At 48.6% G+C, this 72,089-nt stretch overlaps 1 protein-coding gene across 1 annotated transcript; it reads left to right on the top strand.

The window, feature by feature from the left end:
- Positions 1–41,333: 41,333 nt before the first annotated feature.
- On the top strand, positions 41,334–48,170 carry LOC125538950 (probable leucine-rich repeat receptor-like protein kinase At5g63930). The gene is given in 6 exon segments (XM_048702272.1): positions 41,334–41,705; positions 42,433–45,465; positions 45,618–46,001; positions 46,152–46,168; positions 46,432–46,518; positions 46,520–48,170. Coding segments are annotated over 5 exon segments (4,845 nt in total). The 5' UTR covers positions 41,334–41,705; positions 42,433–42,527; the 3' UTR covers positions 47,939–48,170.
- Positions 48,171–72,089: the final 23,919 nt, after the last annotated feature.

Below are 72,089 nucleotides of genomic sequence, written 5' to 3'. Positions count from 1 at the left end.
CAGTGCTCGTCACCCCGTTGAACTCTGTGCCGCCGCCTCCAGAGTTCACGGGGTAGACTAGGGAAGCCGGCGGGGAGAACCCCATCATGGAGGGGGAGGGCGGTGACCCCTGTACGCCGGATGAGAACGTTCCGCGGCCGCCTCCGCCGCCATCTGAAGGTGCGTAGGGCGAGCAGCCGGCGGGCCCTCCGGTGCCGCCGACCGAGGACGAGGTCGTGGCGAGGCTACTCCTCCAAGTCGGCTCGCCAACGCGCCGCCGTCTGGAGAAGGCGACTTCAGCGCCCCGTCCCCTGGAAACCGGCGCTGCCATCTCGGCGATCCCAGATGCCGAGGCGACGAGCGCTACGCCCATTGGGTGGGTGCGAGGAGGCGGCACAGGGCCGCTGAACCAGGCGCTTCTGGACGTCCAGGCGAAGTTTCGTGCCGAGGGTGACGCTCTCCAGAATTGCACCAAGGCGTACCTGGCATCGCGGGCAGCCGTCCGGGTATGTTTTTCCTTTTGGCCTTTGTTTTTCTTGTTCTTCTCTGTGGGGGCGCGCCAGCGCACCCACTGGGTGTAGTCCCTGAGTTTCGGGCTGGCTGCTGAGCAGGCAGCCCGGAACTTCAATTCATGAACTTTGGGTATTAACTTTTTGTCTGAAACGTTCGTCGTAGGATTACCACAACCTCCGCATCACTTCCTTCAACCGTAACGTTGAAGAGATGGGCAAGCAGACCGCCGATCTGTCGAAGAGCCGGAGTAAGTCCTTTTCCTTCTTCGCGGGGGCATGCTAGCGCACCCGCACGCTGTAGTCCCCGAGATTCGGTCCGACTGCTAAGCAGTCGGGTCGGATCTCCCTGGCGACCTTCTTTACTGGTGGCTTGACGCCTTCTTTCTTTCTTCTTCTCAGGGGCCAACGCTGCTCTTCAACAGCAGCTGAGCGACGCCAACTCCGCTTTGCGCGCCAAAGAGGAGGAGTGCAGCAAGCTCGCCACGGAGCGCGATCTGCTAGCCACTCAATTGGCAGAGCAGAAGGAGCTGCTTGTGAAGTCGCAGAGGGAGGCGGAGGAGACGGAAACCGCCCTCTTGGCCGAGTTCGCGAGCGAGTGCTCCTCCTGGTCTGACAAGGAGGCGCTGCTGTCCTCCGGCTTCCACGAGATTGAAGACATCGTTGATGGTGAGTCTCTTCATTTTCTTTCTTCGAGCTGCCGATTTAAGTCGTGCCGACTCCTGGTTTTTGACTAGTTTCTTCGTTTCTTCGCGTCTTTGCAGACTTCTTCCCTGGGCAGTCGCAGGCTGCCATCCAAGCCATCGAGGCTGACCGTGAAGGTCGGAGGGCGGAGGGCGCAGAGATTGCCGCCGATGCCCCCCGAACTCTTGACGAGCACATCCTGAGCATCGAGGCTCGCCTCCGGCCGGCTCACCGGATGCTACGCCGGCTTCAGGGTGTCGGTGCCCAGGCGATTGCCGCCCTGTGGCCGGATATGCAGGCTCCGCACATCCCCAGCCTGACGGCCGACTGGCTGGAGGTCGCGGCTGGTCGTCTTGAGGCCTGGAAGGGCTCTTCGGCCCGAGATGGATTGTGTCGGGCCTTGGAGTTCGTCAAGGCATGGTATCCGGGGCTGGACCTTGACCGGCTGGCCACGCTTCGGTCGGAGGCCCAGCCGGAGCTGGCGGCCACGGAAGACGCCCTCGTCAAGCATGCTACGGCGATCGCCGAGTACACCGACACCAGCATCTTCGTCCCCGAGCGGTCTGAAGACGGCGAGGAGGTACCGCCGGAGTGGTTTGGGATGAATCCAGACTACGGCGAGGACTCAGTGGAGGTGATTGGCTCCAGCGTCGAGGAAGAGGGCGAGGCGGAGGATGGAGGCGAGGCGGAGGCACCAGAAGACGGAGCAGACGGCCAGCCTCAGCTCGACCGTGCCTCCAGCAACGAGCCGCGTGCAACCGACCAGACTGCTGCCGGAGGCGATCAAGCCGAGACTAGCCAGCCGGCCGCCCCGACGCCTGGCGCTGGTGCCTCCTCCGACCCTCCGAGTCCGTCTGCTGCTTCCTAAGCTGCCGCTGTATCTTTGTTTTGTCTGCTTCAGTAGTCTTTGAAGAACTTTGTTAATTCGCACAATTCCACCCGCGGGGTGTATTTTGAACCTCTACTCGACAATTCGGCCAAGGGCCTATGTTATGTAAATATATATATATATATATATCTTTTCTTGCTCATTGCTCTTTTGGCTTTTTTCCTTTGCCGCTTTCTCTTAGTTGCCTGCCTTGCCAATCGGACAGCCGCTCTGCGGACTGTCGCTAGATCAAGTGCTAGGCTACTTTGAGAAAGCAAGTACTTAGCCGTTTTCAAGATTTTTTGAGCAAGTTAGATAGAAGACGGCAATCCGACTATCCGAGAGTCGGTTTGCGAGAAAGGCTGGAAGCTGTCTTGAGCTATGTTTTATGCTTTGAGTCCTTAGCCATTTTCATGCTAATGCCCATTCTACCTTACTGCTGCCCACCGTACAGTCGCTCTGCGAGCTGCGGCGTCTGACAGGAGACGGTTTAGGCGTTTACACACTACTTGTCCGACTGCAGGAAGCATTCCATAGTGCAAGGCGGCAAGTCCCCGGGCCGACTTGTCGAGCCCAGTGCCAAACGGCATAAAAAGGAGTAACATACTCGCAGTCATAATTTTTATCATACAGACAAAAGAGGGCAGTCCCCGAGCTCGCCTCGGGGGGCCCGAAGTCTTGGTACTTTAATACAAAAGGTAGCGTGGTACATACTGCATCAACTGTAAAATCTTCGGAGGAGATTTGCATTCCATGGCCGCTCTGTCTCCTTGCCGGAGTCGTCCCTCTTGCGTGCTCGGGGCTTCTGAGTGTCGATCAGGTAGTAGGAATCGTTGCCCAGTACTTTGCTGATGATGAAAGGGCCTTCCCAAGGCGCCGACAGCTTGTGCTGGCCGGCTGTTCACTAGATCAGCCGGAGCACAAGGTCACCTTCTTGGAAAGATCTTGGCCTGACCTTCCTGTTGTGGTATCGGCGCAGGCTCTGCTGGTAGATGCTGGACCGGCTGAGTGCCAACAGCCGGCCCTCTTCCAGCAGATCGACGCCGTCTTGTCGTGCTTCTTCTGCTTCCTCCTCGGTGTACATGGTGACTTGTGGGGAGTCGAACTCTATGTCCGTTGGGATGACGGCTTCGGCACCGTAGACAAGGAAGAAGGGCGTGAAGCCGGTTGACTTGTTTGGAGTCGTGCGCAGACTCCAGAGGACGGCTGGCAGCTCGTCGAGCCAACAGCCAGCCGAGCGCTCTAGAGGCTCGATCAAGCGAGGCTTGATGCCGGACAGGATGAGGCCGTTTGCTCGCTCCACTTGGCCGTTTGACTGCGGATGGGAGACGGACGCTAGGTCCAGTCGGATGCCCTGTGTTGCGCAGAAACGGGCCAAGGCGCCTTTGGCGAAATTTGTGCCGTTGTCGGTGATGATGCTATGTGGTATGCCGTACCGAATTGTGATATCAGAGATGAAAGTTACGGCAGTCGGACCGTTCAGCTTCTTGATTGGCTTTGCTTCTATCCACTTGGTGAACTTGTCCACTGTGACAAGTAAGTGAGTTAAACCACCTCGTGCTATTTTGAATGGTCCCACCATGTCTAGACCCCAAACTGCGAAAGGCCAGGCAATGGGGATGATCTTGAGTGCAGAAGCTGGCTGGTGCGGCTTGGAGCTGAACTTCTAACACCCTTTGCATTTTTGGACCAGCTCCTTGGCCTCTTCCAAGGCAGTTGGCCAGAAGAAACCGTGTCGAAAGGCTTTGGCGACGAGTGCTCTTGAAGCCGCATGGTGGCCGCACTCGCCTTGATGGATGTCTTTGAGAATCGCTTGGCCTTGCTCTGGCTCTACGTAGCGCTGGTAGACACCAGTGATGCTGCGCCTGACCAGCTCTTTGTTGACTATGGTGTAGGCTGCTGCTCGGCGTTGTATTTGCCAAGCTGAAGTTTCATCCATCGGCAGCTCTTTGTTCACCAGGAATTTGAGGATGGACTGGGCCCATGAGGGTGCTGCTACTTCTTCGACTGCCAGAACTGCGACTTGGACGAGGGCGGTTGGGCTGGGAGGCGGCGGGGTGGAGTCAACAGCTGCTTGCTGGGTTGTTGAAGTCCCCAGGCCGACTGGCGCGGTCCTTGGGCCGAGATCTGGAGTCTTTGAGTCCTCCATCGCAGTCCCCGGGCCGGATTTGGTTGTGGCAGCTTTGGGATCTTCCGCCAAAATCCTCGTTCCGGCTGCCGGAGCTCTGCAGTCGGATCCGTCGTCTTCGGGAGGAGCTGGCACAAAAATGGAGTCTGATTCTGGTGAAGGCTTGACAGACGGCTTGAGGAGGCGTTGAAGGGCGACACCAGATGGTATTGCTTGGCGGGTAGAGCCGATTCGTGCTAATGCATCTGCTTGGTCGTTGTCATTCCTTGGCACATGAACTCGCACCCTTCGAAATACCCGCTGAGTTGCTGCACGAGGAAACGGTAGCTCGCCATGTTTGCATCTTTCGCGTCCCAGTCACCAGATGATTGCTGGACCACTAAGTCCGAGTCGCCATAACACAAGATCCGGCGGATGCCAAGCTCTTTGGCAAGCCGGAGCCCGTGAATGAGCGCCTCATACTCGGCGACGTTATTGGAGGCGGCAAAGTGGATTTGCAGCGCATACTTGAGCTTGTCGCCTTTGGGAGAGGTTAGGACGACGTCGGCTCCCAAGCCAGTGCGCATCTTGGAGCCGTCGAAATGCATCCGCCAATGGGTGGAATCAGGTGCTGGAGGTAGGTACTGGGTCTCGGCCCAGTCGACAAGGAAGTCGGCCAGTGCTTGTGACTTGATGGCGGTGCGGGGCTGGTAGTGGATGGTGTAAGGAGCCAGCTCTATGGCCCACTTGGCCACTCGGCCAGAAGCATCTCGGCTACCAATGATCTCGGCAAGTGGGGCCGTGCAGACCACCGTGATTGGATGCTCTTGAAAGTAAGGCTTCAATTTCTTGGCAGCAAAGTGTACGCCATAGCACATCTTCTGGTAGTGGGGGTAGTTCTGCTTGGAGGTCGACAGTACCTCGCTCAGGTAATATACCGGTCTCTGGACAGGCAGCGCCTTGCCTTCCTCCTTGCGCTCCACTACAATGACTGTGCTGACTACTCGGCTGGTGGCGGCGATGTACAGGAGCATAGGTTCCTTGGGAGTCGGAGCCACCAGGACGGGTGGAGTAGTCAGAATCTTCTTCAACTGGTGAAAAGCTTCGTCCGCCTTATGGTTCCACTCGAAAAAAGTGGTCTTCTTCATGAGTTGGTACAAGGGGAGAGCTTTCTCGCCCAGCCGACTGATGAATCGGCTGATGGACGCTAAGCAGCCGGTGAACTTCTGCACATCCAGCAGTCGGCTGGGTACCTCCATTCTCTCAATGGCCTTGATTTTTACTGGGTTGCATTCTATGCCGCGTTCAGAGACTAGGAAGCCAAGGAGCTGGCCGGCTGGTACTCCGAAGACACACTTCTCAGGGTTGAGCTTGATCTGGAACCGGCGCAGGTTCTCAAAGGTCTCCTTGAGGTCTTCCAGCAGTGTCCCATGCTTTTCCGTCTTCACCACCACGTCGTCCACGTAAACGTGGGCGTTCCTGCCGAGCTGCTTGAGGAGGCACTTCTTCATGCAACGCTGAAAGGTGGCGCCGGCGTTCCTTAAGCCGAACGTCATGGTAAGGTAGAAGAAGGCTCCAAACGGCGTGATGAAGGCGGTTTTCAGTCTGTCAGCCGGGTTTAGCTTGATCTGGTGATATCCTGAATATGCATCCAAAAAACTCAACAGCTCGCATCCGGCTGTGGAGTCTATCACCTGATCGATTCTTGGTAAAGCAAATGGGTCCTTGGGGCAGGCCTTGTTGAGGCTCGTGTAGTCAATACACATTCGCCACTGCTTGTTCTTCTTTAGTACCAGGACCGGATTTGCTAGCCATTCTGGAAAGAATACTTCCATAATGAAGCCGGCTGCTAGGAGTCGGGCTATTTCTTCTCCGACAACTCTTCTCTTCTCTTCTGATAAGCGGCGCAGGGGCTGTCTGACCGGCTTTGCATCAGATCGGACATGTAACTTGTGCTCGGCGAATTCCGTCGGTACACCTGGCATGTCCTTGGGGGACCATGCAAAGATGTCTCGATTCTCACGGAGGAAATCAACGAGCTCGTCTTCCTATTTGCTATCGAGATTTGCACCTACGACGGCGTACCTCTCTGGGTGCTCCGGGTCCAATGGTATCTTCTTTGTCTCTTTCGCTGGCTTGAACGAACCCTCAGTCTCCGACTCTTTTGGGTTGGGCGACACCTCAGGCTGCTTGCCGGCCATCGCCACAACTCGCTCAAGGAGCCGCTTCTCAGCCGCGATTACCAAGGACTTGGCCAGCCGACTGCTCTCTGCTGCGCAAGCAGATGACTTCCGGTAGTCGCCAGCCATAGTCAGAATTCCCTTAGAACTGGGCATCTTCATCTTGAGGTAGGCGTAGTGGGGGACCGCCATGAACTTGGCCAAGGCAGGTCGGCCAAGCAGCGCATGGTATGGGCTCTCAAGATCCACCACCTCAAACCAAACGGGCTCTCTACGGAAGTGATCTTTGTCCCCAAAGAGGACGTCCATCAGGATCTTGCCGATTGGCGAGCAGGAAAGCCCAGGAACAATGTCGTGGAACACAGTTCGGCTGCTCTGAAGCTATCTTTGCTTGATTCCTAACTTCTCCATGGTGTCCTTATTTAGGATATTGATGCTGCTGCCCCCGTCTATCAGAACTCGCGAGAAACGCGCGGCTCGTTTGTCCGTAGCAAAGGTGGCGTCCAGGACCAAGGCGTAGGAGCCCGGACTCGGCATCACCTCTGGGTGGTCAGCCCTGCTCCAGCTGATGGGCTTCTCAGACCAGTGCATGAACTCTGGCGTCTCTGACGCTACCGTGTTCACCTCTTGTCGCTGCAGCCTCCTGCTGCGTCGATCATCAGCCACAATGGTGAACACCACATAGGCTCCATGCTCTTCAGGGTATTCGTCTTGTACTGCGCCGACTGGCCTGACAGCCGGCTGCTGGGGCGGAGGCGGAGGCGGCTGCCCAGTAGGCGGGGGAGGCAGGAGGCCATCTCCCTTGGCGATCCTGGTGAGCCAGTGGCACTTCTGGGTGGTGCGATTCGACGGCTTTGCGCCGCTATGGAACTTGCAAGGTCCATCCAAGGTCTGCTCATAGGAGAAGGCCGGCAACCAGTTTGGCTTGCCGCCTTTCTGTCGCTTGGGCGGGGGCTGCTCTTCTGGCTGCTGGGCTTCAACGGTCGCGACCTGCCAGCTGCTGGAAGCCGGCTGCAGGGCCTTGCGCTTGTTGTCGCCCTGCTGTTGTCGTCGGCCGGCGTCTGCTGCTGGAGTTCTTGGAGCTTGAGGAGTCACTTTGCCAGTTGTGCTGATTTGAATTACCGCCTTCATGGAGGAGTCGGCCGTGGCGTACTTGTCCGCTATGATCAGTAGCTCGTCGAGGGTTTCTGGCTCGTCGCAGAGGAGCTTGTGCTTGAGGAGGGTGCCTTCCTTGCACCCGGCTGTAAAGTACTCAATGGCCTGCACCTCGTGCACGCCCTCGCAGGAGTTCCGGAGCTCGGCCCAACGCGTGAGGTAATCACGAGTAGACTCGTCGGGGCCTTGCACGCACAAGGAGAGCTGACGAGGCTTGGGAGGACGCTTGTACGTGCTGGTGAAGTTGCGGACGAACGCTTCGGTGAAGTCGACCCAGCTGTTGATGCTGCGGGGCTTTAGGCTGTTCAGCCATGTCCGGGCCGTGCCCTGGAGCATGAGCAGAACGTACTTTACGGCGACACGCTTGTTGCCGTTTGCTATGCTGACAGCCGTGGAGTAGTCGACTAGCCAGTCTTCCGGCTTCACGGAGCCGGTATACTGGGGCGTCTCTCTTGGGAGCGTGAACCCTCTGGGAAAGGGCTCGTCCCGAATGCGGGGCCGAAACAAGGCGGACCTAGCTCGTCTTCTTCTTCCAGTGCTAAGGATCGGTGGAGTTGGTCGATCCGATGGCGGGCGTCGTTCTCTCCAACTCCCTCTCGGCGGCCAAGGCGGTCACTGAGAGTCGGATGGTCAACATGCGGTGGGTAGACCCGCCTCTCCTTGCGGGGAGGGGGAGGCGGACAGTCGTCCCGTCGTTCCACTGCCCTTGGGCAGCCGTCTCGGTCACGCTCTATGGTAATGCGAGTCCGACTGTGGCTGACAGTCGGCTCCTTGTCTCTTCTTCCTCGGCCGCCGCCAGTCGGCGTCCGAGATGTCGCGCCTTGGTCTTGGTGAAGGTCGTCGTTGGGCCGTTGAGGCGCCTCCGCGCGGCAGCCGGCCTCGTTCTGCGCGGCGGCCGCGTCGAGAAGCCGTTGGACTCGCTCCATCATGAGGCGGCGTTCTTCGCCCTCGAAATTGTCCAGCTCGTCCACCGCTGCCTGGGCGGCTTGGATGTTCTTTGCTGGTGTAGCATACACAGGGCGGCTTGCCCCAAACAGGTTGGCGATGGCTACGCTGCGCTGCCGGACCGCGCCAAGGCGGCTGGGCTCCGCCGGGGCCGGCGAGCCGCCGACGGCGCGATCCATCTCCCGCTGGTAGGCTTCTGATAAGCGCCTCATGCTGGCCAGCTTCTTTGCGCCTTCAACGAGCTGAAGGCGGCGCGCCTCCAACGTCTCTATGTTAGCGTCTTCCGGAATGGGCGCAGTTAGGTCTTGCAGTGCCGCGCCGAGTGAGTCGGGCGCTCCTCCGCCGGGGAACTCGTCATGACTGATGACTAGCACCTCAGTGACGGTGCTTCCATCGCTCTCTGCATGGGGGAGAGGTTCGTCGTAGACCACCACGTTGGTGGGGAACGCGTCGAGCGACGCGGTGTCGGAGTCGACCAGCATCGGGTCGGTGGAGCCTACGGACTCCAAGTCTACGGCAGGCTCGCCGGAAACGTGGAGTTGATCGAGGAGGCCCGCGAGGAGGTTCTCGGGGCCGTCCGTGCCTGCGTTGGATGCAGGTTCGTTGGAGAGGCGGACCTCGCCGACAAGTTCGGCCAAGGAGCTGACCGCGCAGTCGATCTGAACGCCGCTTAGCAAGTCGGCGCAAATTCCATCTGGCATGCCTGGCTGGCTGCGCTCGCCAGGGAGGAAAAGGGTTCCCGTCCAGAACAGATCTCCGGACGGCGGTGCACCAGGCCCCACGGTGGGCGCCAAATGTCGGGGGTTTGGTGCGACATATGCCAACGGATGGCTTATCATGGTGGGGGCGAGTAGAGCGTCGCCGGTGCCTGGAAACGGGATGAGGCTAAGACATGCACGCCGGCGAATCTTACCCAGCTTCGGGGCTCTCCGGGGAGATAATACCCCTACTGATGCTCTGCGGGGTCTCCGCATGATCACTATGGCAAAGTGCTTACACGGTTGCTCCTTGAGCTGTTTTCTGGTGGTGGGAGAGGGCAAGACTAGCTCCCTCCCTCCTATCTGATCTGGTCTAGAGCTAATGGGTTCCAACCCTTTGCATGGGTGCCCTGGGGGGGTTTATATAGGCCTACCCCCAGGGGTACAATGGTAATCCGGCTGGGCACGGGCCTAGCCATCAGTGTCTCTGGCCTCCGTCTTCTCTGCTGACCGCTGGGGCCCATCGACTGGCGGGCCCCGCCAACTGGCCGGGTACGGAGCCGACATGCCGCGTCCGCCGCGGGCGGGTTTTGCCGGCTGCTGATTACTGTAGCCGTACTTCTGATGACGCAGGCTAGATCATGAGGTCGTGGCAACAGCCCCGCCGCCTGGCGGGCGATCACTGTTGCCACTCCCCATCTCATCTCGATTAATGGCGCGTGGGCCCCGGGGGAGGGCTCGGCCGACTGCCCCGGGCCGACTCCCGATGGGTCCGACTGGTGGTTCTCCCGCCGTCTCCCGAGGTCTCACTGACTGGTGGGCCCTGCTGCCTCCAGGTCGTACAGACAAGCCGTCGTGGGTGTAGGATTCGGCCCTGCGGTGCTGATGTCAGGGCCGACATGGCAACAGCGCCACACCGCACGGAGATCTTCCGGGGTACGGCGTGTTGTGGCCATGCCTGCCATCGGTGAGGCGCGGGGGTGGGCTTTGCTGTAGCCATGCCCCTGCCTCGTCCCCTTTGATGAGGTCATGGGGTTTGTTGGAGTCGCAGGCCGACTCCCCAAAGCCGGCTTCTCTGGAACTCGTCCCTGGGACTTGGCTATGAGCGGGCAGTCGGCCGCCTTGCCGTCGACTCCTCAGGAGGCGGCTCTTTGTCCTGGGGTCTTGAGGGGCGCAGCCTGCCCCGATGTCTTGAAAGGTCATGGGACTCGGGTTGGCCTACTCATGGCCCATTACTCCGACACGTTAAGTCTCTTAGTGAGAGAACTTAGACAAGTGCTCGGCTGCAGCTAAGCCCCCCGAGTGGGAGGATTGCTCTCCACTCGGTAGGATTTTTTCAAACTTAGGCGAGTGCTGGACTGCCGTTAAGTCTCCTAGTGAGAGAACTTAGGCGAGTGCTCGACTGCAGCTAAGCCCCCGAGTGGGAGGACTGCTCTCCACTCGGTAGGATTTTTTCAAACTTAGGTGAGTGTTGGACTGCCGTTAAGCCTCTTATTGAGAGAACTTAGGCGAGTGCTCGACTGCAGCTAAGCCCCCGAGTGGGAGGATTGCTCTCCACTCGGTAGGATTTTTTTCAAACTTAGGCGAGTGCTGGACTGCCGTTAAGCCTCTTAGTGAGAGAACTTAGGCGAGTGCTCGACTACAACTAAGCCCCCGAGTGGGAGGATTGCTCTCCACTCGGTAGGATTTTTTCGAACTTAGGCGGAACGGATTCACGACTAAGCCCACCCACTGGGGGGTTTCAAGAGTAAATAAGAACAACACAATCGAATGAGAGAACCTTAAGCTCTTGTCTTTGATAAACGAATTACAAAAGGTGTTGCTTATTACATTTTATTCAAACGAGTGTTTAAGTATAAAAGGGGCGGAGCAGCTCCGCGTTCCAAGCCTGTGGCTCGTCTTTCTGATGCTCGATACTGTAAAGATGGTATGCTCCGTTGTGGAGAACTTTGGTGACGATGAAGGGGCCTTCCCAAGTTGGAGCGAGCTTGTGTGGTTTCTGCTGATCCACTCGAAGAACCAAGTCTCCTTCTTGAAAGGCCCGACCCCTCACATTCCTGGCGTGGAATCGACGCAAATCTTGCTGATAAATGGTCGAGCGGATCAAGGCCATCTCTCTTTCCTCCTCTAAGAGATCGACTGAATCTTGCCGGGCCTGCTCTGATTCTGCTTCGGAGAAGAGTTCATCTCGGGGTGTGTTGTGGAGCAAGTCACTTGGCAGAACAGCTTCGGCTCCATAGACTAAGAAGAAAGGAGTTCTTCCGGTCGACCGATTAGGAGTTGTCCTTAAACCCCACAGAACTGACGGAAGTTCATCAACCCAAGCACCTGCTGCGTGTTTGAGATCACGCATCAGGCAGGGCTTCAGTCCTTTGAGAATTAGGCCATTGGCTCTTTCTGCTTGTCCATTCGACTACGGGTGAGCAACAGAAGCATAGTCGACTCGAGTGCCCTGAGAGGCGCAGAAAATTCTGAACTCGTCAGAATCGAAGTTCGACCCGTTGTTCGTGATGATGCTGTGCGGGACTCCATATCTGAATGTCAATTCTCTGATAAAACTGACAGCGGTACTAGCGTCAAGGTTCTTGATAGGTTTGGCTTCGATCCATTTGGTAAACTTGTCGACCGCAACGAGCACGTGAGTGAAGCCGCTTTTGCCGGTCCTCAGCGGTCCAACCATATCCAGTCCCCAAACAACGAAGGGCCAGACGAGGGGAAAGGGTGACGCTGGCTTGTGAGACATATCGGAGTAAAATTGACAGCCTTCACATCTGTCGACTATATCTTTCGCCATCTCATTTGCTCGTGGCCAATAGAATCCAGCTCGGTATGCTTTAGCCACGATGGCCCGAGAGGACGCATGGTGACCATAGGTCCCCGAGTGGATGTCATTGAGGATCATTCGACCTTCTTCTGGTGTTATGCACTTCTGACCAACTCCAGTCACACTTTCTCTGATCAGCTGCCCTCTTATCACAGTAAAAGCTTTAGATCGGCGGACGATCTGTCGAGCTTCTTCTTCATCCTCTGGGAGCTCTTTCCTGAGGATGTACGCAATGTAGGGCACCGTCCAGTCGGGAGTAATGGCCAGAACCTCCATGATTAGGTCGACCACAGCTGGGACCTCGACTTCAGTCGAATCCGTGGCGCTCTTGGGTTGTGGGGGCTCTTCAGTGAAAGGGTCTTCCTGAACTGTCGGCGTGTGAATATGCTCCAAGAACACATTGCTGGGAATGGCTTCTCTCTTGGAACCTATCTTTGCCAATTCATCGGCTGCTTGATTTTTCAATCGGGGGATGTGGTGGAGTTCTAACCCCTCGAACTTCTTCTCAAGCTTTCTCACCGCATTGCAGTAACCAGTCATGGCTGGGCTTCTGATGTCCCACTCCTTCATCACTTGATTAACTACCAAATCTGAGTCGCCATAGACCATGAGGCGACGAACGCCGAGTGAGATGGCCATGCGCAACCCATACAGGAGTGCTTCATACTCTGCTTCATTGTTGGAGGAATCAAAGTGAATCTGGAGGACATATCTGAGCTTGTCTCCTCGGGGGGATACCAGAACTACTCCAGCACCAGAACCGTTCAACATCTTGGATCCGTCAAAGAACATGGTCCAGTGTTCAGAGTGAACTTGAGTTGGCAGTTGCTGTTCGATCCACTCGGCGAGGAAATCTGCTATTGCTTGGGACTTGATAGCTTTCTTTGTCTCAAACTTAATATCCAAGGGAAGGAGTTCAATCGCCCATTTTGCCACTCGACCAGTTGCATCCCTGTTGTGCAGAATCTCTGACAATGGAGCGTCGCTGACGACTGTAACAGAGTGATCTGAGAAGTAGTGTGCAACCTTCTTCGTGGTCATGTAAATTCCATAGACAAGCTTCTCGTAGTGAGGATATCTCTGCTTTGACGGGGTCAGGACTTCGAAAATATAATAAACTGGGCGTTGAACTTTGTACGCTTTTCCTTGTTCTTCCCGCTCGACCGTAAGTACTGTACTGACGACTTGTCCAGTGGCTGCTATATAAAGCAAAAGAGGCTCTTTGCTGATTGGAGCAGCAAGCACCGGCTGGGTGGAAAGCAGGGCTTTTAGCTCTGCAAATGTTGTATTAGCTTCTGGAGTCCACTCGAACTTATCTGATTTCTTCATCAGTCGGTAAACAGGCAGCGCCTTTTCACCGAGGCGAGAAATGAATCGACTTAGGGCGGCAAAGCAACCAGTAAGCTTCTGGACATCATGCACATGCACAGGGCGTTTCATTCGGAGTATAGCGCCTACTTTCTCTGGGTTAGCATCGATTCCTTGTTCGGAAACAAGAAAACCGAGCAACTTTCCGCCTGGAACTCCAAACGTGCACTTTGATGGATTGAGCCTGATATCATACCTTCTGAGGTTGGCAAAGGTTTCAGCGAGGTTGGTCAGCAGGTCAGAACTTTTACGTGACTTAACCACAATGTCATCCATGTATGCCTCCACATTCCGACTGATCTGAGTGAGCAGGCACTTCTGAATCATTCGCATAAATGTGGCTCCAGCGTTTTTCAAGCCGATTGGCATTGTGACATAACAGAAGCACCCGAACGGGGTGATAAAGGCTGTCTTTATTTCGTCGGGTCCGTACAGACGGATCTGGTGGTACCCGGAGTAGGCATCCAAAAAGGACAAACGCTCGCACCCAGCAGTCGAGTCGACTATCTGATTGATGCGAGGGAGAGGGAAGTGATCTTTCGGGCAGGCCTGATTGATATGCTTGAAATCGATGCACATGCGGAGTGAGTCATCTTTATTTGGGACCATGACAACATTGGCTAACCACTCGGAGTGGTAAATCTCTCGGATAAACTCAGCTGCCAAAAGCCGAGCCACCTCTTCGCCGATTGCTTTTCTTTTCTGGACGGCGGACCATCGAAGATGCTCTTTGACTGGTTTCACTTTCGGGTCGACTCGCAAACGATGCTCAGCCAGTCCCCTGGGAACACCTGGCATGTCAGAATGCTTCCATGCAAAGATGTCCCAGTTCTCATGGAGGAACTGGATGAGCGCTTCTTCCTATTTGGAGTCGAGTGTGGTCGAAATGTGGGTCGGAGCTGCATTGGGGTCCATCGGGTGGATGTGAACAGACTTCGTCTCGCCAGACGACTGGAATGTTGAATCCGTGGCTGGCTTCTTGGCTCGCAACAAGTCACTCGGGTCTGCATTTTTCTGGTATTCTTTCAATTCTGCCACGGCCATCTGGGCATCGGCGATCTTTGAGCCCTTATGGAAACACTCTTCTGCCTTTTCCCGATTACCAGAGATAGTGATCACTCCTCTGGGGCCAGGCATCTTCAGTTTGAGGTACACGTAACAAGGTCGAGCCATGAATCGTGCATCAGCCGGCCTGCCCAGAATTGCATGATATGCACTCTGAAAATCCACGACTTCAAACGTCAACTTTTCTTTGCGGTAATTTTTGGCATCACCGAAAACCACGTCGAGTACAATCTAACGGAGGGACGCAGCTTTCTTGCCCGGGATGACCCCATGGAAACTCATATGGCTTTCACTGAGTCTGGACATCAGAATGCCCATTCCTTTCAACGTTTCTGCATATAGAATGTTCAGGCCACTGCCACCGTCCATCAGGACCTTTGTCAGTCGAGTGCCTTCGACCACCAGGTCGACCACCAGCTCTTGCCTCCCAGGGGTGGTGATGTGCGCTGGATGATCAGACTGGTCGAATGTAATGGCAGTCTGCGACCATTTCAAGTAATTGGGTGTCGCCGGAGCGACCATGTTCACTTCTCTGTTGATGACTTTCAATCGACTCTTGTTTTCAACATCAGCAAAAATCATCAAAGTGGAATTCACGTGAGGATAACCATCATCATCTTCTCCTTCACTCTCAGCCTTGTCTGCCTCCTTCTCCTTTTCCTTGGGCTGTTTCTCTCGGAACTGCTAGATCAGGAGCCGACACTGTCGAGTGGTATGCTTCGGGTAAATGAAATTACCTTCTTCGTCTTTTTTGGTGTGGATATGGCACGGCAGATCCAACGCGTCATTTCCATTCTGATCTTTCACTTTCTTGGGGTTCCACGGCCCTTTGGGCTTCCCCTTGAACTTTCCTTGAACCACAGCCAAGGCCTCACCCGGAGCAGCTGGTTCGGCCTTGCGTTTTTGTTTCCGACTGGAGTTTCCTCCTCCGGCTTCGTGGGCGACTGCTTTGTGCTTGCCGCTCCGCAGTCGCTCCTCCTCTTCACCATTGGCATACTTGGTGGTGATTTCCATCATTCGAGTCAGAGTCATGTTTCCTGTCCGACCGAATTTCAGGTGCAACTCTCGGTACCTGACGCCTTCCTTGAAAGCACAAATTGCCTGATGATCAGACACATCTTCCACCGTGTGGTGCAGGGTGATCCACCTCTGGATATAATCTCTCAAAGTTTCATTCGGTTTCTGGACGCAACACTGTAATTCTGTCAAACCTGCCGGCCGCTTGCAAGTACCCTCAAACGTTCTGACAAACACTCGTGCGAGATCTTCCCAAGTATAGATGCTGCCAGGTGCCAACTGATTCAGCCACGCCCTAGCCGAGCCCTCCAACAACAGAGGAAGGTGTTTCATGGCCACCTCATCATTGCCGCCACCAATCTGGACAACCACTCGGTAGTCTTCGAGCCAGGTGTCAGGCTTGGACTCTCCGATGAACTTACTGACTCCAGTCGCCAACCTGAAGTTGTGGGGAATCACTGAGGCTCTGATAGCTCTGCTGAAGCACTCTGGGCCAGAGACATGCACCCTATTGCTGGTTTGCGGGCCTCTGTCATGGCCATCCGACTGAGCTCTGTTTCTGTCGACCAAGCCTTGTACGAGAATAGATCTCGCATCAAAGCCTGGCTCTCTGGGGTCGACTGGAATACCTCTTCTGACGCTGTTAGGGCGCCTGTCTTCATGTGGCCGCGGCACGTACGACCCACTCTTTGGAGGAGGCGTGGGCACTCGATGGCGACCATCGCGATCGGCTCGACGATCATACTGCTCCTGGTTTCTGTACTGATCACGCCGCTCTCCACGTCCCTCACGCCTCGGGGGCGATCTCAGGCTATGGGCCGACTGGACCGTATCTGCGACCACAGATCTACTACGGATCCTATCACGCGACTGAGACACGGCCGTATTCTGCTCTCCTGCTTCCCGGAGCAAGGCCCTGATCTGCACCAGACCTCGGCTAGCTTATGACTAGGAAGGTTGAATCGACTCTGCTATCCAGGCAGCAGCTGCTAGGTTTTGGATCGGTGTCCGGTATACCTGAGCCGGAGGTGGAAAAAGTTGGCGTCGGCTGGACTCAGGAGCACGTTGACGAGCGCGACCGTCGAGTGCGCACTGTAGGTTCTCCAGCCAAGTGCGCTCAGCCAGATTGGCCAAGCGAGCCTGTTCAAAGGCCTGGGCCTTGGGCGTTTCTCCAACTATTGGAGTATGCAGGGCATCCATGTTTCGGCGACGAAGTTCTTCTCTTTGCTGCGAGGAGAGAGGCTCGGGGCGGTACTCCTCGTGAACGCGCGACGGATCGCCGTTCCCGTCACCTCCATCTTCACGATCGAAGCCAGGAGGACCGCGTGGTCCATTGACCATCAGGACTTCCGCTGCCGAGTCATTGCTGCCGCACTCAGATGCAGTCTCTACAGAGCCAGTCGACAGATCAAACATGCCGTAGAGAGACTCGTCGGGCTCGAGCGCCGTGACTTGAGGGGTGGCCGACTGGCGGGCCACCGCATGCTTCACCCACCGTTGAATCCTCGACCGGCCGGTGCGCTTGCTCCGGCGGGTCACAGGGAGGGGGAAAGCCGTTGGAGTCGACTGGTACTGGGTCGACGGTTGCCGCAGGAGGACGCCACGGACGCACGCGTGAAAGTGCGTCGCCCCGCGGGTGGGGAGCGTGTCGACGTCGAGTGGTGCCTCCTGAAGCCAAGCGGAGTCGTCGGCGACAAACACGAGCGCGCCGAGACAGATCTCGCGGCCCTCAGCCAAACTTCCGCCTGGAACCATGATGATGGGGATCGAAAAAATTGCAACTTCTCCAATAAGTCGCTAAGACACCTGCCCCACGGTGGGCGCCAACTGTCGTGGATCTAAGACTGACAGTAGAATGGGGGGTAGGCATGAGGAAGCAAGATCCTAGCTACGGAGTAGTTGTAAACACGAGTTTTACGAGTTCAGGCCCTTCTCGGAGGAAGTAACAGCCCTACATCTCGGTGCCCTGAGGCGGTCGATTGGATTATATTGAAGGAAATATGCCCTAGAGGAATAATAAAGTTATTATTTATTTCCTTATATCATGATAAATGTTTATTATTCATGCTAGAATTGTATTATCCGGAAACATAATACTTGTGTGAATACATAGACAAACTAAACGTCACCAGTGTGCCTCTACTTGACTAGCTCGTTAATCGAAGATGGTTATGTTTCCTAACCATAGACATGTGTTGTCATTTGATTAACAGGATCACATCATTAGGAGAATGATGTGATTGACATGACCCATTCCATTAGCTTAGCACCCGATCGTTTAGTATGTTGCTATTGCTTTCTTCATGACTTATACATGTTCCTATGACTATGAGATTATGCAACTCCCGTTTGCCGGAGGAACACTTTGTGTGCTACCAAACGTCACAACGTAACTGGGTGATTATAAAGGAGCATTACAGGTGTCTCTTATTTATTTCCTTATATCATGACAAATGTTTATTATTCATGCTAGAATTGTATTATCCGGAAACATAATACTTGTGTGAATACATAGACAAACTAAACGTCACCAGTGTGCCTCTACTTGACTAGCTCGTTAATCGAAGATGGTTATGTTTCCTAACCATAGACATGTGTTGTCATTTTATTAATAGGATCACATCATTAGGAGAATGATGTGATTGACATGACCCATTCCATTAGCTTAGCACCCGATCGTTTAGTATGTTGCTATTGCTTTCTTCATGACTTATACATGTTCCTATGACTATGAGATTATGCAACTCCCGTTTGCCGGAGGAACACTTTGTGTGCTACCAAACGTCACAACGTAACTGGGTGATTATAAAGGAGCATTACAGGTGTCTCCAAAGGTACATGTTGGGTTGGCATATTTCGAGATTAGGATTTGTTACTCCGATTGTTGGAGAGGTATCCCTGGGCCCTCTCGGTAATGCACATCACATAAGCCTTGCAAGCATTACAACTAATGATTTAGTTGTGATATGATGTATTACGAAACAAGTAAAGAGACTTGCTGGTAACGAGATTGAGCTAGGTATTGAGATACCGACGATCGAATCTCGGGCAAGTAACATACCGATGACAAAGGGAACAACGTATGTTGTTATGCGGTCTGACCGATAAAGATCTTCGTAGAATATGTAGGAGCCAATATGAGCATCCAGGTTCCGCTATTGGTTATTGACCGGAGACATGTCTCGGTCATGTCTACATTGTTCTCGAACCCGTAGGGTCCGCACGCTTAACGTTATGATGACAGTTTCATTATGAGTTTATATATTTTGATGTACCGAAGTTTGTTCGGAGTCCCGGATGTGATCACGGACATAATGAGGAGTCTCGAAATGGTCGAGACATAAAGATTGATATATTGGAAGCCTATGTTTGGACATCGGAAGTGTTCCGGGTGAAATCGGCATTTTACCGGAGTACCGGGAGGTTACTGGAACCCCCCGGTGACCTAATGGGCCTTAATGGGCCTAGTGGAGAAAGAGGAGAGGAGGCCTAGGGGCTGCCGCACGCCCCTCCCCCCCAAGTCCGAATTGGACAAGGAGGGGGGCGGCGCCCCCCTTTCCTTTCTTCCCTCTCCTCCTTCCTCCCAAGTCCTAATCCAACTAGGGAAAGGGGGGAGTCCTACTGACTCCTCCTGCGCACCTCCTCCTAGGGACGGCCGCACCCCCCTTGCTCCTTTATATACGGGGGTAGGGGGCACCTCTAGACACACAAGTTAATCTTCAAGATCGTTCTCTTAGCCGTGTGCGGTGCCCCCCTCCACCATAGTCCTCGATAATATTGTAGTGGTGCTTAGGCGAAGCCCTACGATAGTAGAACATCAAGATCGTCACCACGCCTTCGTGCTGACGGAACTCTTCCCCAACACTTTGCTGGATCGGAGTCCGGGGATCGTCATCGAGCTGAATGTGTGCTAGAACTCGGAGGTGCCGTAGTTTCGATGCTTGATCGGTCGGACTGTGAAGACGTACGACTACATCAACCGCATTGTCATAACGCTTCCGCTTTCGGTCTACGAGGGTACGTAGATAACACTCTCCCCTCTCGTTGCTATGCATCACCATGATCTTGCGTGTGCGTAGGATTTTTTTTGAAATTACTACGTTCCCCAACAGTGGCATCCGAGCCTAGGTTTTATGTGTTGATGTTATATGCACGAGTAGAACACAACTGAGTTGTGGGCGATATAAGTCATACTGCTTACCAGCATGTCATACTTTGGTTCGGCGGTATTGTTGGATGAAGCGGCCCGGACCGACATTACGCGTACGCTTACGCGATACTGGTTCTACCGACGTGCTTTGCACACAGGTGGCTGGCGGGTGTCAGTTTCTCCAACTTTAGTTGAACCAAGTGTGGCTACGCTCGGTCCTTGCGAAGGTTAAAACAGCACCAACTTGACAAACTATCGTTGTGGTTTTGTTGGTGTAGGTAAGATTGGTTCTTGCTTAAGCCCGTAGCAGGCACGTAAAACTTGCAACAACAAAGTAGAGGATGTCTAACTTGTTTTTGCAGGGCATGTTGTGATTTGATATGGTCAAGACATGATGCTAAATTTTATTGTATGAGATGATCATGTTTTGTAACCGAGTTATCGGCAACTGGCAGGAGCCATATGGTTGTCTCTTTATTGTATGCAATGCAATTGCGCTGTAATGCTTTACTTTATCACTAAGCGGTAGCGATAGTCGTGGAAGCATAAGATTGGCGAGACGACAATGATGCTACGATGGTGATCAAGGTGTCGTGCCGGTGACGATGGTGATCATGACGGTGCTTCGAAGATGGAGATGACAAGCACAAGATGATGATGGCCATATCATATCACTTATATTGATTGCATGTGATGTTTATCTTTTATGCATCTTATCTTGCTTTGATTGACGGTAGCATTTTAAGATGATCTCTCACTAATTATCAAGAACTGTTCTCCCTGAGTATGCACCATTGCGAAAGTTCTTCGTGCTGAGACACCACGTGATGATCGGATGTGATAGGCTCTACGTTCAAATACAACGGGTGCAAAATAGTTGCACACGCGAAATACTCAGGTTATACTTGACGAGCCAAGCATATACAGATATGGCCTCGGAACACGGAGACCGAAAGGTCGAGCGTGAATCATATAGTAGATATGATCAACATAGTGATGTTCACCAATGAAACTACTCCATCTCACGTGATGATCGGACATGGTTTAGTTGATTTGGATCACATGATCACTTAAGGATTAGAGGGATGTCTATCTAAGTGGGAGTTCTTTAGTAATATGATTAATTGAACTTAAATTTATCATGAACTTAGTACCTGATAGTATCTTGCTTGTTTATGTTTGATTGTAGATAGATGGCCTGTGCTGTTGTTCCATTGAATTTTAATGCGTTCCTTGAGAAAGCAAAGTTGAAAGATGATGGTAGCAATTACACGGACTGGGTCCGTAACTTGAGGATTGTCCTCATTGCTGCACAGAAGAATTACGTCCTGGAAGCACCGCTGGGTGCCAGGCCTGCTGCTGGAGCAACACCAGATGTTATGAACTTCTGGCAGAGCAAAGCTGATGACTACTCGATAGTTCAGTGTGCCATGCTTTACGGCTTAGAATCGGGACTTCAACGACGTTTTGAACGTCATGGAGCATATGAGATGTTCCAGGAGTTGAAGTTAATATTTCAAGCAAATTCCCGGATTGAGAGATATGAAGTCTCCAATAAGTTCTATAGCTGCAAGATGGAGGAGAACAGTTCTGTCAGTGAGCATATACTCAAAATGTCTGGGTATAATAATCACTTGATTCAATTGGGAGTTAATCTTCCAGATGATTGCGTCATTGACAGAATTCTCCAATCACTTCCACCTAGCTACAAGAGCTTCGTGATGAACTATAATATGCAAGGGATGAATAAGACAATTCCCGAGCTCTTCGCAATGCTGAAAGCTGCGGAGGTGGAAATCCAAAAGGAGCATCAAGTGTTGATGGTCAACAAGACCACTAGTTTCAAGAAAAAGGCAAAGGGAAGAATAAAGGGAACTTCAAAAAGAACAGCAAGCAAGTTGCTACTCAGGAGAAGAAACCCAAATCTGGACCTAAGCCTGAAACTGAGTGCTTCTACTGCAAGCAGACTGGTCACTGGAAGCGGAACTACCCCAAGTATTTGGCAGATAAGAAGGATGGCAAGGTGAACAAAGGTATATGTGATATACATGTTATTGATGTGTACCTTACTAATGCTCGCAGTAGCACCTGGGTATTTGATACTGGTTCTGTTGCTAATATTTGCAACTCAAAACAGGGACTAAGGATTAAGCGAAGATTGGCTAAGGACGAGGTGACGATGCGCATAGGAAATGGTTCCAAAGTCGATGTGATCGCAGTCGGCACGCTACCTCTACATCTACCTTCGGGATTAGTATTAGACCTAAATAATTGTTATTTGGTGCCAGCATTGAGCATGAACATTATATCTGGATCTTGTTTGATGCGAGACGGTTATTCATTTAAATCAGAGAATAATGGTTGTTCTATTTATATGAGTAATATCTTTTATGGTCATGCACCCTTGAAGAGTGGTCTATTCTTATTAAATCTTGATAGTAGTGACACACATATTCATAATGTTGAAGCCAAAAGATGCAGAGTTGATAATGATAGTGCAACTTATTTGTGGCACTGCCGTTTAGGTCATATCGGTGTAAAGTGCATGAAGAAACTCCATACTGATGGACTTTTGGAACCACTTGATTATGAATCACTTGGTACTTGCGAACCGTGTCTTATGGGCAAGATGACAAAAACTCCGTTCTCCGGTACTATGGAGAGAGCAATAGATTTGTTAGAAATCATACATACAGATGTATGTGGTCCGATGAATGTTGAGGCTCGTGGCGGATATCGTTATTTTCTCACCTTCACAGATGACTTAAGAAGATATGGGTATATCTACTTAATGAAACATAAGTCTGAAACATTTGAAAAGTTCAAAGAATTTCAGAGTGAAGTTGAAAATCATCGTAACAAGAAAATAAAATTCCTATGATCTGATCGTGGAGGAGAATATTTGAGTTACGAGTTTGCTGTACATTTGAAACAATGCGGAATAGTTTCGCAACTCACGCCACCCGGAACACCACAGCGTAATGGTGTGTCCAAATGTCGTAATCGTACTTTACTAGATATGGTGCGATCTATGATGTCTCTTACTGATTTACAGCTATCGTTTTGGGGTTATGCTTTAGAGACGGCCACATTGACATTAAATAGGGCACCATCAAAATCCGTTGAGACGACGCCTTATGAACTGTGGTTTGGCAAGAAACCAAAGTTGTCGTTTCTGAAAGTTTGGGGCTGCGATGCTTATGTGAAAAAACTTCAACCTGATAAGCTCGAACCCAAATCGGAGAAATGTGTCTTCATAGGATATCCAAAGGAAACTATTGGATACACCTTCTATCACAGATCCGAAGGCAAGACTTTTGTTGCTAAATTCGGAAACTTTCTAGAGAAGGAGTTTCTCTCGAAAGAAGTGAGTGGGAGGAAAGTAGAACTTGATGAGGTAACTGTACCTGCTCCCTTATTAGAAAGTAGTACATCACAGAAAACGGTTTCTGTGACACCTACACCAATTAGTGAGGAAGCTAATGATGATGATCGTGAAACTTCAGAACAAGATACTACTGAACCTCGTAGATCAACCAGAGTAAGATCCGCACCAGAGTGGTACGGTAATCCTGTTCTAGAAGTCATGCTACTAGATCATGATGAACCTACGAACTATGGAGAAGCGATGGTGAGCCCAGATTCCGCAAAATGGCTTGAAGCCATGAAATCTGAGATGGGATCCATGTATGAGAACAAAGTGTGGACTTTGGTTGACTTGCCCAAAGATCGGCAAGCAATTGAGAATAAATGGATCTTCAAGAAGAAGACTGACGCTGACGGTAATGTTACTGTCTACAAAGCTCGACTTGTCGCAAAAGGTTTTCGACAAGTTCAAGAGATTGACTACGATGAGACCTTCTCACCCATAGCGATGCTTAAGTCTGTTCGAATCATGTTAGCAATTGCCGCATCTTATGATTATGAAATTTGGCAGATGGATGTAAAAACTGCATTCCTGAATGGATTTCTAGAAGAAGAGTTGTATATGATGCAACCGGAAGGTTTTGTCGATCCAAAGGGAGCTGACAAAGTGTGTAAGCTCCAACGATCCATTTATGGACTGGTGCAAGCCTCTCGGAGTTGGAATAAACGCTTTGATAGTGTGATCAAAGCATTTGGTTTCGTACAGACTTTTGGAGAAGCCTGTATTTACAAGAAAGTGAGTGGGAGCTCTGTAGCATTTCTGATATTATATGTAGATGACATATTACTAATCGGAAATGATATAGAATTTCTGGATAGCATAAAGGGATACTTGAATAAGAGTTTTTCAATGAAAGACCTCGGTGAAGCTGCTTACATATTGGGCATTAAGATCTATAGAGATAGATCAAGACGCTTAATTGGACTTTCACAAAACACATACCTTGACAAAATTTTGAAAAAGTTCAAAATGGATCAAGCAAAGAAAGGATTCTTGCATGTGTTACAAGGTGTGAAATTGAGTAAGACTCAATGCCCGACCACTGCAGAAGATAGAGAGAAAATGAAAGATGTTCCCTATGCTTCAGCCATAGGCTCTATCATGTATGCAATGCTGTGTACCAGACCTGATGTATGTCTTGCTATAAGTCTAGCAGGGAGGTACCAAAGTAATCCAGGAGTGGATCACTGGACAGCGGTCAAGAACATCCTGAAATACCTGAAAATGACTAAGGATATGTTTCTCATATATGGAGGTGACAAAGAGCTCATCGTAAATGGTTACGTTGATGCAAGCTTTGACACTGATCTGGACGATTCTAAATCGCAAACCGGATACGTGTTTACATTAAACAGTGGAGCTGTCAGTTGGTGCAGTTCTAAACAAAGCGTTGTGGCGGGATCTACATATGAAGCGGAGTACATAGCTGCTTCGGAAGCAGCAAACGAAGGAGTCTGGATGAAGGAGTTCATATCCGATCTAGGTGTCATACCTAGTGCATCGAGTCCAATGAAAATCTTTTGTGACAATACTGGTGCAATTGCCTTGGCAAAGGAATCCAGATTTCACAAGAGAACCAAGCACATCAAGAGACGCTTCAATTCCATCCGAGATCCAGTCCAGGTGGGAGACATAGAGATTTGCAAGATACATACGGATCTGAATGTAGCAGACCCGTTGACTAAGCCTCTTCCACGAGCAAAACATGATCAACACCAAAACTCCATGGGAGTTAGAATCATTATTGTGTAATCTAGATTATTGACTCTAGTGCAAGTGGGAGACTGAAGGAAATATGCCCTAGAGGCAATAATAAAGTTATTATTTATGTCCTTATATCATGATAAATGTTTATTATTCATGCTAGAATTGTATTATCCGGAAACATAATACTTGTGTGAATACATAGACAAACTAAACGTCACTAGTGTGCCTCTACTTGACTAGCTCGTTAATCGAAGATGGTTATGTTTCCTAACCATAGACATGTGTTGTCATTTTATTAACGGGATCACATCATTAGGAGAATGATGTGATTGACATGATCCATTCCATTAGCTTAGCACCCGATCGTTTAGTATGTTGCTATTGCTTTCTTCATGACTTATACATGTTCCTATGACTATGAGATTATGCAACTCCCGTTTGCCGGAGGAACACTTTGTGTGCTACCAAACGTCACAACATAACTGGGTGATTATAAAGGAGCTCTACAGGTGTCTCCAAAGGTACATGTTGGGTTGGCGTATTTCGAGATTAGGATTTGTCACTCCGATTGTCGAAGAGGTATCTCTGGGCCCTCTCGGTAATGCACATCACATAAGCCTTGCAAGCATTACAACTAATGAGTTAGTTGTGAGATGATGTATTACGAAATGAGTAAAGAGACTTGCCAGTAACGAGATTGAGCTAGGTATTGAGATACCGATGATCGAATCTCGGGCAAGTAACATACCGATGACAAAGGGAACAACGTATGTTGTTATGCGGTATGACCGATAAAGATCTTCGTAGAATATGTAGGAGCCAATATGAGCATCCAGGTTCCGCTATTGGTTATTGACCGGAGACATGTCTCGGTCATGTCTACATTGTTCTCGAACCCGTAGGGTCCGCACGCTTAACGTTATGATGACAGTTTCATTATGAGTTTATATATTTTGATGTACCGAAGTTTGTTCGGAGTCCCGGATGTGATCACGGACATAACGAGGAGTCTTGAAATGGTCGAGACATAAAGATTGATATATTGGAAGCCTATGTTTGGACATCAGAAGTGTTCCGGGTGAAATCGGCATTTTACCGGAGTACCGGGAGGTTACCGGAACCCCCCGGTAACCTAATGGGCCTTAATGGGCCTAGTGGAGAAAGAGGAGAGGAGGCCTAGGGGCTGCCGCACGCCCCTCCCCCCCAAGTCCGAATTGGACAAGGAGGGGGGCGGCGCCCCCCTTTCCTTTCTTCCCTCTCCTCCTTCCCCCCAAGTCCTAATCCAACTAGAGAAAGGGGGAGTCCTACTCCCGGTAGGAGTAGGACTCCTCCTGCGCGCCTCCTCCTAGGGCCGGCCGCACCCCCCTTGCTCCTTTATATACGGGGGCAGGGGGGCACCTCTAGACACATAAGTTGATCTTCAAGATCGTTCTCTTAGCCGTGTGTGGTGCCCCCCTCCACCATAGTCCTCGATAATATTGTAGTGGTGCTAAGGCGAAGCCCTGCGACAGTAGAACATCAAGATCGTCACCACGCCATCGTGCTGACGGAACTCTTCCACGACACTTTGCTGGATCGGAGTCCGGGGATCATCATCGAGCTGAACGTGTGCTAGAACTCAGAGGTGCCATAGTTTCGGTGCTTGATCGGTCGGACTGTGAAGACGTACGACTACATCAATCGCGTTGTCATAACGCTTCCGCTTTCGGTCTACGAGGGTACGTAGATAACACTCTCCCCTCTCGTTGCTATGCATCACCATGATCTTGCGTGTGCGTAGGATTTTTTTTGAAATTACTACGTTCCCCAACATATATGTGTGTGTGAGTTTACACAAAAGTGCGAACCCTTGTCCCAGAGGAGGGGGTGGCTTATATAGAGTGCGCCAGGACCCCAGCTCCCCTCCGTTACTCAGGGTTCAATGCTCATAAAGGAAAGGCGTTACTGGTAACGTCTACAGTAAAATGTCATAAATGCTCATAATGCTATGGTTTAAGTCCTAACCGTTGCAGAGTGGAGGGTTCCTCATCTTCTGGTGGTTGAGCGTGTTCAAGGTGGTCGAGTGAGCGCATCTCCGCGGTCGAGTGGATGATGATTTCTCTTCGACTGCTTCTAATTCTTTGTAAAGATGTCCTTGGGGAGGGTATGCCGGACAGGTCCATGACCCTACCCTAGGTACATAGCTTCATCACTTGGCAGAGGAGCAAATGCAGTGCTTGGCAGAGGAGCAAATGCAGTGCTTGGTAGAGGAGCAAATCCAGTGCTTGGAAGAGGAGCAAATGCAGATGCAGTTCCAGCAAAGGAGGCAGAAATGTGCATGCTTGGAGAGGCAGGGAGGAAATTCAGGTGCAGGTAGAGGTAGGGGAGGAAGAAATGCAGGTGCAGGTACAGGAAGAGGATCAATCTCAGGTGAGAAGGCTTGGTCGCTGATGTTTGGAGAAGATATTAGCAACAACCTAATTCCTGATCTAAATGCTCCCCCTGATGCTTGATTTGGTGGCAGTTCAGACTGTCACTTTTTTTGTTAAGGCCTGAAGCAATGTAAAACATTGAGTGGCCTTTTTGGATGCAGAAAGGAGCATCTAGTGCCTCATTATTTGATGGCTAACAGTGGCATTAAGTGCCCTTTTGTAACTAAAAACTGTGATGGCAAACATGTGGCATTAGCTGGGTTTTAATGCTTTCCAAAATTCAGTTAACTTTTGTCATTTAGCAAAGTTCAGTTTAATTCAGTTAAGGCTGTCCAAAATTCAGTTAAGCCTGTCCAAAATTCAATTAAGTTCTGTCAGTTTTCAAAGTTCAGTTTAATTCAGTTCATTATGTCCAAAATTTAGTTAAGTATGTCACTTTCCAAAGTATTTGCTGCCACTGTTACAGCAAACTGAATGTACTTAGCTGCAATTATTTGGCCTATAGATAACTGAATTTTGTTTAAGGTAAAAAAACAAAAAAATGTTCGGCCTGGGTCTCGAACCCAGGAGTGTGCTTTGGTAAGCTAGGAGCAATGCCAGTGGAGTAGTAGTCGTGGTCTGGTGTATTTGATGCCACTGTTGTACTAATACTGATTTTTACGACGGGCCGACGATTCAGTTTTCACACCTGTCTTAAAGACGGCAACCCACCGCTCTCGTCGCCCACTACCACTCCCCACTTCCCTCATCTCCTCGTTTCTTGCGCTACCCACATCCATCTCATCGCCACACCCGAAAACCCTCGCCGAGGTCGAAGCCACCGCCGACCCCATGGACGGCAGCCTCGGATGGCAGAGGGCCATCAAAGATCTGGCCGGTGACGACCAGGCGGCGCGGGCGGAGCTGCAGGAGATCGCGCGCTGGTTCCCGAGCATCCAGATGATGAGGAACCACGCGTGCGGCCTCATCAAGGCAATGACGGACGACGAGAAGCGTCGCACCATGCCCAGCGGCAATTTTGGTGTCGTCGGCGTCCATCCGGCGAAGATCCTACAGTTCGCCATGGGTGAGACGCGGTCGGATGATCCAGACCAGCGCGCGCGCTGGTGGATGTACTGGTCCGCCAGGGCGCCGTCATAGTAGCCGGATCCGAATCGTGTCGGCTCCAGGGCGGAGCGCGTGCGGGAGGTCATCCTTGCCGTCCCCGCGCCAATCAACAGGGCGTATTGGGACAGGTTCCAGCCTGAGCTCCTCCTTCCCGATGACGTCTCCGACGTGGATTCGTCGTCCGACTCTGAGCACAAGCACCTCACCTCCGACGCGGACTCTGGCTACGACCCGGAGACCGGGTCGTCTGAAGAGTGGGAGGTGGACGTCATCGTCCTCTCTGACAACGAGCCGGATCCATCGTCCGACTCTGAGCACGAGCACCTCACCTCCGACGTGGATTCTGGCAACGACCCGGAGACCGAGTCGTCTGAAGAGTGGGAGGTGGACGTCATCGTCCTCTCTGACGACGAGCCGGATGAGGTGCAGATGGCACCACGGGCTGTGCACCTCCCCATCGACGTGGACACGCCGCCGGATGTGCCTGACCTCGTCGTTGTCAAGCAAGAGGAGGCGGATGAGGTAGACAAGGTGCCTATGCAGGAAGACAAGGCAGACTGCAGGAAGGGGAAGAAGAATGCAAGCAAGAAGAGTCCTGCAGATAGGGTGGTGCGCCGCTCGGAGAGGCTGAAGATGCTGAAGAAAAATTGAAGCAGAAGCCTTGAAGAAGATGTGATGCAGCTGAAGAAGAGGACTTTAGGTATGCTGATATAGTAGAGCAGCATATAAGTTAAGTATTTAGGCAATGTTGTTTAGGTGTGCTCATATATGCAGAGCATATAAGTTATTTTATGATGCTATGGTGTTGTTAAGTATGATGCTGAACTAATGTGTTGAACTAAGATGTTTAACTATGATGGTATGGTCAGTTATGCTAAACTAAGGTATGAATGTTGCTGTTTAGGTGTTGAAGTATCCAATGTTGTAGTTAGTTAGTTCTGAATATTGTTGTCAGTTAACAATTTGAATGTTTGCAATGAACTCTTTCCCAAAATAGTATGCACATATTCAGTTAAACATTCAGAACTCTAAAAAATTCAGTTAACTGAAATTTTGTGCACTCAGATAACACATTTAGTTTTCTTCTGACTTTGATAACAGACTTGAGTTAGCTTAGTGCACTCAGATGACAAAACTCAGTACTGTTAACTATGACCAAATTCAGTTAACTCCCAAAATTCAGTTAACTGTCAAACTATAGGTAACTGTCAAAAATTTCAGTTAACTGTCAAAGTACAGTTAACTGACAAAAAATTCAGTTAACTGTCAAAGTACAGTTAACTATGACCAAATTCAGTTAACTCACTAAATCAATAATAAGACACTTCAATTAAATAAAAGTACTTAAATTGAAGTACATACTTCAGTACACAAATTAGTCAAATTACTGAATACAAATAAGTCTGGAACTTCAAGTGCAAGGTCATACTGGACCTGCTACTAATGATTACAATAACCAATGCATCACTCAAATTCTTCAAGCATCTCTTTCAGCTTCCTTATCTTGCCCTTGGTGTCTTCCTTATGTTTGAAAAGATCACCAATCATGTACTCTAGCTTTTTCTTCTCTTGCTTTAGCACATTCCTCTCCAGCACCAGGTTGTCCCTCTCTTACACCAGACGGTCCTCTCTTCCATGATACTGTCCCTCTCCTGCTTCATGAGGTTGAAGGAAATATGCCCTAGAGGCAATAATAAAGTTATTATTTATTTCCTTATTTCATGATAAATGTTTATTATTCATGCTAGAATTGTATTAACCGGAAACATAATACATGTGTGAATACATAGACAAACAGAGTGTCACTAGTATGCCTCTACTTGACTATCTCGTTGAATCAAAGATGGTTAAGTTTCCTAGCCATAGACATGAGTTGTCATTTGATTAACGGGGTCACATCATTAGAGAATGATGTGATTGACTTGACCCATTCTGTTAGCATAGCACTTGATCGTTTAGTTTGTTGCTATTGCTTTCTTCATGACTTATACATGTTCCTATGACTATGAGATTATGCAACTCCCGTTTACCGGAGGAACACTTTGTGTGCTACCAAACGTCACAACGTAACTGGGTGATTATAAAGGTGCTCTACAGGTGTCTCCGAAGGTACTTGTTGGGTTGGCGTATTTCGAGATTAGGATTTGTCACTCCGATTGTCGGAGAGGTATCTCTGGGCCCACTCGGTAATGCACATCACTATAAGCCTTGCAAGCATTGCAACTAATGAGTTAGTTGCGGGATGATGTGTTACGGAACGAGTAAAGAGACTTGCCGGTAACGAGATTGAACTAGGTATTAAGATACCGACGATCGAATCTCGGGCAAGTAACATACCGATGACAAAGGGAACAACATATGTCGTTATGCGGTCTGACCGATAAAGATCTTCGTAGAATATGTAGGAGCCAATATGAGCATCCAGGTTCCGCTATTGGTTATTAACCGGAGACGTGTCTCGGTCATGTCTACATAGTTCTCGAACCCGTAGGGTCCGCACGCTTAAAATTCGGTGACGATCATAATTAGGGTTTTTTGTGTTTTGATGTACCGAAGGTTGTTCGGAGTCCCGGATGTGATCACGGACATGACGAGGAGTCTCGAAATGGTCGAGACATAAAGATTGATATATTGGAAGCCTATATTTGGATATCGAAACGTTCCGGGTGAAATCGGGATTTTACCGGAGTACCGGGGGGTTACCGGACCCCCCCCCCGGGGGGGGGGTTATTGGGCCTACATGGGCCATAAGGGAGAAGAGGAGGGCCGGCCAGGGCAGGCCGCGCGCCCCTCCCCCCTATTCCGAATAGGACAAGAAAGGGGGCGGCGCCCCCTTTCCTCTTTCTCCCTTCCCCCTTCCTTTTCCAACAAGGCAAGAGGGGGGAGTCCTACTCCCAGTGGGAGTAGGACTCCTCCAGGCGCACCCCTAGGGCCGGCCGCACCTCCCCCTCCCCCTCCTTTATATATGGGGGCAAGGGGGCACCCCATGACACACAAGTTGATCCTCGCGATCGTTCCTTAGCCGTGTGCGGTGCCCCCTTCCACCATATTCCACCTCGGTCATATCGTAGCGGTGCTTAGGCGAAGCCCTGCGTTGGTAGAACATCATCACCGTCATCACGCCATCGTGCTGACGAAACTCTCGCTCAATGTTTTGCTGGATCAGAGCTCGAGGGACGTCACCGAGTTGAACGTGTGCAGAACTCGGAGGTGCCGTACGTTCGGTACTTGGATCGGTCGGGTCGGGAAGACGTACGACTACTTCCTCTACGTTGTGCCAACGCTTCCGTTGCCGGTCTACGAGGGTACGTAGATAACACTCTCCCCTCTCGTTGCTATGCATCACCATGATCTTGCGTGTGTGTAGGAATTTTTTTTGAAATTACTACGTTCCCCAACAGTGGCATTCGAGCCTAGGTTTTATGCGTTGATGTTGTGCACGAGTAGAACACAAGTGAGTTGTGGGCGATATAAGTCATACTGCTTACCAACATGTCACAATTTGGTTCGGCGGTATTGTTGGATGAAGCGGCCCGGACCGACATTACGCGTACGCTTACGCGAGACTGGTTCTACCGACGTGCTTTGCACACAGGTGGCTGGCGGGGGTCAGTTTCTCCAACTTTAGTTGAACCAAGTGTGGCTACGCCCGGTCCTTGCGAAGGTTAAAACAGCACCAACTTGACAAACTATCATTGTGGTTTTGATGCGTAGGTAAGAACGGTTCTTGCTAAGCCCGTAGCAGCCACGTAAAACTTGCAACAACAAAGTAGAGGACGTCTAACTTGTTTTTGCAGGGCATGTTGTGATGTGATATGGTCAAGACATGATGCTAAATTTTATTGTATGAGATGATCATGTTTTGTAACCGAGTTATCAGCAACTAGCAGGAGCCATATAGTTGTCGCTTTATTGTATGCAATGCAATTGCGCTGTAATGCTTTACTTTATCACTAAGCGGTAGCGATAGTCGTGGAAGCATAAGATTGGCGAGACAACAACGATGCTACGATGGTGATCAAGGTGTCGCGTCGGTGACGATGGTGATCATGACGGTGCTTCGGAGATGGAGATCACAAGCACAATATGATGATGGCCATATCATATCACTTATTTTGATTGCATGTGATGTTTATCTTTTATGCATCTTATCTTGCTTGGATTGACGGTAGAATTATAAGATGATCCCTCACTAAATTTCAAGATAAAAGTGTTCTCCCTGAGTATGCACCGTTGCCAAAGTTCGTCGTGCCCAGACACCACGTGATGATCGGGTGTGATAAGCTCTACGTCCATCTACAACGGGTGCAAGCCAGTTTTGCACACGCAGAATACTCAGGTTAAACTTGACGAGCCTAGCATATGCAGATATGGCCTCAGAACACTGAGACTGAAAGGTCGAGCGTGAATCATATAGTAGATATGATCAACATAGTGATGTTCACCATTGAAAACTACTCCATTTCACGTGATGATCGGTTATGGTTTAGTTGATTTGGATCACGTGATCACTTAGAGGATTAGAGGGATGTCTTTCTAAGTGGGAGTTCTTAAGTAATATGATTAATTAAACTTTAATTTATCATGAACTTAGTCCTGGTAGTATTAGCATATCTATGTTGTAGATCAATAGCTCGCGTTTAGCTCCTTTGTTTTATTTTTGATATGTTCCTAGAGAAAACTAAATTGAAAATTTTTAGTAGCAATGATGCGGATTAGATCCATGATCTGAGGATTATCCTCATTGCTGCACAGAAGAATTATGTCCTTAATGCACCGCTAGGTGACAGGCCTATTGCACGAGCAGATGCAGACGTTATGAACGTTTGGCTAGCTCAATATGATGACTACTTGATAGTTTAGTGCACCATGCTTAACAGCTTAGAATCGGGACTTCAAAGACGTTTTGAACGTCATGGATCATATGGATGTTCCAGGAGTTAAAGTTAATATTTCCAGCAAATACCCGAGTTGAGAGATATGAAGTCTCCAACAAGTTCTATAGCTAAAAGATGGAGGAGAATAGCTCAAGCAGTGAGCATGTGCTTAGATTGTCTGGGTACTACAATCGCTTGAATCAAGTGGGAGTTAATCTTCCAGATAAAATAGTGATTGACAGAATTCTCTAGTCACCATCACCAAGTTAGTAGAACTTCGTGATGAACTATAATATGCAAGGGATAACAGAAATGATTCCCAAGCTCTTCGTGATGCTGAAATCGACGAAGGTAGAAATCAAGAAAAGCATCAAGTGTTGATGGTAAACAAAACCACTAGTTTCAAGTAAAGGGACAAAGGGCAGAAAGTGGAACTTCAAGAAGAACGACAAGCAAGTTGCTGCTCAAGTGAAAAACCCAAGTCTGGACCTAAGCCTGAAACTGGGTGCTTCTACTACAAAGGGATTGGTCACTGGAAGCGGAACTACCCCAAGTAATTGGCGGATAAGAAGGATGGCAAAGTGAACATAGGTATATTTGATATACATGTTATTGATGTGTATTTTACTAGTGTTCGTAGCAACCCCTCGGTATTTGATACTGGTTCAGTTGCTAAGAGTAGTAACTCGAAACGGGAGTTGCAGAATGAACATAAACTAGTTAAGGGTGAAGTGACGATGTGTGTTGGAAGTGGTTCCGAGATTGATATGATCATCATCGCACACTCCCTATACTTTTGGGATTAGTGTTGAACCTAAATAAGTGTTATTTGGTGTTTGCGTTGAGCATGAATATGATTTGATCATGTTTATTGCAATACGGTTATTCATTTAAGTAAGAGAATAAATTGTTGTTCTGTTTACATGAATAAAACCTTATATGGTTGCACACCCAATGAAAATGGTTCGTTGGATCTCGATCGTAGTGATACACATATTCATAATATTGAAACCAAAAGATGCAAAGTTAATAATGACAGTGCAACTTATTTGTGGCACTGCCGTTTAGGTCATATTGGTGTAAAGCGCATGAAGAAAATCCATGCTGATGGGCTTTTGGAATCACTTGATTATGAATCAGTTGATGCGAACCATGCCTCATGGGCAAGATGACTAAGACTCCGTTCTCCGAAACAATGGAGCGAGCAACAGATTTGTTGGAAATCATACATACTGATGTATGTGGTCCGATGAATATTGAGGCTCGCGGCAGGTATCATTATTTTCTGATCTCCACAGATGATTTGAGAAGATATGAGTATATCTACTTGATGAAACACAAGTCTGAAACATTTGAAAAGTGCAAAAATTTCAGAATGAAGTGGAGAATCATCGTAACAAAAATAAAAGTTTCTACGATATGATCGCAGAAGTAAAATATTTGAGTTACGAGTTTGGCCTTCAGTTAAAAACAATGTGAAATAGTTTCATTACTCACGCCACCCGGAACACCACAGTGTAATGGTGTGTCTGAACGTCATAACTATACTTTATTAGATATGGTGCGATCTATGATGTCTCTTACCGATCTACCACTATCGTTTTGGGGTTATGCATTAGAGACAGCTGCATTCACGTTAAATAGGGCACCATCTAAATCCGTTGAGACGACACCGTATGAATTATGGTTTGGCAAGAAACCTAAGCTGTCGTTTCTTGAAGTTTGAGGTTGCAATGCTTATGTGAAAAAGTTTCAACCTGATAAGCTCAAACTCAAATCAGAGAAGTACGTCTTCATAGGATACCCAAAAGAAAATGTTGGGTACACCTTCTGTCACAGATCCAAAGGCAAGATATTCGTTGCTTTGAATGGATCCTTTCTAGAGAAGGAGTTTCTCTCAAAAGAAGTGAGTGGGAGGAAAGTAGAACTTGATGAGGTAACTGTACCTGCTCCCTTATTGGAAAGTAGTTCATCACAGAAATCTGTTCCTGTGACTACTACACCAATTAGTGAGGAAGCTAATGATGATGATCATGTAACTTCAGATCAAGTTACTACCGAACCTCGTAGGTAAACCAGAGTGAGATCCGCACCAGAGTGGTACGGTAATCCTGTTCTGGAGGTCATGTTACTTGACAATGACGAACCTACGAACTATGAGGAAGCGATGATGAGCCCAGATTCCGCGAAATGGCTTGAGGCCATGAAATCAGTTATGAGATCCATGTATGAGAACAAAGTATGGACTTTGATTGACTTGCCCAAAGATCGGCGAGCCATTGAGATTAAATGGATCTTCAAGAGGAAGACGGACTTTGATAGTAGTGTTACTATCTACAAAGCTAGAATTGTCGCAAAAGGTTTTCGACAAGTTCAAGGTGTTGACTACGATGAGAGTTTCTCACTCGTGTCTATGCTTAAGTCTGTCTGAATCATGTTAGCAATTGCCGCATTTTATGAAATCTGGCAAATGGATTTATTAAAGAAGAGTTGTATATGATGCAACCAGAAGGTTTTGTCAATCCTAAAGGTGCTAACAAAATATGCAAGCTCCAGCGATCCATCTATGGACTAGTGCAAGCATCTCGGAGTTGGAATATACGCTTTGATAAGTTGATCAAAGCATATAGTTTTATACAGACTTGCGGTGAAGCCTGTATTTACAAGAAAGTGAGTGGGAGCACTACATCATTTCTGATAAGTATATGTGAATGACATATTGTTGATCGGAGATAATGTAGAATTATTCTGCAAAGCATAAAGGAGTGTTTGAAAGGAGTTTTTCAAAGAAAGACCTCGGTGAATCTTCTTACATATTGAGCACCAAGATCTATAGAGATAGATCAAGACGCTTGATAAGTTTTTCAATGAGTACATACCTTGACAAGATTTTGAAGTAGTTCAAAATGGAACAGTCAAAGAAAGAGTTCTTGCATGTGTTACAAGGTGTGAAACTGAGTAAGACTCAAAGCCCGACCACGGCAGAAGATAGAAAGAGAATGAAAGTCATTCCCTATGCCTTGGCCATAGGTTCTATAAAGTATGTCATGCTGTGTACCAGATCTATTGTGTACCTCACCATAAGTTTGGCAAGGGAGTAGAATAGTGATCTAGGAGTAGATCACTGGACAACGGTCAAAATTATCCTTAGCGGAATAAGGATATGTTTCTCGATTATGGAGGTGACAAAAGGTTCGTCGTAAAGGGTTACGTTGATGCAAGTTTTGACACTGATCCAGATGACTCAAAGTCTCAATCTGGATACATATTGAAAGTGGGAGCAATTAGCTAGAGTAGCTCAGTGCAGAGCATTGTTGACATAGAAATTTGCAAAATACTTACGGATCTGAATGTGGAAGACCCGTTGACTAAACTTCTCTCACAAGCAAAACATGATCACACCTTAGTACTCTTTGGGCATTAATCACATAGCGATGTGAACTAGATTATTGAATCTAGTAAACCCTTTGGGTGTTGGTCACATGACGATGTGAACTATGGGTGTTAATCACATGGTGATGTGAACTGTTGATGTTAAATCACATGGCGATGTGAACTAGATTATTGACTCTAGTGCAAGTGTGAGACTGAAGGAAATATGCCCTAGAGGCAATAATAAAGTTATTATTTATTTCCTTATTTCATGATAAATGTTTATTATTCATGCTAGAATTGTATTAACCGGAAACATAATACATGTGTGAATACATAGACAAACAGAGTGTCACTAGTATGCCTCTACTTGACTAGCTCGTTGAATCAAAGATGGTTAAGTTTCCTAACCATAGACATGAGTTGTCATTTTATTAACAGGGTCACATCATTAGAGAATGATGTGATTGACTTGACCCATTCCGTTAGCATAGCACTTGATCGTTTAGTTTGTTGCTATTGCTTTCTTCATGACTTATACATGTTCCTATGACTATGAGATTATGCAACTCCCGTTTACCGGAGGAACACTTTGTGTGCTACCAAACGTCACAACGCAACTGGGTGATTATAAAGGTGCTCTACAGGTGTCTCCGAAGGTACTTGTGGGTTGGCGTATTTCGAGATTAGGATTTGTCACTCCGATTGTCGGAGGGGTATCTCTGGGCCCACTCGGTAATGCACATCACTATAAGCCTTGCAAGCATTGCAACTAATGAGTTAGTTGCGGGATGATGTGTTACAGAACGAGTAAAGAGACTTGCCGGTAACGAGATTGAACTAGGTATTAAGATACCGACGATCAAATCTCGGGCAAGTAACATACCGATGACAAAGGGAACAACGTATGTTGTTATGCAGTCTGACCGATAAAGATCTTCGTAGAATATGTAGGAGGCAATATGAGCATCCAGGTTCCGCTATTGGTTATTGACCGGAGACGTGTCTCGGTCATGTCTACATAGTTCTCGAACCCGAAGGGTCCGCACACTTAAAATTCGGTGACGATCATAATTAGGGTTTTTTTGTGTTTTGATGTACCCAAGGTTGTTCGGAGTCCCGGATGTGATCACGGACATGACGAGGAGTCTCGAAATGGTCGAGACATAAAGATTGATATATTGGAAGCCTATATTTGGATATCGAAACGTTTCGGGTGAAATCGAGATTTTACCGGAGTACCGGGGGGTTACCAGAACCCCCCGAGGGTTATTGGGCCTACATGGGCCATAAGGGAGAAGAGGAGGGACGGCCAGGGCAGGCCGTGCGCCCCCTCCCCCCTAGTCCGAATAGGACAAGGAAGGGGGGGTGCGCCCCCCTTTCCTCTTTCTCCCTTCCCCCTTCCTTTTCCAACAAGGCAAGAGGGGGGAGTCCTACTCCCAGTGGGAGTAGGACTCCTCCAGGCGCACCCCTAGGGCCGGCCGTACCTCCGCCTCTCCCTTCTTTATATACGGGGGCAAGGGGGCACCCCATGACACACAAGTTGATCTTCGCGATCGTTCCTTAGCCGTGTGCGGTGCCCCCTTCCACCATATTCCACCTCAGTCATATCGTAGCGGTGCTTAGGCGAAGCCCTGCGTCGGTAGAACATCATCACCGTCATCACGCCGTCGTGCTGACGAAACTCTCCCTCAATGTTTTGCTGGATCGGAGCTCGAGGGACGTCACCGAGTTGAACGTGTGTAGAACTCGGAGGTGTCGTACGTTCGGTACTTGGATCGGTCGGATCAGGAAGGCGTACGACTACTTCCTCTACGTTGTGTCAACGCTTCAGTTGCCGGTCTACGAGGGTACATAGACAACACTCTCCCCTCTCGTTGCTATGCATCACCATGATCTTGCGTGCGCGTAGGATTTTTTTTTTGAAATTACTACGTTCCCCAACAGAGGTCCCTCTCTTTCTCTGCCTTGGCCCTCACAACTTGATGAATGTTTGTGAATGATTTGTCAGACATCTTATTCTTATCCAAATCTTTCTTCATGTCAGCCAGAGCTAGTTGTGTGTTGCCTAGTTGGGCCAGAGCTTGCTCCTTCTCAGCCACCATTTGAGCAAAATCAACCTTAAAAAACCTCAAGTCTTTTTCCATCTTTTCCTTCTCTCTCACAACCCTAAGATTTTCTGTAGCATTAACTACATTGTCCTGGAGCCTAAGCTTGTTCTCATCTTCATACATGCCCAAATCCTAGATAGGCTCATCTTCAAAGGGGCAGGCCACTCAGGGTCAACCCACTCCAGATAGCTGCATTTAGGTATCTTCTACAAATTTGCAACAAAGAAAAATATTCAGTACAATGAAAAAAAGTAGTTATATACTGGCTCAACTACACTACAAATGTTCAGTTTACATGAAGAACAAACAGTTTACTTGATTTGGTTTTGTCAGCTTCCACACATTCAGAGTTACAAACAACAAGATTCAGTTAACTGACATATATAACCGAATGTATTCACTTAATTTAAAGAACTACAAACAAACAAAAAATTCAGAGTTACAAACAACAATCCACAATATTCACTTAATTTAAAGAACTACAAACAAAACAAAAACATTCAGTTAACTGACAGAAGCAAAAACAACAACATAAGCACTAAATCTAGCTGTCAACACAACTGAATCAAACTGACCAAATGAATCAAACTGCCAGAACTAAACTGCTGAATCAAACTGACCAAATGAGCTACTAACCTTCTGTGCACAAGCTAGGAATCTCCTCCCACTATCCACCGATTCAAATGCCACCAGCTTCTCACACACACATTCATGCTCACATCTAGAACTCAGATCTGTGGCCAGGCCGCTCCATTCCACACACAATATGGTGGCAGGTAGCTAAAACAAAAATAAATCAGCTTCATTTACTAACTAACAATGCACACCCAAAGAAAACCCTAACCTGCACTTAATTGCAGACAGACTCAGCGTCGGACGAACTGCCATAATCGCTTTAGGAAACCATGGCCACGAGCTGTGCAAATGTTCAAGGGAGGGGATGGGGGAAGGGACCTTGCTGCCGGCGACATAGGAGGGAGAGAGAGAGAGAGCTAGAGGGAGAGCGAGAGGATGGAGAATGGGGAACAGGAAGGAGAAAAGGGGGACATCAACGGTAGGTGGTGAGGTGGGGGAACGGGAGGAACGGGACCAGCGACGGGGTGCAGTGCGGGTTGAATCGAGTGAACACCAGGGGCCTTTGTGCAAAATTGCCACAGCTGACCGGTCCACCCCTTGGACTGCCACATGTCACGCTGTGAGTGGCTGTGGACCAAAACATCACATAGGGTGTCAAGTTTGTGGAGTTCTCAGTAACATTTTATAAGTTTTGGACTAAAACACCACATTCTGTGCAAGTTTGTGGACTTGGGGTGCTATTACCTCTTGCTGGATTGGTAGAGATGGTCGTCTTTCACCGGAAAACCCGGGCAAGGGGAAGGAAGAGGAGAGAAGCTTCTCTGTGGGCTGGCAACAGTGCCTCGAGTCCACGCACGGCGCAGTTGGGCGTGCACGTGAACCGCCGCCCCGTGCAACTGTCGGGGGCGGATTCCCGCGGTTTGTGCCTGGCTCAGTCAGTCCTCGACGCCGCACTGATCGATCCATCCATCCAGGTAAAGAAAAGAGAAGAAAAGAAAAGAAAAGATGAGAGCAGGGTGAGTAAAGTAGAAGGCACCCCGGCCCATCCGTGCAACTCCACGTAGCCGTAGCGGTTCCCTACCTAGATAGCTGCATTGCACGCACGTAAAGGCAGGGCGCATCCTTTTTGCGCGATCGCCCCCTCCACCTCGCTCGCGCACCCCAAGGCCAGGTACGAGTAGGACGACCGCTGCTAGCTACTCCTCTCCAGCCACGGTGAAACCAACCAGTGATAGTAGAAGGCTAGAAGCCTAGTAGTAGTAGAACGGACCAGAACAAGCGAACCGTGCGAATTTCCCATCCCATGATCGGGAAGAAAAGTGCACGGTGTTGGGCAGGGCGAACGGACGAACCAACTCGGGGCATCTGATTACACGCACACGCGATGCTTTCGTCGTGGTGGTCGCAAGCGTGCGCATCTGCCTTTCTCCGTGTCTCGACGTGTACAGGGCCGGCCAGCAACCCGTGCAGTCACGTACTCCTACGTAGACGCGGCGGCTGAGCGACAGGACAAAAAACCAATCAGTCCAATTAGCCAAACCTCCCCGTGCTAATCCGTGGAGACACGCGTGGAAGACGTACGTACGTATGATTAGCGCTGTTTTGTCACAACCAAGCCAGCATGATTAGTACGTACTGCTCTCCCGAACCAACCAGCAGGGCACCTGCCTACCCTACTTATCAGTACACACATGGGAGTACGCGCTCCTATCCTAGCAAGCACTTAACTCCAAACCCCGGCACCCAAATTAAAAGCCAGAAGCAAACAAGAGAAATTAAAGACTAGACTAGAGTTAGGCTGGTCACAATGAGGAGAAACTTAGGAGTAACATCACACACTCCAATACAACTTTGCTTATGTGTCACATATTTAATAAAGAGAGAGGTGCTTGTGGTAACTAGCTAAGTTACTGAAACATCACACACTCCAAGAAACAATGAGTCTATAACCTAATAAATACATTGTTGCATGACACTACATAGATGTTCCTATCCACTGTGGAGGTAGTAACATAGTCCAAGAAAGTGTGTAAGTTACTAGACTATGTTCTTGCCCATTGTGACCAGCCTTGGAGGGATAGAAAAGCCCAGCTCAAAAGTGCCGGGTGGGCCCGCCCGGATGAGGACGAAAAGCAAGCTCCAGCCAAAGCAATCGAAGCAAAGAGAAGGGGCAAGGGAAAGCAAAGGGACCGAGGCGAGGCTAGGCTAGATCGAGGGACCGCCCGCGATTGCTACGCTTCGCGAGCGTGCTTGCCTGCCATTTCCTCCCGTCCGCCCCCGGCCCGACCCAATTCCTTCTCCACCCCCCCTCCCTCCCTCCTCCCCTACCACCACCACCACCACCACCTCCATCACCTTCTCTCCCCCTCCTCCCCCCTAGCCAGCTAGCTAGCTCTCTTGCCGTCATCACACCGCCTCCTCCTCTCCTCTCTCTCTACTCCGCGGCGGCGCATCTCCATCGCCCATTCATTGTTCTTCGCCCGGCGGCGGCAGTGAGTCGACGCTCTAACGCAGCCCGGCGCCGGCGCCGGCGGGACTGGGCGTGCCAGAAGCGCGGCCGAAAACGCGGTGAGTTGGCAGGCCTCCCTCGCTCTTGTTGCGTGCGTGCGTCCGCATTAATGCGCCCTCTGGTGCGCGGTGCTGTTCCCTCTTGTGATGCTGCTGCTGCTGCTGCCGCCTTGTGGTTGTGAGGGTGGGGGTGACGTTAGTTACTGCGCGCAGCTCGCTCGCTCGCTCCGGGCGGAGTGAAAGGCCCGCTCTTTTTGCTCGCAGATCTGTTTCGGCGGTGGTGGTGCGCGGCGGTGCTGTTCCTGGCTGGGTCCCTCCGTCCGACGGGCCGTGGGCTCCCGCGATTTGAGGGGGTCGCAGCGGTCCCTCCACGGTTCTTATTGGGTGTTCCATCTTTTTCTGCAAATATGGTGCGATTGCTAGCAGGCTACTCCTGTTCCGGGTTCCCTCGACTGGTCCGAGCCTGAGAATCAGGAGTAAGCATTATTTTCAGGCGGGTGATTCGATTCTCGTCGCTTTTCAGCGATTCTTCCCGGTGCTAGATTCTTGATTTGGAGTTGCTCAGTTCGCTCCCGAATTCGATTCTTAGTATAGCTTTCATTCCTGTTTCGGCTTGTCGTGTTAACGTTTTCAGTGTCCATTTCTCTGAAAACGAAGGGGAAGCAAAACAGAGTACTACTTAGTTTCCTGCAGATAGACAGATAGTTACGCTGTTAGAATCTTTCCTGATTAGAAGCATTTCTCTTGCGGCATGTTCTTACAATTCCCTGCTTGCATTCTGTTTCAGGAAGTCTGCAAGCCGCGGAGATGCACAAGATTATAGCACTTGTTCTTCTCAGTGTTCGGCTCTGAGCATTGGTTGATTCGTGAAGTGAAGATAGCATGGGCCCTGGGACGGCATCCGCGTCCTGGGGTTTGCAACTCGGCGTGGTGCTGGTCTTTCTGCTGGTCTCTGGCTGCGAGGGGCTGAGCCATGAGGGCTGGCTTCTCCTGGCGCTCAAGAGCCAGATGATTGACAGTTACCACCACCTTGACAACTGGAACCCCAAGGATCCATCGCCGTGCGCGTGGAGTGGTGTCAACTGCTCCTCCTCCTCCTCGTCGTCGAGGCTAGCAGTGGTGTCTCTCAACGTCAGCAACATGAACCTGTCGGGCACCGTCGGCCCCGGCATTGGCGGTCTTACCGAGCTGACTAGCCTCGATCTGTCCTTCAATGAGTTCTCTGGTGCCATCCCTCCGGACATCGGGAATTGCTCAAAACTGGTGTTGCTCAACTTGAATAACAACAATTTTGATGGTACAATCCCCCCTGAGCTTGGGAAGCTGGCCATGCTGACCGGATGCAATCTGTGCAATAACAGGCTCCATGGTCCAATACCTGATGAGATTGGTAACATGTCATCACTTCAAGACTTGGTGGGGTACAGTAACAATCTCTCCGGTTCTATACCGCATTCGGTCGGCAAGCTCAAGCACCTCAAGACCATCCGGCTGGGACAGAATCTTATATCTGGCAGCATTCCTGCCGAGATAGGCGAATGCCGCAACCTGACCGTGTTTGGTCTTGCGCAGAACAAGTTGGAAGGGCCTTTGCCAAAAGAGATTGGGAGATTGGGTCTCATGACAGACCTCATCCTGTGGGGAAATCAGCTTTCTGGCCCCCTTCCTCCAGAGATCGGGAATTGTACAAATCTCAGGACTATTGCCCTTTATGATAATGATCTGGTTGGTCCTATACCTGCAACAATCGGGAACATTACTTATCTTGAGAAGCTGTATCTTTACAGGAATTCGATAAATGGTACCATTCCATCTGAAATTGGGAAGCTTTCTTTTGCAGAGGAGGTTGATTTTTCAGAGAATTTCTTAATGGGAGGGATACCAAAGGAGTTGGGCAACATACCAGGGTTGTATCTACTCTACCTCTTCCAGAATCAGCTTACTGGCTTTATTCCTAGTGAGTTGTGTGGATTGAGGAACTTGAGCAAGCTTGATCTTTCGATCAATTCACTCACTGGCCCAATTCCAGCCGGATTTCAGTACATGACCAAGCTAATCCAGTTGCAACTCTTCAACAATATGCTATCAGGGGACATACCTCCAAGGTTTGGCATTTACAGTCGACTGTGGGTGGTGGATTTCTCAAACAACAACATTACAGGGCAGATCCCTGGAGATCTTTGTAGGCAGTCAAACCTTATTTTGTTGAATCTGGGGTCTAACAAGTTGACTGGAAACATACCTCACAGAATCACCAGCTGTAAATCCTTGGTGCAGCTTCGTCTCAGTGACAACAGTCTGACAGGAAGCTTCTCCACTGATCTCTGCAATCTGGTGAATTTGACAACAATCGAGCTGGCTCGAAACAAGTTCAATGGCCCTATTCCTCCTCAGATAGGGAACTGCAATGCTCTGCAGAGGCTTAACCTTGCAAATAATTATTTCACATCTGAGTTGCCCCGAGAAATAGGGAAATTGTCAAAGCTTGTCGTCTTCAATATCTCATCTAACAGGCTAGGAGGAAGCATACCACTGGAGATCTTCAATTGTACAACATTGCAGCGTCTTGATCTCAGCCAGAATAGCTTTGAAGGTTCATTGCCAAATGAAGTTGGTAGACTGCCTCAACTGGAGCTTCTCTCGTTCGCTGATAATAGGCTATCTGGGCAGATGCCACCTATTCTTGGTAAACTTTCACATTTGACAGCACTGCAGATTGGTGGCAATCAATTCTCTGGTGGAATACCAAAGGAGCTGGGGCTGCTCTCAAGCTTGCAGATTGCCATGAATTTGAGCTATAATAATCTCTCTGGGAATATACCATCAGAGCTTGGCAGTCTTGCATTATTGGAAAGTTTGTTTCTCAATAATAACAACCTGACAGGTGAAATCCCAGATACATTTGTAAACCTGTCAAGTTTGCTTCAGCTCAATGTCTCGTACAATAATCTCACCGGTACTCTTCCCCCTGTGCCGCTTTTTGACAACATGGTTGTGACCAGCTTTATTGGAAACAGAGGACTCTGTGGTGGACAACTTGGCAAGTGTGGATCTGAGTCACCCTCCTCTTCCCAGGCATCCGACTCGGTCAGTCGTCCTATGGGCAAGATCATAGCAATTATTGCCGCCATTATTGGAGGAGTATCACTTATTCTTATTGCCATACTTTTGCACCATATGAGGAAACCATTAGAAACAGTAGCCCCTTTGCAAGACAAGCAAATTCTATCTGCTGGGTCTAACATTCCTGTTTCTGCGAAGGATGCGTATACATTTCAGGAACTGGTCTCTGCTACAAATAATTTTGATGATAGTTGTGTCATTGGACGGGGTGCTTGTGGGACTGTGTACAAAGCCGTCCTGAAGCCTGGGCAGATAATTGCGGTAAAGAAGTTGGCTTCAAACAGGGAAGGAAGCAACACGGATAACAGCTTCCGTGCGGAGATCATGACTCTTGGAAAGATAAGACATCGTAACATTGTGAAGCTGTACGGTTTCATCTATCACCAGGGTGCAAACCTTTTGTTGTATGAGTACATGCCAAGAGGCAGCCTTGGAGAGCTACTTCACGGAGAATCTTCTTCTTCACTCGATTGGGAGACACGCTTCACGATAGCCCTTGGGGCAGCTGAAGGGCTTTCATACTTGCATCATGATTGCAAGCCTCGGATCATCCACCGTGATATCAAGTCAAATAACATTTTACTTGATGACAACTTTGAAGCTCATGTTGGTGACTTTGGGTTGGCTAAGGTAATTGACATGCCAGTCTCAAAGTCTATGTCTGCAATTGCTGGTTCATATGGCTATATTGCACCAGGTGAGTCTTAAGTTTTCTCCACATCCTACAAAGCAAATTCCATTTGCATGTCACTGCTATCTTGCCCTATATGCTTTTTTTTTTAACTTGAATCTGTAGTTAAGCGATGAATGGTCAACAAAGTATTGATCCAGTTCTTTTCATTTGATCAGAGTATGCGTACACCATGAAGGTGACTGAGAAATCTGACATATACAGCTATGGTGTCGTGCTGTTGGAGCTGCTAACCGGCCGTGCGCCTGTGCAACCGATAGAATTGGGAGGTGATCTGGTAACATGGGCCAAAAATTACATCAGGGACAATTCTCTGGGTCCAGGGATATTTGACAGTAATCTTGATTTGGAAGATAAAGCCGTCGTCGATCATATGATCGAGGTCTTGAAAATTGCTCTGCTATGTAGTAACCTGTCGCCGTACGAGAGACCGCCGATGCGGCATGTTGTAGTTATGTTAAGCGAGTCCAAAGATAGGGCCCGGACGAGCTCGGCGTCGTCGCCTGCTTCTGATAATTCTTCGAAGAAGGATAGCTCATGATGTATTTATATATATAAGTTCAGTTAGTGAAAGGCAACCAATACCAGTTGCTCCCTTTCCCCTGTTGCTTATGGTGGGGATGTTGGGAGCATGCACTCATTCTTTCTGTCAATTGTTTTCTAGTGGGATAAATAATACTGACTGATAACAGTGGGATTGTGTATGTATGTTAGCCTCTCTGATGAAGAAGGTAGTCTCGAGTCCAGACAGTAACCCCGAGTAGTTCAGCCAGGGTTCCTCCCTGGACGTGGCGCTGTGCCTCTTGCTTAGATTTGGGTTTAGTATTGAGATTTCTCAATGTTGAAATATGAATGTGCTTTTGCTGGAACAACATGGTCTTTCTGAACTTGTGACACTCCCAGCTGAGTTGTATCTGAGCTTCCTCGGTGCAATTTTTATCTTAACTTTCTGAGCTTATGAATGTGCTTTAGCGGCAGTGAACTTCCTCAAGGTGCCTCCAGGGTCACTCTACTCCACCGAACAAGCCACACCCGTCAGAGGTCAGACCACTACCAATATACCATGGCAGCAGAGGAAGCAGGGAGCCGGGACCCGCACGTCGTCCTCTTCCCCTTCCTCGCGCGCGGCCACATCCCCGCCTTCCTCCGCCTCGCCGGCCTCCTCCACGAGCTGCGCCCGGGCATCACCGTCACCCTCGTCTCCACCGCGCGCATCCTCGATTCCATCTCCCTCCCGCCCACCAACCCTCCTATCCGCCTCCACGCGCTCCCGTTCGCGCCCGCGGACCACGGCCTGCCTCCCGGCGCCGACTCCCTCGCCGACCTCCACGTCCACCAGTTCATCACCTTCTTCCAGGCGTCCGAGTCCCTCCGCCCCGCCTTCGAAGCGTTCGTCTCCGGCATCCGGTCCCCGGTCTGCATCGTCGCCGACGCCTTCTTCGCCTGGACGGCGGACGTCGCGCGCGCGCACCGCGCGTTCCACGCGGTCTTCCTCACCGGCGGCGCCTTCGGCTTCGCCGTCTTCTTCTCCGTGTGGGAGCACCTGCCGCACAGGCTCGCCGCCGGCGACGAGTTCCCTCTGTCCGATTTCCCCACCGTCGTCCTCCACCGCACGCAGATCCCGCGGTACATGCTCGCGGCGACCGGGTCCGATCCCTGGTCGGCCTTCTTCCGGCGGGTCATCCCGCTTTGCCGCAAGACCGATGCGGTGCTCGTCAACACCGTCCAAGAGCTCGAGTCTTCCGGCCTAGACATGCTCAGGAGGACCTTCGGCGTCCAGCCATGGCCAATCGGGCCGATTCTCGCGGCGCCGACGACTCCGTCGGACTCGCATGACGATGCCGGCATCATCCGGTGGCTGGACGCGCACCCGCCGCGCTCGGTCCTGTACATATCCTTCGGCTCGCAGAACAGCATCAACGCCGATCAGATGACGGAGCTGGCACTGGGCCTGGAGGCCAGCGGGCGGCCGTTCCTTTGGGTCCTCCGGCCACCGCTGGGGCTCGACGCGAAGGACGGCTTCAAGCCGGAGTGGCTCCCGGCAGGCTTCGAGGAGCGAACGGCCGGGGCCAAGAGGGGACTGCTGGTGCGCGGCTGGGCGCCGCAGATGCGGATCCTGGCGCACCCGTCCACCGGCGCGTTCATGAGCCACTGCGGGTGGAACTCCATCCTGGAGAGCCTATGCCACGGCGTGCCGGTGATCGGGTGGCCGCTGGGGGCCGAGCAGTTCTTCAACGCGATGCTGGTGGTGGAGTGGGGCGTCTGCGTGGAGGTGGCGCGGGGGAACATGGAGAGCTCGGTGGTGGCGATGGGGGCCGTGGCCGACGCCGTGGGGACGGTGATGGGGGAGACGGAGAAGGGCGGCGAGATGAGAAGGAAGGCGGAGGTGATCGCGCGCGCGATGGCGGTCGCTTGGGAGGGACCGCGTGGGTCGTCGGCGGTGAGCTTGGAGGGGTTCCTCGGATGCGTTGAGATTTGAGACGTCCGTGCGTTGAGATTTCCGCCTCGATGCTGTTACGGGGGGATTTTCCTGCAAAAAAAAAACAACGGTTTTGCTAAAACTCGGGCTGTGTTTGACAACAAAGCAGTGTAAAAACTGTGGTATTGGAAAACTACGGTATTTTAAACTACAGGTACTAGATACCACAGTTTTCACATATTAAAGTATTTTGTAGTATTGAGAATACTATGACGTGTTTGGCTGGTGTTCATTTACAAAGACATAAATTAGCTAGATAGCCGTTTTATAGTTGCAACATCCACGTTCTTAGCTGGCCTTCTGTTGAATCTCTCAAAAAGAAACGAATTTTGGTGTAAATCAATTAGGGATTTGAGAGGGGATTTGAGAGAGGAGTTCACAGTACAGAGAACTGGAGCGGCGGGGTGAGCTGCCGTCCATTCCTTTCCTTATCTCTATCTTCCTTCTTTACACTCTTGTCCCACTGACATTTATAATTTACACATTAGTATATAATCATACCAAATACAAATTTACCACTAAACTCAACACCCCCCCTCAAGATGGGGCAAACACATCATATAACCTCATCTTGCTACATAAGCTAGAAAACACTTTTTCAGCGAGACCTTTGGTCAGAATATCCGCTAGTTGGTTTGAAGAGCTCACATAATGCATACATATTATCCCTTGGTCAAGTTTCTCTTTGGTAAAGTGTCGGTCAATTTCTATGTGCTTTGTTCTACCATGTTGAACCGGGTTATTTGCTATATCTAGCGCAGCCTTATTATCATAATACATCATCAATGGTCTTGCCTGGAATAGACTCAACTCCATCGGTATGATTTTTAGCCATAAGACTTCACATACTCCATGAGCCATAGCTCTGAATCCTGGTTCTGCAGTGGACCTTGCAACAACATTTTGTTTCTTACTACGCCAAGTAACTATGTTTCCTCCAACAAACGTACAATATCCTGACGTAGAGCTTCTATCATCTAATGAACCGGCCCAATCAACATCAGTATAACATTCTATTTGTAAATTGCCACTTGACTTATACAATAAACCTCGACCTGGGCACCCCTTTAAATACCGAATGATTCGATTTACTGCATCCATGTGGTGAGTTTTAGGACTATGCAAAAACTGGCTCACCACGCTTACGGCAAAAGCTATATCAGGATGAGTATGTGATAAATAGATCAAACGGTCAACAAGTCTCTGATATTGCTCCCGGTCAACAGGTTCCCGTGACTCACTAGTCAATTGGTGGTTTTGTTCAATTGGTGTTAATTCTGGACGACACCCAGACATACCAGTTTCTGACAACAGATCTAGCACATATTTTCTTTGAGATAGATAGATGCCTCTTGAGCTTCGTGAGACTTCAATTCCAAGAAAGTACCTCATTTCTCCTAGATCCTTGACTTCAAACTCGTTCCTCAAATGTTGCTTCACTCTTTCAATACCTTGATCATCATCTCCTGTAATAATAATATCATCAACATAGACAATTAATATCGTCAATTTTCCACCACATCTTTTATAAAATAAAGTATGGTCGGCATTGCTCTGGCTGAAACCCAATTTCAGCATAGCTTTTCTAAATCGACCAAACCATGCACGAGGAGATTGTTTTAGGCCATACAGTGAATGACGGAGTTTCAAGACCTTTCCTTCAGTTTGTATCGTGTTGAAACCTGGTGGTATATGCATATAAATTTCCTCCTGAAGGTCTCCATGTAAGAATGCATTTTTTACATCCATCTGAAACAAATTCCATTCAAGATTAGTTGCACAAGACATCAAAGTTCTTACTGTATTCATTTTTGCTACAGGGGCAAATGTTTCCTCATAATCAACACCACGAGTCTGTGTGTAGCCTTTGGCCACCTACCGAGCTTTATACCTTTCTATTTTACCTTTAGGGTTACACTTAATGGTATAAACCCATTTGCATCCGACTGGTTCCTTGCCCTTCGTCCATTCTACCAATTGCCATGTATTATTCTTTTCTAGAGCATACATTTCCTCCATCATTGTTGATGAAGCTATGTACCTAGGGTAGGGTCATGGACCTGTCCCAACTGCCCTACCCAAGGACATCTCTAGAAGAAATCACCTTTCAATCGACTTGGAGGTGTTCCACTTGACAGACTCGAAGACGCTCGACCAAGAAGCAATCACTCGACCAAGACCAAACCACTCGACGGCCAGGAGACCTAAAGGCACTCCGCATGCTAACGGTCGATTATTAAGTAGCCTTTATGGTCATCATAGCACTTTATTAGGGGCGTTACCAGTAACGCCCGACCTTAATGTATTTAAACCCTGCACAACTGAGGGCCGGAGGGGTCCGGCAAACTCTATATAAGCCACCCCCTCCTCAGTGTAAAGGGTTCGCACCCTTTGTAAACCATACATGCATAATCCAGTCGACCGGCTTTGGGCTCCGAGACGTAGGGCTATTACTTCCTCCGAGAAGGGCCTAAACTCGTAAACCTCGTGTGCTTAGAACTTCTCCATAGCTAAGATCTTGCCTCTCTATACCTACCCCCCTACATTACTGTCAGACTTAGAACCACGACAGTTGGCACCCACCGTGGGGCCGGTGTTTTAGCGATTTGTTGGAGGAGTTGCGATCTTTTCCGATCCAAATCATCATGGTTTCTGGCAGAGTTTTGGTGGAGGGCCGCGAGATCCGTCTCGGCACGCTCACGTTCATCGCCGACGACTCCGCTTGGCTTCAGGAGGATCCGCTCGACGTGGACGCACTCCCCGTCCGCGGGGCAACGCACTTTAGCGCGTGCGTCCGCGGCGTTCTCTTGCGGCAACCGTCGACCCCCTACCGGTCGGCTCCTGTGTTATCCTCCCTCCCTGTTTCCCGCCGGCGCAAGCGCTCCGGTCGGTCGAGACTTCAGTGGTGGGTGAGACACGCAGTGGCACGCCAGTCGGCCACCCCTCAAGTCGCGGCGATCAAGCCCGATGAATCCCTCTACGGCCTGTTCGATCTGTCGACTGGCTCCGCAGAGACCGCATCCGAGTGCGACAGCAGTGATCCGGCGGCGGAGGTTCTGATGGTTGATGGACCGCCCAGTCCTCCCGGTTTTCCCCGCACCGACGGAGGCGCAGGTGGAGGCGACCCGTCGCGTCCCCATGAGGAATATCTCCCCGAGCCTCTCACGTCTCTGCAGAGAGAAGACCTTCGTCGCCGGAACATGGATGCACTGCACACTCCTATCGTTGGAGAAACCCCCGAGGCTCGTGCCTTGGAGGACGCGCGCCTGGCAAACTTGGCCGAGCGCACTCGACTGGAGAACCTCCAGCGAGCACTCGACGAGCGTGCACGACAACAGGTTCCGGAATCCAGTCGACGTCAACTCTTTCCGCCCCCGCAGGTATATCGAACTCCGATTCAGAATTTAGCAGCTGCAGCCCGTATAGCAGAGTCGATTTAGCCTTCCCAGTCGGAGGCTGGCAGAGGCTTGCTGCAGATCAGAGCGTTACTCCGGGCAGCAGGAGACCAGAATTCCGCTGTTTCTCAGTCACGGAACAGAATTCATAGCAGATCCGTTGCTGTAGACATAGTCCAGTCGGCTCATAGCCCAAGATCGCCCCCGAGGCATGAGGGACGTGGGGACCGGCGTAATCAGTATGGGGACCGTGAACAATATGATCACCGATTCGATCGTGACGGTCGACGTCGAGTGCCCACCCCTCCTCCGAGGAGCGGGTCGTATGCGCCTCGACAACAGGATGACAGGCGCCCTCATAGTGTTGGGCGAAGGATTCTAGTCGACCCCAGGGAGCCAGGCTTTGATGCGAGATCCATTCTCGTTCAAGGTTTGGTCGACAGGAACAGAGCTCACCGAGAAGGTCACGACAGAGATGCACCTACCAGCAGCAGAGTACATGTTCCGGGGCCAGAGTGCTTTAGTAGAGCCATCAGGGCCGCTGTGATTCCTCCCAACTTTAGGTTGGCGACTGGAGTCAGTAAGTTCACTGGTGAGTCCAAGCCCGATACTTGGCTTGAAGGCTACCGAGTGGCCGTCCAGATTGGCGGCGGCAATGATGAAGTGGCCATGAAGCACCTGCCTCTCATGTTGGAGGGCTCGGCCAGAGCATGGCTGAACCAGTTAGCGCCCAGCAGCATTTACACTTGGGAAGATCTCGCCCGAGTGTTTGTCACCACATTTGAAGGAACATGCAAGCGACCGGCAGGGCTGACGGAACTGCGGTCTTGCATGCAGAAGCCGAATGAAACTTTGAGGGATTACATCCAGAGATGGATCACGTTACATCACACGGTAGAGAATGTGCCTGACCACCAAGCAGTCTGTGCCTTCAAAGAAAGCATCAAGTACAGAGAACTAAATCTGAAATTCGGTCGAACCAGAGATATGTCTCTGAATCGGATGATGGAGATTGCCACCAAGTACGCTAATGGTGAAGATGAGGATCGACTCAGGAGTGGCAAGCTCAAGTCAGTCACTCAAGAAACCGGAGGAAATTCCAATCGGAAACAGAAGCGAAAAGCTGAGCCAGCTTCTCCTGGGGAAGCCTTGGCCGTAACTCAAGGAAAGTTTAAGGGGAAACCCAAAGGACCCTGGAACCCCAAGAAGGTTAAGGACCAGGACGGAAATGATGTGTTGGATTTACCATGTCACATCCACACCAAGAAAGATGAAGAGGGCAATTTCATTTACCCGAAACATACCACTCGACAGTGTCGACTCTTGATCCAGCAGTTCCAGGGCAAGCAACCCAAAGATAAGGAAAATGAGTTAGAAAAAGTTGAGGACAAGGAAGATAGTGACGATGGATACCCCCAGGTCAATCCACCCTGATGATTTTTGCTGCTGTTGAAAGCAAAAGTTGACTGAAAGTTATCAACCGAGAGGTGAATATGGTTGCTCCGGCGACACCCAGTTATCTGAAGTGGTCTCAGACTGCCATCACATTCGACCAGTCCGATCATCCAACGCACATTGCCACCCCTGGGAGGCAAGCTTTGGTGGTCGACCCAGTTGTTGAAGGCACTCGATTGACCAAAGTCTTGATGGATGGTGGTAGTGGTTTGAATATACTATATGCTGAGACGTTGAAAGGGATGGGCATTCCGATGTCCAGACTCAGTACCAGCAACATGAGTTTCCATGGAGTCATTCCTGGAAAGAAGGCTGAGTCACTCGGCCAGATTGCTCTTGATGTGGTTTTCGGTGATTCCAAGAATTACCGCAAAGAAAAGTTGACGTTCGAAGTTGTAGATTTCCAGAGTGCGTATCACGCTATTTTGGGCAGGCCGGGTTACGCACGCTTCATGGCTCGACCATGTTATGTGTATCTCAAATTGAAGATGCCTGGTCCCAAAGGTGTGATCACTGTTACGGGCAATCGGAAGAAAGCAGAAGAGTGTTTTCTGAAAGGTTCAAAGATCGCTGATGCTCAGATGGCAGTGGTAGAGCTGCAGGAATACCAGAAGACTGCAGACCCGAGTGATTTGTTGTGAGCCAAGAAGCCCACTACAGAATCAGCTTTTCAGTCGTCTGGCGAAACGAAGACAGCTCACATCCACCCGACCGATCCCAGCGCTGCTCCAACTCATATCTCAACAACACTCGACTCCAAATAGGAAGAAGCGCTCATCCAGTTCCTCCGTGAGAACTGGAACATTTTCGCATGGAAGCCTTCTGACATGCCAGGTGTTCCCAGGGAGCTGGCTGAGCATCGCCTATGAGTCAACTCAAAAATAAAACCTGTCAAAGAACATCTCCGACGGTCCGCCGTCCAAAAGAGAAAGGCTATTAGCGAGGAGGTGGCTCGGCTCTTAGCAGCGGAGTTCATCTGAGAGATCTACCACGCTGAGTGGCTCGCCAATGTTGTCATGGTCCCCAAGAAGGACAAGTCACTTCGCATGTGCATTGACTTTAAACATATCAATCGGGCCTGCTCGAAAGATCATTTTCCTCTCCCCTGCATCGACTAGATAGTCGACTCGACTGCGGGATGTGAGCGGCTGTCTTTTTTAGACGCCTATTCCGGGTACCATCAGATCCGTCTGTATGGACCCGACGAGATCAAAACAGCTTTCATCACTCCATTCGGGTGCTTCTGTTATGTTACCATGCCGTTCGGCCTCAAGAATGACGGAGCCACATTCATGAGGATGATTCAGAAGTGTTTGCTCACTCAAATCAGTCGGAATGTGGAAGCATACATGGATGATATTGTGGTCAAGTCACGGAAGGGTTCCGACCTGCTGACTGACCTTGCTGAAACCTTTGCCAACCTCAGGAGGTATGATATCAAGCTTAATCCATCAAAGTGCACATTCGGAGTTCCTGGCGGAAAATTACTCGGTTTTCTCGTTTCCGAATGGGGAATCGACGCCAATCCAGAAAGAGTCGGTACTATACTCCGAATGAAAAGTCCTGTGCGAGTGCACGACGTCCAGAAGCTTACTGGTTGCTTGGTCGCTTTAAGTCGATTCATATCTCGTCTCGGTGAAAAGGCATTGCCTCTTTACCGATTGATGAAGAAGTCCGACAAGTTTGAGTGGACTCCCGAAGCTGATGCAGCATTTGCAGAGCTCAAAGCTCTGCTCTCCACCCAGCCGGTGCTTGCTGCCCCAATCAGCAAGGAGCCTTTGTTGCTTTACATCGCAGCCACAGGACAAGTCGTCAGTACGGTACTTATGGTCGAGCGGGAAGAAGAAGGAAAAGCCTTCAAAGTTCAGCGCCCAGTATATTATATTTCTGAAGTTTTGACCCCATCGAAGCAAAGATATCCTCATTATCAGAAGCTTGTATATGGGATTTATATGACCACAAAGGAAGTTGCTCACTACTTCTCTGATCATTCCATTACAGTCGTCAGCGACGCTCCATTGTCAGAGATCCTGCATAACAGAGATGCAACTGGTCGAGTGGCAAAATGGGAAATTGAACTCCTTCCTCTAGATATCAAGTTTGAGGCAAAGAAAGCTATCAAGTCCCAGGCAATAGCAGATTTCGTCGCCGAGTGGATTGAACAGCAACTGCCGACTCAGGTTCACTCGGAGCATTGGACCATGTTCTTCGATGGTTCCAAAATGCTGAATGGTTTCAGTGCCGGGGTGGTGTTGGTATCCCCCCGAGGAGATAAGCTCAGATATGTTCTTCAAATCCACTTTGATTCTTCCAACAACGAGGCAGAATATGAAGCACTTTTATATGGGTTGCGCATGGCCATTTCACTCGGCGTCCGTCGCCTCATGGTCTATGGCGACTCAGATTTGGTGGTTAATCAGGTGATGAAGGAATGGGACGTCAGAAGTCCATCCATGACTGGTTATTGCAATGCAGTGAGAAAGCTGGAGAAGAAATTCGAGGGGTTAGAGCTTCATCACATACCCCGACTGAAAAACCAAGCAGCTGATGATTTGGCAAAAATAGGTTCCAAAAGAGAAGCCATTCCCAGCAATGTGTTTTTGGAACACATCCACACACCATCAGTTCAGGAGGATCCCTTCACTGAAGAGGCCCCGCAGCCAAAAAGTGCCACGGATCCGACTGAAGTTGAAGTTCCAGCTGTGGTCGACCTGATCATGGAAGTCTTGGTCATCACTCCCGACTGGACAATACCATACATCGCGTACATCCTAAGGAAAGAACTCCCAGAGGACGAAGAAGAGGCTCAACAGATCGTCCGTCGATCCAAGGCCTTTACAGTCATAAAGGGACAGTTGTATAGAGAAAGCACGACTGGAGTCAGTCAGAAGTGTGTAACACCAGAAGAAGGTCAGATGATCCTTGATGATATCCACTCGGGGACCTGTGGTCATCATGCGTCCTCTCGAACCATTGTGGCTAAAGCATACCGAGCGGGATTCTACTGGCCAAGGGCCAATGAAATGGCAAAAGAGATAGTCGACAAATGTGAAGGATGCGGGTATTACTCCAATATGTCGCACAAGCCCGCGTCAGCCCTGAAAACCATTCCACTCGTCTAGCCCTTCACTGTTTGGGGGCTGGACATGGTTGGACCACTGAGAACGGGCAGGAGCGGCTTCACTCATGTGCTAGTAGCAGTCGAAAAGTTCATCAAATGGATTGAAGCTAAGCCTATCAAGAATCTTGATGCTTGCACTGCTATCAGTTTCATCAGAGAGTTGATATTCAGATATGGAGTTACGCACAACATCATCACTGACAATGGGTCAAACTTCGATTCCGACAAATTCAGGGCCTTTTGCGCCTCTCAGGGCACACGAGTCGACTACGCTTCGGTCGCTCACCCCTAGTCGAATGGACAAGCGGAAAGAGCAAACGGCCTAATTCTCAAAGGACTGAAACCTCGATTGATGCGCGATCTCAAGCACGCAGCAGGTGCATGGGTCGACGAGCTTCCATCAGTCCTTTGGGGATTGAGGACAACCCCGAACCGATCGACCGGAAGAACCCCATTCTTTCTGGTCTACGGAGCCGAAGCAGTCTTGCCGAGTGACCTGCTTCACAACGCCCCCCGAGTCGAGCTCTACTCTGAAGATGAAGCAGAACAAGCCCGACAGGACGCAGTCGACCTCCTGGAAGAAGAAAGAGAAATGGCCATGATCTGATCGTCCATCTATCAGCAAGACTTGCGTCGATTCCATGCCAGAAATGTGAAGAGTTGAACCTTCCAAGAAGGAGACTTAGTCCTCCGAGTGGATCAGCAGAAACCACACAAACTCGCTCCTACTTGGGAAGGCCCCTTCATAGTCACCAGAGTCCTCCACAATGGAGCGTACCACCTCTATAATGTCGATCGCCAGATGAGTGGTGAGCGACCCTCCCACTCGGGGGCTTAGCTGCAGTCCAGTACTCGCCTAAGTATTGAAAATCCTACCGAGTGGTGAGCGACCCTCCCACTCGGGGGCTTAGCTGCAGTCCAGTACTCGCCTAAGTATTTGAAAATCCTACCGAGTGGTGAGCGACCCTCCCACTCGGGGGCTTAGCTGCAGTCCAGTACTCGCCTAAGTATTTGAAAAATCCTACCGAGTGGTGAGCGCACCCTCCCACTCGGGGGCTTAGCTGCAGTCCAGTACTCGCCTAAGTATTTGAAAAATCCTACCGAGTGGAGAGCGACCCTCCCACTCGGGGGCTTAGCTGCAGTCCAGTACTCGCCTAAGTATTTGAAAATCCTACCGAGTGGTGAGCGACCCTCCCACTCGGGGGCTTAGCTGCAGTCCAGTACTCGCCTAAGTTTTGAAAATCCTACCGAGTGGTGAGCCAGCCTCCCACTCGGGGGCTTAGCTGCAGTCCAGTACTCGCCTAAGTATTTGAAAATCCTACCGAGTGGTGAGCGACCCTCCCACTCGGGGGCTTAGCTGCAGTCCAGTACTCGCCTAAGTATTTGAAAATCCTACCGAGTGGTGAGGCCCAGCCTCCCACTCGGGGGCTTAGCTGCAGTCCAGTACTCGCCTAAGTATTTGATATGAATCCTCAAGGACGACGAGGTGCAGGTCGACTGCCACCTCCTCCTTGGGAGCTTCGCCACAAATACAATGTGCGCTCCATCCCACTCCGCAAGGACAACGAGGTGCAGGACTACTACCACCTTCTCCTGGGGAGCTTCGCCACAAATACAACATGCGCTCCATCCCGCAAGGACGACGAGGTGCAGGTCGACTGCTTCCTTCTCCTTCGGAGCTGCGCCACAAATACAAAAGTTGTCTCGAATGAAGAACGAGTTCCACTCGACGGGGGATTCATGAAGATATTCAACGATAAACCAAGTTCAGATAAATCTCGAAGGATCCGGACCATAGATCGAAGTGCTCGGGCATTCAGCCCGAAAGAGTTTAACGGTTACAAAATCACTCGGCATTCCGAGGCAAATTTAAGGCGAGGCATAAAAGCTTGTTCACTCCGCGGGTGGAGGACTAGCAGGCTCGACGAACTTGTCTAGGTCGACGCCGTCGACGATCCGAGTAGCTGCAGCGATGAAAGTCTCCATAAAATATCGGAAGTCATGCTTCTGGGTGTTGGCGACCTTGATTGCTGCCAGCTTATCTTGTCGCACCTCCTTGCAATGGACACGAACCAAAGACAGAGCCACATCAGCACCACACCGGGCAGAAGATTTCTTCCACTCCTGCACTCGGTCAGGGATCTCGTTAAGTCGAGTCATCAGGGACTCAAGATCATTCTGGAGTGTGGCCTCTGGCCAAAGTGTCGGGTCGATCCGTGACGTTGGGACCTTTAGTCGAGCCAAGTAGTCCACAACACCGTCGATGCGGGATTCCAGTCGGAGCAGATTCATGGCAGTTTCATCTTTCACGGGAGAATTGATTGGGTCCAAACCTGGATCGATCCGCCCAGTCTCCTCCTCGAAGTTCTGGCAAAACTCTGCATTCACGACCCAAGGATAAGTCAATTTTCATACGCTGAGTCGACACACAAAAAAAAATCAGTCGGAACAAAATGTGCACCTTCAAGCTTGATGAACAACTTCTTGGCGAGGCTCCTTAGATGGCTCTCTAGGTCATCCCTCCTGCGAGCGATGCCTTCCATCTTCTCGCACAGGTTGAGATTGTCCTTCTTCTAGCGCGTGCACTCCTTGTTGGCTTCGTTTAGAGCAGATTTCTTCTTGGTATTCTCTTCTTCCAACTGGCCGACCGAAGCCAGTTTCTGTTCAGCCAGAGCGGTTCTGTCGCCAGCTTCCTTTCGAGCAGCAGCCAAATCCTAATCCTTCTTCGCCAGAGCTTCTCTCAGTTTTTCTGCAAAGAAATGATACTTGATTCAAAAAGAGCAGAAGGGTACTCAAGCCTAAGACAGACCAGTCGACAAACTCGTCTTACCAATGGCGCCGTCCTTGACCTTTTGCAGCTCTGTCTTGGCCAGCTCCAAGTCAAGGTTCAGTTGGATCTGCTGTTTCTCCAAGTCAGCAAAGCGAGCTCCAAGATCACAAGATTTCTGAAATCAAATAGGAGAAGTTATTTTACAATGAAAAACGACAAAGACAATAAGTACTAAGACTACGGTCGACTGCCCGCAGTCCACCATAGTCTCGGGGACTACACCCAGTGGGTGCACTTCGCGTGCCCCCACCAGTTCTAATCCCACTCGACTGGCCCGCCGGAGTCGAGTGCAGGGAGTAAAAAAAAAGAGAAGAGAAAGTAGAATTCAGACCACAGTCGACTGCCAGCAGTCGACCACGGTCTCGGGGACTACACCCAGTGGGTGCACTCAGCGTGCCCCCACCGGTTCTGATCCCACTCGACCAGACCGAGTGGAAGAGACAAACTACCAGTTCAGTTTACACTCGACAATATACAAAGACTACAGTCAACTGCCAGCAGTCCACCGTAGTCTCGGGGACTACACCCAGTGGGTGCACTCAGCGTGCCCCCACTAGTTCAAAAATTCAATCGACGCACCCAGTGGGTGTACAGATGCAAAGATTTTCGGAAAGAGTCTTCAGATAGCATATCCTAACAGAACAAGCAGTGACCCACTAACCTGAACGTTGCTTTGGAGAGCCGAGCTGGCGTCGTAGGCGGCCTGACTGGCGTCCCGCACCATCTTCATCTTCTCCATCATGATGCCCGCCTGGCGTATGGCCTCCTTGGCAGCATTCACTTCGTCCTCTGGGACATGATGGGTCGCAAAAACTAAAGGTGGGTCGACAGGGGCCTGAGCAGTCGACGAAGAAGGCAAAGCACTCGACAGTGGCACGGCGAAGGTAACAGAACCCCGATTGGCGTCGCCAGTTTCCTGAACGACTGGTTCCACCCTCGGCGTCGACTGTGACACCTTGCTTGTAGGAGCTTGCCTATTCTTCCTCGTCAAAGGCCTCTCGGGCTCTTCATCATCATCGGGGAGGTCGATAATGTTGGGAGCTGTGCAAAGTTCAATCGCCAAAATCACATCACCCAATGGTGCACATTGCAGTTGAGTCGAGTCGACCAAATAAAGACAGAATGGCATAAATCATACCCAGATTGGAAGTGACCACATCCTCCATTACCTCATCCTCGTCCCTGTAAGCTGAGGTCCCGGAAGTAGCAGCGCTGCCAGTTCCAAAGTTCGTCTGGTTAAAACAAGAAAAACAAACAGCATGGGGCGTCGAGTGAATACAAAGGGAGACACTCACGCAGAAGCGACGGGGATGTCAATCTTAATCTTCGGCAACGCCTTCCGAGCCTTCGGCTCTGCAACTTTGGGATGCTTTGGCGCTTTTTCGGTCAGGGCCAGTGAAGAGATCCGAGGACGCTTTGAAGACTGACCAGCCTGAGCAGTCGCCTTTTCGTGGGCGCTCGGTCGTTCTTGGTCAAGCTTGGATCGCCTCTCCCTGCGAAGAGGCGACTCGACTTCTTCATCGTCACTTGAGTCGTCGCTTTCTCCGTCCCCTTCACCGTCAGAAGTCCATTCGCCACTGTCGCCGCCACTCGCCTCTCCTTCCAGATCTTGCTCTTGCTCTCCGTTGGGCATTGAATACATTTCGATAAGGGCCTGAAAGAAAGCAGGAAGAATAAAGTCAGTCGACGCGGTATAGACAGCTGCGCGAGTGAATTCAGATTACAATCAAAAGCTCGGAATCAGACCTTCTCTGGTACATGGGACTGGTCGAATGGAGGAACTCTCCTGGCTCCCCTAGGGTTGTCCTTGTTTCCGGTCATGCCCGACAGCCACTTCTCCAGTGTGTCGTCATCGACCTCCTCCGGGTGAATCCGAGTGGAGTCGTCAAGACCCGAATACATCCACATCGGATGGTCTCGGGCTTGAAGAGGCTGGATGCGCCGCTGGAGGAAGACCTCCAAGAGATCCATACCGGTGACCCCGTCACGGATAAGCCGGACCACTCGCTCGACCAGCACCCTCACCTGCGCCTTCTCCTCCGGGAGCACCTTCAAAGAGGAGGGTTTCCTCACTCGGTCCATGGTAAAAGGAGGGAGGCCAGTCGATTGCCCTGGCGCCGACTGGTCTTTGCAGTAAAACCAGGTCGACTGCCATCCACGAACCGAGTCGGGAAGAATCATGGCCGGAAAGGAACTTTTCCCTCTCATCTGAACACCAAGACCCCCACACATCTGAATCACTTGAGTTCTCTCGTCACTCGGATTGGCCTTTTTCACCGTCTGAGAGCGACAAGTGAAAATGTGCTTGAAAAGACCCCAGTGAGGCCGACAACCCAGGAAATTCTCACACAAAGAAACGAAAGTGGTGAGATAAACGATTGTGTTGGGAGTGAAGTGGTGGAGTTGTGCCCCAAAGAAGTTCAGAAATCCCCGAAAGAAAGGGTGAGGAGGCAAGGAAAATCCACGGTCGACTTGGGTGGAAAGGAGAACGCGCTCACCCTCCCGAGGTTGCGGCTCGGATTCCTTCCCCGGAAGCCGCGCCGATTCATGGGGGATCAGCCCTCCTTCGGCTAGATCGTTGAGATCCTCTTGAGTGATCGTCAAGCGGATCCAGTCGCCCTAGATCCAGCCCTTCGGCAGGCCGGTTCGCGAGGAAGATCCACCCCGACTGGTCGCCTTCCCGTTCTCCTTTGCCGCCGCCTTATTCGCCCGCTCCAGAGCCGCCGTCTTCTCCTTCCCCATCGTCGCTGGCGAGACGCGTTCGGAGAGGTGGCGCTGGGGCGAGAGCGAGCGCAGAGAGGGAGCGCGAAGAGGAGAAGAGATAATGGGGACGCACTGTTCGAGAGACCCCAGCCCGACGCCTTATATGAGGCCACTTCCGAGTGGCTGACTGGTAGGCCTGGGCGGTCCTGTCAAATCCCGTAGCAATCGCGCGCGTGATACGTGGCGAAAAAGGTGGCATGGGGATCGAGGCGGCTCCGCCCTATCCCATCCGATTACTGCGGCCTCCCCCGTCCTGCGCGCTTCCCAAAATTCGGATCCCGCGAAATCTGCGGGCAGCAGAACAACTTGTCAGACCGAAGATCTCCTCCGCACCATCACTCGGAGCCTTTCAAGTAAAGAAACTCACTCGACAACAAACTAAGAATGGATCAAGGCGACCAAAAAGGAAGTTGCTGTCATCACTCAGGTTCATTGATCCGAAACCAGATACGCTCATGGCATGAAAAATGAGTCGGGGAAATTCTCAACTCCTTCCCCACTCAAACCTCGATCCATTTGGGGGCTAATGATGAAGCTATGTACCTAGGGTAGGGTCATGGACCTGTCCCAACTACCCTACCCAAGGACATCTCTAGAAGAAATCACCTTTCAATCGACTTGGAGGTGTTCCACTTGACAGACTCGAAGACGCTCGACCAAGAAGCAATCACTCGACCAAGACCAAACCACTCGACGGCCAGGAGACCTAAAGGCACTCCGCATGCTAACGGTCGATTATTAAGTAGCCTTTATGGTCATCATAGCACTTTATTAGGGGCGTTACCAGTAACGCCCGACCTTAATGTATTTAAACCCTGCACAACTGAGGGCCGGAGGGGTCCGGCAAACTCTATATAAGCCACCCCTCCTCAGTGTAAAGGGTTCGCACCCTTTGTAAACCATACATGCATAATCCAGTCGACCGCCTTTGGGCTCCGAGACGTAGGGCTATTACTTCCTCCGAGAAGGGCCTAAACTCGTAAACCTCGTGTGCTTAGAACTTCTCCATAGCTAAGATCTTGCCTCTCTATACCTACCCCCCTACATTACTGTCAGACTTAGAACCACGACAATTGCTGCTTCCCATTTAGGATAATTCACTGCATCCTTCCAATCTTTAGGTACTGATATGGAATCCAAGGATGCAATAAAGCTCCTAAAAGAGGAAGTACACCTTTCATACGAAACAAATTTTGCAAGATCATGTTTATATCCAACACAACCTTCAGACGCGCGGGTACATCTACTTTTCTTTTTTTCTTTCGTGAGGCAATTGGATCATCATTTATTTGAGTACTAGAGGATGGTATATGGGTTTCATTACCTTCAACATCACCCTCATCATGGGCCATTTATTCACTTGTTGATGCCTCCTCTAGTACTTGTGATTGATTCACAACTTCTTCATCAACTTCCTGAGGTACACCTTCGGCATCTTCTGTTTCCATCTCCTATTGACCTGAAAGATTTTCATATGCTTCAGATATTAATGTATTATCACCTTCTACATTTGTATTGGTAGTTTCCTCCCCCTTGATTTCATCTTCTGAGCATATGATATCCCCAATAGGTATTATTACAGTTCCCCTATCATTGCTCTCTCCTATGATATTCTCCCCCTTGCTGCCTGTACCATTGTCATTCCCTTTTAAGGAATAGAATGGTTCTTTTTCGTGAAAGGTAACATCCATACTCACAAAGAATCTCCTTTCAGTAGGCGACCAACACCGATATCCCTTTTTTGTGGAAGAATAGCCCACAAAGATACATTTGACGGCTCTTGGATCAAGTTTTCCTGCTGAACTCCTGTAATCATGAACAAAACAGGTACATCCAAATATTTTTGGTGGCAAAGTAAATGAGTTAGAGCCATACAAACATTCAATAGGAGTCTTATGGCCCAGAACTCTAGAAGGCATACGGTTTATTAGATAGGCAGTCGTTTTGACCGCTTCTCCCCAAAGGAATTTTGGCACATTCATCATAAACATGATAGCTCGAGCAACTTCCAGTAGATGTCTATTCTTTCTCTCTGCCACCCCATTTTGTTCTACAGTATTCACACAAGTTGTTTGATGTATAATTGTTGGAAATATGCCCTAGAGGCAATAATAAAATGGTTATTATTATATTTCCTTGTTCATGATAATTGTCTATTGTTCATGCTATAATTGTATTAACCGGAAACCGTAATACATGTGTGAATACGTAGATCGTAATATGTCCCTAGTAAGCCTCTAGTTGACTAGCTCGTTGATCAATAGATGGTCATGGTTTCCTAACCATGGACATTGGATGTCATTGATAACCGGACCACATCATTAGGAGAATGATGTGATGGACAAGACCCAATCTTAAGCGTAGCACAAGATCGTGTAGTTCATTTGCTAAAGCTTTTCTAATGTCAAGTATCATTTCCTTAGACCATGAGATTGTGCAACTCCCGGATACCGTAGGAATGCTTTGGGTGTACCAAACGTCACAATGTAACTGGGTGGCTATAAAGGTGCACTACAGGTATCTCCGAAAGTGTCTATTGCGTTGGCACGAATCGAGACTGGGATTTGTCACTCCGTATGACGGAGAGGTATCTCTGGGCCCACTCGGTAATGCATCATCATAAAGAGCTCAATGTGACTAAGGAGTTAGCCACGGGATCATGCGTTACAGAACGAGTAAAGAGACTTGCCGTTAACGAGATTGAACGAGGTATGGGGATACCGGCGATCGAATCTCGGGCAAGTAACATACCGATATACAAAGGGAATTGTATACGGGATTGATTGAATCTCCGACATCGTGGTTCATCCGATGAGATTGATGCATGACATTGGACCTATTGAGTTAGAAGATATTGATGTCACAATTAAACTTGCTAATAGAGATACTATTTCACCAATGGGAATTGTTAGAGATGTTGAAGTCTTGTGTGGTAAAACTAAATATCCTGCTGATTTTCTTGTTCTTGGTTCCCCACAACATAGCTTCTTTCCCATTATATTTGGTAGACCCTTCATTAATACTGTTAATGCTACCATAGATTGTAAAAAAGATGTTGTCACTGTCGGCTTAGATGATATGACTCATGAATTTAATTTTTCTAAATTTAGTAGACAACATCGTGAAGAAGAATTACCTAGTGAAGATGAAATTATTGGTCTTGCCTCTATTGCCGTACCTCCTAGTGATCCTTTAGAACAATATTTGCTAGACCATGAATTTGATATGTTTATGAATGAAAGAAGGGAATTAGATGAAGTATTCTTTAAACATGAACCTATTCTGAAACATAATTTACCTATTGAAATCCTAGGAGATCCTCCTCCACCCAAGGGTTATCCCGTGTTTGAGCTTAAACCGTTACTGGATACTCTTAAATATGCTTATCTTGATGAGAAAAAGATATATCCTGTTATTATTAGTGCTAACCTTTCAGAACATGAAGAAGAGAGATTATTGAAAATTCCGAAGAAGCACCGTGCCGCTATTGGGTATACTCTTGATGATCTTAAGGGAATTAGTCCCATTCTATGCCAACATAAAATTAATTTGGAAGAGGATGCTAAACCAGTTCGTGATCATCAACGCCGTCTGAATCCTAAAATGAAAGAAGTGGTAAGAAAGGAGACACTAAAGTTCCTTGAGGTAGGTATAATTTATCCCGTTGCTGATAGTAAGTGGGTAAGTCCTGTCCATTGTGTCCCTAAGAAGGGAGGTATTACTGTTGTTCCTAATGATAAAGATGAATTGATTCCTCAAAGAATTATTACTGGTTATAGGATGGTAATTGATTTCCGCAAATTAAATAAGGCTACTAAAAAGATCATTACCCCTTACCTTTTATCGATAAAATGCTAGAAAGATTATCCAAACATACACATTTTTGCTTTCTAGATGGTTATTCTGGTTTCTCTCAAATACCTGTGTTAGCCAAAGATCAATCAAAGACTACTTTTACATGCCCTTTTGGTACTTTTTCTTATAGACGTATGCCTTTTGGTTTATGTAATGCACCTGCTACCTTTCAAAGATTCATGATGGCTATATTCTCTAACTTTTGTGAAAAGATTTGTGAGGTTTTCATGGATGATATTTCCGTCTATGGATCTTCTTTTGATGATTGCTTGAGCAACCTTGATCGAGTTCTGCAGAGATGTGAAGAAACTAATCTTGTCCTGAATTGGGAAAAGTGCCACTTTATGGTTAATGAAGGTATTGTCTTGGGGCATAAGGTTTCTGAAAGAGGTATTGAAGTTGATAAAGCCAAGGTTGATGCTATTGAAAAGATGCCATGTCCCAAGGACATCAAAGGTATAAGAAGTTTCCTTGGTCATGCCGGTTTTTATAGGAGGTTCATTAAGGACTTCTCAAAAATCTCTCGGCCTCTGACTAATTTATTACAAAAAGATATACCATTTGTCTTTGATGATGATTGTGTAGAAGCATTTGAAATACTTAAGAAAGCATTGATCTCTGCACCTATTGTTCAGCCACCTGATTGGAATTTACCCTTTGAAATTATGTGTGATGCTAGTGATTATGTTGTAGGTGCTGTTCTAGGACAAAGAGTTGATAAGAAATTAAATGTTATTCAATATGCTAGTAAAACTCTAGACAATACTCAAAGAAATTATGCTACTACTGAAAAAGAATTCTTTGCAGTTGTATTTGCCTGTGATAAGTTTAGACCTTATATTGTTGATTCTAAAGTAACTATTCACACTGATCATGCTGCTATTAAATATCTTATGGAAAAGAAAGATGCTAAACCTAGACTTATTAGATGGGTTCTCTTGCTTCAAGAATTTGATTTACATATTGTTGATAGAAAAGGAGCCGAGAACCCTGTTGCAGACAACTTGTCTAGGTTAGAAAATGTGCTTGATGACACACTACCTATTGATGATAGCTTTCCTGATGAGCAATTAAATGTCATAAATGCTTCTCATACTGCTCCATGGTATGCTGATTATGCTAATTACATTGTTGCTAAGATTATACCAACTAGTTTCACATACCCGCAAAAAAAAGTTCTTTTATGATTTGAGGCATTACTTTTGGGATGACCCACATCTTTATAAAGAAGGAGTAGATGGTGTTATTAGATGTTGTGTACCTGAGCATGAACAGGAATAGATCCTAAGCAAGTGTCTCTCCGAAGCTTATGGAGGGCACCATGTTGGAGATAGAACTGCACATAAGGTACTACAATCTGGTTTTTATTGGCCTACTCTCTTCAAGGATGCCCGTAAGTTTGTCTTATCTTGTGATGAATGTCAAAGAATTGGTAATATTAGTAGACGGCAAGAAATGCCTATGAATTATTCACTCGCTATTGAACCATTTGATGTTTGGGGCTTTGACTATATGGGACCTTTTCCTTCCTCTAATGGTTATACACATATTTTAGTTGCTGTTGATTACGTTACTAAGTGGGTAGAAGCTATTCCAACTAGTAGTGCTGATCATAACACTTCTATTAAAATGCTTAAAGAAGTTATCTTTCCAAGGTTTGGAGTCCCTAGATATTTAATGACTGATGGTGGTTCACATTTTATTCATGGTGCTTTCCGTAAAATGCTTGCTAAATATGATGTTAATCATAGAATTGCATCTCCTTATCATCCTCAGTCTAGTGGTCAAGTAGAATTGAGTAATAAAGAACTCAAATTAATTTTAAAAAAGACTGTTAATAGGTCTAGAAAGAATTGGTCCAAGAAACTTGATGATGCATTATGGGCCTATAGAACTGCATATAAAAATCCTATGGGTATGTCCCCGTATAAAATGGTCTATGGAAAAGCATGCCACTTACCTCTTGAACTAGAACACAAGGCTTATTGGGCCATTAAAGAACTAAATTATGATTTTAAACTTGCTGGTGAGAAGAGGTTATTTGATATTAACTCACTTGATGAATGGAGAACCCAAGCCTACGAAAATGCCAAGTTGTTTAAAGAAAAGGTTAAAAGGTGGCGTGATAAAAGAATACAAAAGCGTGAGTTTAATGTAGGTGATTATGTATTGCTATACAACTCTCATTTAAGATTTTTTGCAGGAAAAATTCTCTCTAAATGGGAAGGTCCCTACGTTATCGAGGAGGTCTACCGTTCCGGTGCCATAAAAATCAATAACTTCAAAGGCACAAATCCGAAGGTGGTAAATGGTCAAAGAATCAAACATTATATCTCAGGTAATCCCATAAATGTTGAAACCAATGTTATTGAAACCATAACCTCGGAGGAGTACATAAAGGACACTTTCCAGAACGTTTCAGACTCCAAAAAGGAATAGGTATGTGGTACGGTAAGTAAACCAACTCCAAAACAGTTTTTAAGGCAATATTTCTCCGTTTTGGAATATTTAGAAAAATAGAAAAATAAGCAGCAGTCCGGAAAGGACACGAGGGCCCCACGAGGGTGGAGGGTGCGCCCTACCCCCTGGGCGCGCCCCCTACCTCGTGGGCACCTCGTGTGCTCTCCGAACTCCATTTTCTTACAGGTTGCGTATTTTGGTCGGTAAAAATTCATTATATAACCTCCCAGGAGTTTTGACTCCCGTATCACGCAAAAATCTCTTGTCTTTGTTTCGAGTTGTTTTTCTGACATATTTAGATTATCATGACGTCTCCAAGTGCACCCAAGGACAAGTTCTTCGAGAAGGTCATCAACCCTTACCTAGCGGAGGTGTAGCGACACCCTCAAAACATTGAGATGCGTGATGGGTTGCTGCACATCCGTGATGCTGAGGGACCGAAGGGGACCGGAAGCATGGAGACGAGGCTCGAAGCAATGGAGCAACAAGTTTTCAAGTGTCAGGGGATGGTGGAGCGTGGACTTAACTCCAACTACATGATGATCGCAGAGTTCACCAACAAACACAAGCTGGATGCCGACAACATCGAGGAGACAATCTTCAAGCTTCACGAGAAAAATTTGAGGATCCTGGAGACTCGGTCATCCTTCTATGATGGTGAGCCTATGCCTTGGAAGAAGGACGACAAGCCTACGCCATCAGCAACATCACCACCATCTCCTCCAACAAAGAAGAATTGAGTATCTGGTATGGGCACTCCACTTGGTAACTGCCAAGCTTGGGACAGTGCCCCGGTATCGTATCACCATCACTTTTATCTTTACCGTTTTTCTTAGTTCGATCCTTTTGGCAATATTTTGATCTAGTAGAATAAAAGTTCTTAGTATGATATAGTTGTGAGTTTTGCTTTATTATCCTTCTATGTAATCGAGTCCGTGAGCTATATAATAAAGATTAGTGTTGAGTCAAGGGCTTGATTAATTTGCCATGATCCTAAGTGAATAAAAGAAAAGAGAAAGAAATAAAAAGAAACAAAGAGATCATATGAGTCTTATGGAGAGTAATGAGCTCACATAGAAAGAGTATGATGAATAAAAGTTATTGAGGGTTGACAAACATAGTTTTGGTCATCGTTGCAATTAATAGGAAATAATAAAGAAAGAGAGGTCTTCACATATAAATATACTATCTTGGACATCTTTTATGATTGTGAGCACTCATTAAAATATGACATGCTAAAGAGTTGACATTGGACAAGGAAGACACCATAATGAGTTATGTTTTCTTACATCTGAGATAAATTATATTGTCTTGGATCCTCCAACATGTTGAGCTTGCCTTTCACCCTCATGCTAGCCAAATTCATTGCACGAAGTAGAGATACTACTTATGTTTCCAAATACCCTTAAACCAGTTTTGCCATGAGAGTCCACCATACCTACCTATGGATTGAGTAAGATCTGTCAAGTAAGTTGTCATCGGTGCAAGCAATAAAAAAAATTGCTCTCTAAATATGTATGATTGATTGGTGTGGAAGAAATAAGCTTTATACAATCGTGTGATATGGAAGTAATAAAAGCGACAGACTGCATAATAAAGGTCCATATCACAAGTGGCAATATAAAGTGACGTTCTTTCGCATTAGGATTTTGTGCATCCAACCATAAAAGCGCATGACAACCTCTGCTTCCCTCTGCGAAGGGCCTATCTTTTACTTTTATCTTCCACACTGCAAAAGAGTCATGGTGTAGGGGATCGCAACAGCTTTCGAGGGTACAGTATTCAACCCAAATTTATTGATTGGACACAAGGGGAGCCAAAGAATATTCTCAAGTATTAGCAGCTGAGTTGTCAATTCAACCACACCTGGAAACTTAATATCTGCAGCAAAGTGTTTAGTAGCACAATAATATGATAGTGGTGGTAGCAGCAACAAAAGTAAAGGCAGCGAAAGTAATATTTTTGGTATTTTGTAGTGATTGTAACAGTAGCAGCGGGAAAGCAAATAAGCGTAAACCAGTATATGGAAAACTCGTAGGCACCGGATCAGTGATGGATAATTATGCCGGATGCGGTTCATCATGTAACAGTCATAACATAAGGTGACACAGAACTAGCTCCAATTCATCAATGTAATGTAGGCATGTATTCCGTATATAGTCATACGTGCTTATGGAAAAGAACTTGCATGACATCTTTTGTCCTACCCTCCCGTGGCAGCGGGGTCCTATTGGAAACTAAGGGATATTAAGGCCTCCTTTTAATAGAGAACCGGAACAAAGCATTAGCACATAGTGAATACATGAACTCCTCAAACTATGGTCATCACCGGGAGTGGTCCCGATTATTGTCACTTCGGGGTTGCCGGATCATAACACATAGTAGGTGACTATAGACTTGCAAGATAGGATCAAGAACTCAAATATATTCATGAAAACATAATAGGTTCAGATCTGAAATCATGGCACTCAGGCCCTAGTGACAAGCATTAAGCATAGAAAAGTCATGGCAACATCAATCTCAGAACATAGTGGATACTAGGGATCAAACCCTAACAAAACTAACTCGATTACATGATAAATCTCATCCAACCCATCACCGACCGTCCAGCAAGCCTACGATGGAATTACTCACGCACGGCGGTGAGCATCATGAAATTGGTGATGGAGGATGGTTGATGATGACGACGGCGACGAATCCCCCCTCCGGAGCCCCGAATGGACTCCAGATCAGCCCTCCCGAGAGGTTTTAGGGCTTGGCGGCGGCTCCGTATCGTAAAACGCGATGATTTCTTCTCTCTGATTTTTTTCTCTCCGAAAGCAAATATATAGAGTTGGAGTTGGCGTCGGAGGGCATCCAGGGGCCCACGAGGTAGGGGGGCGCGCCCTAGGGGCACCCTCGTGAGACAGGGTGTGGGCCCCCTGGTCTTCATCTTTGGCGAGGATTTTTTATTATTTTTTCTAAGATGTTCCGTGGAGTTTCAGGTCATTCCGAGAATATTTGTTTTCTGCACATAAAACAACACCATGGCAATTCTGCTGAAAAACAGCAGTGTCAGTCCGGGTTAGTTCCATTCAACTCATACAAGTTAGAGTCCAAAACAAGGGCAAAAGTGTTTGGAAAAGTAGATACGACGGAGACGTATCAACTCCCCCAAGTTTAAACCCTTGCTTGTCCTCAAGCAATTCAGTTGACAAACTGAAAGAAAGAAAGAAAAACTTTTACAAACTCTGTTTGCTCTTGTTGTTGTAACTATGTCAAGCCAGCATTCAAGTTTTCAGCATAGATAATAACTAACCACATTTGCAATAATTCTCAGGTCTCATAATTAATCATATCAATAGCATAATCAACTAGCAAGTCACAATAATAAATCTCGGATGACAACACTTTCTCAAAACAATCATAATATGATATAACAAGATGGTATCTCGCTAGCCCTTTCTGAGACCGCAAAACATAAATGCAGAGCACCTTTAAAGATCAAGGACTGACTAGACATTGTAATTCATGGTAAAAGAGATCCAATCATAGTCACACCCAACATAGATTAATAATGATGAATGCAAATGACGGCTGTGCTCTCCAGCTAGTGCTTTTTAACAAGAGGGTGATGACTCAACATAAAAGTAAATGGATAGGCCCTTCGCAGAGGGAAGCAGGGATTTGTAGAGGTGCTAGAGCTCAATTTTGAAATAGAGATAAATTGTATTTTGAGTGGTATACTTTCATTGTCAACGTAACAACTAAGAGATGGCGATATCTTCCATGCTAAACACATTATAGGCGGTTCCCAAACAGAATGGTAAAGTTTATACTCCCCCTCCACCAACAAGCATCAATCCATGGCTTGCTCGAAACAACGAGTGCCTCCAACATACATCAGGTCCCAGGGGGAGTTTTGTTTGCAATTAATTTTGATTTAGTTTGCATAAAGCATGGGACTGGGCATCCCGGTGACCAACCATTTATCTTGTGAGTGAGGAGCGGAGTCCACTCCTCTTGAGAATAACCCGCCTAACACGGAAGATAAGGAAAACCTTGGTTGATACATGAGCTATTCGAGCATACAAAATAGAATGTTTATTTGAAGGTTTAGAGTTTGGCACATACAAATTTACTTGGAACGGCAGGTAGATACCGCATATAGGAAGGTATGGTGGACTCATCTGGAATAACTTTGGGGTTTAAGGGATTGGATGCACAAGCAGTATTCCCGCTTAGTACAAGTGAAGGCTAGCAAAAGACTGGGAAGCGACCAACTAGAGAGCG

This window comes from Triticum urartu, chromosome 2 (genome assembly GCF_003073215.2).
Source record: "Triticum urartu cultivar G1812 chromosome 2, Tu2.1, whole genome shotgun sequence".
Classification (NCBI taxonomy): domain Eukaryota; kingdom Viridiplantae; phylum Streptophyta; class Magnoliopsida; order Poales; family Poaceae; genus Triticum; species Triticum urartu.
The sequence above is the reverse complement of the archived record's forward strand: the minus strand, read 5'-3'. Positions and strand labels throughout refer to the sequence as shown.